The sequence below is a fragment of the Silene latifolia genome, chromosome 6 (assembly GCF_048544455.1).
Source record: "Silene latifolia isolate original U9 population chromosome 6, ASM4854445v1, whole genome shotgun sequence".
Classification (NCBI taxonomy): Eukaryota; Viridiplantae; Streptophyta; class Magnoliopsida; order Caryophyllales; family Caryophyllaceae; genus Silene; species Silene latifolia.
Window position 1 is genome coordinate 134,144,565 of NC_133531.1, and position 72,089 is coordinate 134,216,653.

At 37.3% G+C, this 72,089-nt stretch overlaps 4 protein-coding genes and 1 pseudogene across 5 annotated transcripts; 2 read left to right on the top strand and 3 right to left on the bottom strand.

Moving 5' to 3' along the window:
* Positions 1-8,682: 8,682 nt before the first annotated feature.
* On the bottom strand, positions 8,683-9,792 carry LOC141588730 (uncharacterized). The gene is made up of 2 exons (XM_074410157.1): positions 9,540-9,792; positions 8,683-9,440 (listed from the first exon to the last, which is right to left on the bottom strand). Exons 1-2 carry the CDS (start codon positions 9,790-9,792, stop codon positions 8,683-8,685), a joined length of 1,011 nt encoding a protein of 336 aa, XP_074266258.1.
* Positions 9,793-20,903: 11,111 nt separating this feature from the next.
* Positions 20,904-23,853, bottom strand: LOC141588731 (protein FAR1-RELATED SEQUENCE 5-like). Its single transcript, XM_074410158.1, has 4 exons — positions 23,754-23,853; positions 22,127-22,644; positions 21,546-22,057; positions 20,904-21,246 (listed from the first exon to the last, which is right to left on the bottom strand). The coding sequence occupies exons 1-4, from the start codon at positions 23,851-23,853 to the stop codon at positions 20,904-20,906; spliced, it is 1,473 nt and encodes a 490-aa protein (XP_074266259.1).
* Positions 23,854-24,835: 982 nt separating this feature from the next.
* LOC141587332 (frataxin, mitochondrial-like) lies at positions 24,836-29,266 on the top strand. 2 transcript variants are annotated; one of them, XM_074408793.1, is made up of 5 exons: positions 24,836-25,112; positions 27,128-27,200; positions 27,498-27,545; positions 27,635-27,729; positions 29,196-29,266. In XM_074408793.1, exons 1-5 carry the CDS (start codon positions 24,907-24,909, stop codon positions 29,221-29,223), a joined length of 450 nt encoding a protein of 149 aa, XP_074264894.1. In that variant the 5' UTR covers positions 24,836-24,906; the 3' UTR covers positions 29,224-29,266. The 2 variants fall into 2 exon arrangements, with proteins under 2 accessions (XP_074264894.1, XP_074264893.1); XM_074408792.1 differs by lacking the exon at positions 29,196-29,266 and adding an exon at positions 28,576-29,116.
* Positions 29,267-30,602: 1,336 nt separating this feature from the next.
* Positions 30,603-34,570, top strand: LOC141587333 (amine oxidase [copper-containing] gamma 1-like). Its single transcript, XM_074408794.1, has 5 exons — positions 30,603-31,376; positions 31,666-32,354; positions 33,019-33,132; positions 33,263-33,810; positions 34,145-34,570. Exons 1-5 carry the CDS (start codon positions 30,776-30,778, stop codon positions 34,356-34,358), a joined length of 2,166 nt encoding a protein of 721 aa, XP_074264895.1. The 5' UTR covers positions 30,603-30,775; the 3' UTR covers positions 34,359-34,570.
* A 525-nt stretch (positions 34,571-35,095) lies between these two features.
* LOC141585771 (cytochrome P450 71AU50-like) lies at positions 35,096-43,073 on the bottom strand (annotated as a pseudogene).
* Between the last annotated feature and the right edge of the window lie 29,016 nt (positions 43,074-72,089).

Consider the following 72,089-nt stretch of genomic DNA (forward strand, 5'->3'; position numbering starts at 1 on the left):
ATACCCCAACAAACTAAGAATAAAATAGTAAACGATAAGATATAAAAACACAAAAGAAATCATGAAAAACAAAATTAATTAGGGTGAGAATCAATACCTCGCATTCTGACCTCAAACTCTCACTACATAGCCCGATACAACTACAACCACAACAATTTCAATCTACATAAATAAAAGCAATAGAAGGAAGTCCATAGCTCAAAAACAAAATTAATTAGTGTTAGAATCAATACCTCGTGTTCTGAGCTCAAACTCTCACTCCGTATCCTGAGACAGTCAGACAACTGCAACCAAAACAACGGCTATCCGAGAAAGTAGAGGTGCACAAACACCTTCAAGTGCCCAGATCTATAAACCTAAAGGGTATTAACAAAATCTCAGTTGTAGAAATGGTTAATATCAAACACAAAAAGAGGTACGCCGTAAAAGAAACATAAGTCCAAAGTATCCAACCTGACATATAAATGTCGGTTAAGGAGTAGACACTAAGAAATGATTACATTTCATCATCAGGGGCATCATCTGCAAGGGATGTCGATGCAGGGCCAATAATTAGACAATGCAAGTCAAAGCAGCAGCAGTATCCCAACGCCCGGTCATGTTCTGTATCTACCCAGACCGATTGAAGCTTCCATTGTCAATGAGACGTAGGAATGGTACTGTAAAGCTGTATTTTGGAAGCATAGAAAAATAGACAACACGTCGTCAGACAACCAATAATATTAATAACAATACAAATAACGTCTAATGAAAAAAAATTGTCTGGACTAAAAAGCAAATAATAACAGCCAATTATATTAATAACAATCCTCGTCCAAAGAAACAGGCAATAAGGTTAGCCCACCATAACACGCTCCCTGGTGTAGAGTTTACTTTGAGTCCTTTAGGCGTTCCGTCCTGGTAGCATCAATCAGGAACTTCCCTTTTACTGTTCTCGGGTGCAGTGGTACTATCTTTGTTGTCAACCTAAGAAAGCACATAATTAAATTATAAGCAAAAAAAGCTCCATGAGACACCAGTGTGTAAAACGGTATTAGGTCGTTCACCAACCATGGTTGTCCACCCCAACGCAATTACAGTGCACAGCTGCAGCCAACGACTATACGAAACACGGGGGAAAGAATTAACAGATTAGTAGGATTAGTTGTATAGAAACGGTGAAAGTCAACGCTGAAGCAGTAAGCGGTGAAAAAACTATTACATAGGTGTACAACGCTAAGTCCAACTCTAACCTCGCTGCCAGGGTATAACATGTATCCCCTCGGTGCGCCAAAACTGCATTGGCAATTAGCTGTCAACAAACATCTATAAAACCTAGTACAAAGTAGTATACAAGCAAACTCAAGGGAAACATAGAATAAAAACCCAACCCAGGTAGCCGGGGTTTAGAGTATACCACATGTAAGTTTACGCCTAGAGTTAATACACCACAAGTACATGATTGCGCACCAGTAAAAAAAAATTAGAGGTCTGCTGAAAAGGAGGTTTAAACCCATATTCACTGTGCTATGAGGTAAGATGCTCAGTACCATATCAGCTATCCCAAGGGATAATATCCAATTAATAAATAACGACCAAATATTTGCCCTTAAAATTGCAACACTCAATAGTCAAAGGAGAGCGTAAAAAAATGGAACAAAACACAAACGACCTACATTAGTTAAGGACGAGATCGCATGTTAAAGCCTTACCATTAAGTAGCAAATGCATTTGCACCACAAATTCACGTGTCACTTCTGCAGCATAATACACCACAGGTAAGTTCATGGCTCGAGTGAGTACAGCACGGTACATACAAGACTAATGATGGATTGACAATAACAATACTGATAAAACTTGGCAAGCGGCAACAGCAACAACACTACAACACTTGAACGCACCGCTCAAAACAATGTAGCTAGTACTCAAGCATCTCCTCGACGCTCCAAACAACCTAAACAGTCCCATGCCATTTACAGGCTCGGGCTCAGGCCAAATCCAGTCCTATTTTTTTTTGGCAATATTAAACTCAGAATTAAGGCCAATAATAATAATAATAATAATAATAATAATAATAATAATAATAAAAATAATAATAATAATAATAATAATAATAATAATAATAATAATAATAATAATAATAATAATAATAATAATAATAATAATAATAATAATAATAATAATAATAATAATAATAATAATAATAATAATAATAATAATAATAGCTATAGTATTAATAAAGCAATAGTAACAACAAAATAACAATTGAAACAAACCTTACAACAGTGAATCAAAATCATAAAACGAACCAGCATGAATTAGGCGAATGAAACCAGTACGTAGGCGTTGCCGATGCAATCGTTAGCTATATAGCGGTGTCGAAATCAAATCAGCTTCCCACCCTAGGTGCACAAAAAATGCAACGATTAGCAGCTTTAAATTCAAAATGGGGAGTTCAGACCCAAATAACAAACAACATGAAGGAAAAACAAATGTAAACAAACTAAGTCTAACAGCCAGTTGATTGACAAAAATTAGGCGAATGATACAGTGGCTACGCTCCATCAAAACCCTAAATTAAGCAAACTAAAAACCTAACTAAACCCTAACTAATCATTAGAATTCGATCGATGAGTAAAAAGAGGAACTCAAAACCCGTAAATAAGCCTGGCAAATTAAGAACCAATGAAAGCACGTGCTTGAAGCCTGATCCCAACACCATCACCAATTATCAATTGTGTGAATTAACACAAAAATTAGCAAGGGATCCCGCAAATCAGCAAGCGACACAAACCCTAACATCGTTCATTTTACCTCTGACAACAACAACAATAACTAAAGTAATACCCATAATCATCTCCAATTATGATAATAGCAACAATACTAAGAAAATAAAGTTAGGGAATTATAAGTAATACTTTATTAGATACTTATGGTTAATCAAATGTGAACCTAATTTAATCCCTGGAATTTATTCCAAACTCGAGTAAGAAATAATCAAAACCAAAAATTAAACGTAAATCAATAGCCAGAAAGCGAATGTAGTACAATAGAAATCAAAGAGTAACTGTCTGACTATGTTTCCTCCTTTCAATCTCATGCACAACCTCATAACCACTTTGAACAATAACAAATGAAAGCAGGGTGAGTAAGAATACAATAAAGTTGTAAATCACAAACTACAGATGAATCAATTAGGCATCCTGTTGGATCATGTCCTTTATGGTAAGGGTAGTCTGGATCGTTCAAATCGGGTCCACTTCAGGCTGTTCTTTTCAAAATTTAAGTTGAGGTCAAGTAAGGTTTGGATCGGTCAAATCAGGTCTACTTCAGCCTGGACTTGTCCTAACCAGTAACGAAGGATATCCATACAAACAATATGTTTCGATTGAGGTTAAACCATAAGTCAAAGATGCTGAATATCTATTCACCTTTTTGTTTTTTAGCTTTTCTGGTTTGTTTAACATACATCCACCTAGTTTATCAAGTTTTGTTAACCACCAAATTGATGGTGATATGAAGGTGAAACTTCCCATGAAACTATTGACGGTAACTTAAATCAACCTAGAGTCGGGAAATAGCTCGATCAAACGAAGCTGACAGATTCTAGAAAGGAAGAATCATTGCATATACCTTTCATAGATTAGATGGACCTTGCATAGAACCCGGACATGACAGAAATCAAGAGCATACTGAAGCACTTTTGTCGCCTTCTCGGACATCAATAATCGTCAACTTTCATCATCAGTAGCAGTAGGTGGTAGCAACATCATCACCACCATTATCTTCCTCCTCCTCCTTATCATCATCATCATAGCCTGATTGGTTTATTTAGGAAGCAATAAGAAAATAAAGCTCACATGCCACATCATATAATAATTAATAAGAAAAACAAGGAATTTTTGCGAGGTGGAAACAAGAAAAAATAAGCATTAAAGAACCAATACTGGGAGGTAAGAAAAACGCATGTCAGAGAACGATGTGCAGATGAATAGCTACAAATAATAACTCTCAATCAAAAACACTAATGTCGAAAATAGCAAGAAATCTTGTATTGAAACCTCCAAAATTTGTGGTACTTTATATTTGATAGCCTTCTCAATTGCACCCTAACAAAAAGGAAGGAAAAACACATAATCAAGCCTTCTCTTTTGAGCCCCAAATTATTGCATGCAATCAATTTAAAGTTTGTAAACCCAAAAACTAATCCCTAACTTATTTAATTCACATTCAATATTCTACCTCAATAGTTAATCTCTAACAGCAGAAGCAATGGATAATTAAAAATACGCTAACTCACCAACTAATGCCGACTTAGTCGCTGGCGACGTTCCTCATCGCGATACATAGATCTTCATTTATCCTCCGTGCAATACACTCTCTCGCTGACGCGATTACCGTCACCGTCCTCAACAGCTGCATGCACACCATGAAAAGATATACCAACAATAAGAATTATGAAAATGCAAACGAAGATTAAATAAAAAATCATAACTATAAGAATCAAAAGGAGAATGTAAAAAATCCCAACTACAAGAATGAATCGAATAAAATTAGTAGTAGAAAAGAATTGAAAAATTAAAATGGGGAATGAGTGTGGCGGAGTTAAAAAAGATATTGAGACGATAATAGCAGGAATGAAAGGGAACAGCCTCATTGTATGCAAACAACAATCCACCTCAAAAGTTAAAATATTGGAAAAAAATCAGAATAATGAACAGGCCAACTTACCTGTTGCGTTTTCGGATAAGTCGGACTGAATTAGTGATCGACATTGGTGCCGATCTGATAAGCGAGTTGCTTTTCTAAAAAAAAAATTAGAAAATAGAGGATCACCATTGGTGACTATTCTGGTAGGGTTAGGGTTCGTTTTTAAAAGGGAGAATTCGCCATATAATTGATGAGAATATTGAAGGGAAATATCATCTAGAAATCATGACGAACTTGACCATTTCATAATAACAGGTTAGACAAGTAAACTTAACCTTCAGATTTCAAGGTAGAAGCAAGTTCAGCTTTTGTTTGACCGACTTTCCTGAAAGTTAATAATTAATAAATATCATTTAAAAATCATGGCAATAAGATGGAACTCTAAATCTACAAGAAAAGATCAGATGACAAATAAGTTGTTTTCACTGTGTGCACAAAGCATTACCTTTTGCAGATGTTCCATTGCCTTTTCGAGATGAGAACTCTTCTAGTTCAGGTAACGAAGACATCTGCATCAAGATAAGCAAGATTTGGATTTAGTGATGAGCGTGGAAGGGCAGAAACTAAACAGGAAGTTTGATTCTCGGCCAAGTGCACACTTTTAGTAATAATGAAAGGATAATACTGAATTCTTCAAAATCCTGATTAAAGGTTATATTCCCAAGCCCAAAGAAAGGGCTAATATGGACGAATTGCATATAATCCCTACGACAGTCGACAACAATTTAAAGGTCCTGCTTCTCATAGATGCATATAATCAGAAAGTTAGATGATACATTGTACTGTCATTAATGAGATGGAAATGCCAATAGACAATGACTCAATGAGAGAAAGGTGAACGAAGATAGCACCCATTGTCTACCCTAGCTCCTTCTTAATCCTTGAGTATGGAGTTCGAAGGACATAAATGTCCATCTATGTTACTCCGACGCTTCACTTAGCTGTCGTAACCAAACAATGAATGTAGTCTCAACACACCGATGAGTTTCCTAAACTTCCTTTCTCCACAACATAATCAAACGATGATAAAACTAACTACAAAGAGATTATACCTAGAAGAAGACAAGTAGTTTGAGGGATAGTCATATCCAACCACCATCTCACGCATCAGCCTCATCACTTCCTACCACCATGGTGCGGCTCAGGGCTAACCCCTCATGAACTTTAGCCCCCACATTCAGTCATCCACATAGATAGCTCCTCCATCCAATAAGGTCAGTCGCCTCTTCAGATTTTGCAATATGAAAGAGTGTACATCAACAACAGTCAACTGCAGCTACTGCCAACTACATCTGTGGTGGAAAAGATATGTCTGAGCATCAACAAAACTTAGTCAAAATTTAGAGTCAATCAACAAATCTCAAGCCCACACAAACAAAATCTAATGAAATGTTACCCAGAAAAAGTTCACAAGCACATATCTTAAACAAAATAACAACCACAAAAATTAAATTCAAAAATTGCGCAAACAAGAGCTAATCACGGAAATGAAACCGGTAAAATAAAATTAATTATAAAGGAGTAATTGAGATGCTAATTTGAAGCTGAAAATGGAATTGAAAGGTGGCTGTAGAGCCTAACCTTCTGTTAGGTTTTCGTAACCTTCAACGACAACAATTGATCCGCAACAAAACCCTAAAACTCCAGCACCTCCGATTCAACCGCAACAAAACCCTACAACACCAACTACTCCGATTGATCCGCAACAAAGTCTTATATTCTGAGCAGCAATCCAAAACAATCGAAATCCCCAATTTAATTGTGAACCATAGTCCATAACCCTAATAATTCGTGATATTTAAGTGATCTGGGAAATTAGGTTGGTTCAAGTGATGAATTTGCGATGGAATCCGATTATTTGAAGCAATTTGTGTGAGATTTGTGAAGGTTTATTAAAAGAAGTGAATTTGGGAAGGATTTAGAGAGTAGTATTTTTATGAGAGAAGCAAATGAGTGTCGAAGAAGGACGAAAAGAGTGAGAGTGATGAAGGATAGGTTAAGTTAGAATGGAAGGGTGAGAGATCAAACGGTGCACATTGCTCATTTACTATTCATCGCTAGAGTATCAGAACTTCTCTCTTTTTAAAGGGTAGGGATTAATTATTTTATTTTAAGGAAATTGATCATCTTCTAGTTTTCTATAAATATTTAGGAAAATTACCAAGCATCTTCTTTCTTTTAGTCTCCTTGAAATTGATCATCTTAATTAATTATTTTATTTTAAGAAAATTGCCCATCTTAATTAATTATTTTATTTTAAGGAAATTGATCATGTTTTAGTCTCTTACAAATGTTTAGGAAAATTATCAAGCTTCTATATAATTTAATTTTATCCCAAACTATATAATATTTCCATTGAGATCCCTTAATTGGGTCCATCACAAAGTGCTAGTGATTTAAAACTATATAGTACTAATTAATTTGTATAACTTTCTTTAATTACATGGAAGTCCTTTGGTTTCTGGATTTAATATATAGTACTAGGTTTGGTGCCCGGTTTCGCCCGAGCTACCTCTATTTACCGTTAAATTTTATTTTCAATGAAATAAACTATGTTGGAGTTGTCTAATTCACACGTTTACTATTTGTAATTTATTTTTCTACGGCATATCTTGTAATTATGATGAAATGTAAAATTTATTTTCAAATTATTAGACACATTCACTACCCCGCTATTAATATTATTACTTTCACGACATTCTTTCTTAATATCATTACGTTCACTACTCCCGTGGTTACTATTGTTTCTTTTACTAATTCCTCTATTTTTTTTGTTAAATTCATTATTCCCGTTAAATTTATCCGGCCTATATTTAAATAAATAAAATATTTTCTTGAGTCGATTGGTTATTTAATTGTTCATACTTTTTCTCATTGTTACCACCGTTACTTTCACTACATTCGTAGTTACTTTCACTGCTCCTACTATCATTATTATAACTGTCACTACTCCCACATTAATACCGTTAATTTCATTAATCTTGTTGCTGCTATTATTACTTTTATTACATTTAATTTAATGTATAATTCTACGATGATACTAATTAATTCCATAAGTAGGGCATGTTAATTTTAAGGAAAATCACTATATTCTTGTGTTTTCTAAATTTAATTACCTTAATTTAATGTAATTTCCATAAATATTCTTCATCAAGGCATCTTTATATTATACTTTTAACCAAAACTATATAATATTTACATTGAGGTCCCTTTATCAGGTCCATCACACGGTGTTATCGATTTAAAACTATATAGTATAATTAATTTGTATAGATTTCTTTAATTACATTGAAGTCCCTTGGTTTCTGGAATTAATATATAGTACTAGTATTGGTGCCCGGCTTCGCCCGGGCTAACTCTACTTATCGTTATTTTTTTTTGGGTTTTTCTACAAGGTAACCCCGTGTTTTCTCGAATCCTACATGATAACCCTATTTTTAATTTAACCCCAAGTGGTAACCCTCTAGTCTATATAAACTAATAAGCATGACCTTTACTTTGCAATCTGTCAAATTTAAATGTTAAGTTGATGATGAGGCTATTTTCTTATGCTGACATGGAATCTCCCTCCTTTTTGCTTATTCTTTTGCTAAAACTTTTATGCTGGCCCTTCTCTACTTCATTTTTCCTGTACTTCAGTCTCCACTGCTCTTTTTTTGAATTATTTCTTTTCCATCCTTTTTATTCAAGCAGCCTTGATGATTAATATGATTGATTGAACATCTCTATCAATTTAAAGGAAAAGCAAGTAATAACTGATGAAATAGAAACCAACTGATGAAACAAGCATTTGAACACATTTTATATATTGGCAAAGTTGAGACATGTGTTTCATGCTCTTTCATCAAAAAAACAATCAAGGTATTCCCTCCCTCTTGCGAAAGCGGCAAAATAGCAGAGGTTTTTCTTCGAAGCAAAATAAACCATACAAAGTAGCTGATGAAACAATAAAAAAAAACAGTGATATTTCCTTCTTTTTGTTAATCTTCTTTGTTAGCATGCATTAGAAGCAGCCTTCCTCTTCATTCCTTTACTTGGTTCTTGAGACTTGGTCTGTTGAGATGATGTACTTCCCATAACTGTTGCTTCTAAGTCATCCAATGTAGCAAAATTGGAACTTGATGCTGTATTTAACATTTGCTTACCACGTTTCTTACTGAAATTTCCTTGAAGTTGTTGTATTTCCCTTGCTGTGTATCCACCTTTGCAAGTTTTTGAATTATGTCCCAAGCACCCACACTTTTTGCACTTAATTGTTATAGACCTTTTACCCTTCCTTTGCTCCCCTGGCTCTCTTCTTCTATTTCTTGATGGTCTACCAATGGACCTCCTTAGTGTCGGAGGTTCCAAATAAGGGACATCAAAAACCTGCCACTGTGCTTTGTCAGGTATGGGGAGAATGGACAACTCATAGGTTTCTTTGTACCTCCTCACAGAGAACCAATCACTCACATAGTTGGTTGGATCCCTACCAGCTTCTAGTATTGCCCTAATGGCATGTTTACAAGGAATATCACTTATTTGCCACACACCACATAAACAGGTCCTCAAAAACAAAGAGACGGGAAAGTAGAATTGACCATCACGAACCTCAAATCGACCATTCCCACTTGCAAAGGCATAACACAGTCTTGATTCTTTTTGCAGCTCTTTTAACCTTTGTAGTATGTTCGGACGTACCCCTTCATCTTGCCATGACTGAGCTGCAGCTTGCCTCGAAGCATTCCTTACCATTGTCATTCTCCTAACACCTGTTAAATTGCAGCACTCGGTCGTCACTCACAGTTAGTTACCTTTCTTGTAAACATCTCATAAATGAATGAAAATAATTAAACTATGATGCCACTAACCTTCAAGTAAACTTAGAACAGGATTTGTTCTATGCACCCCAAGAATACTATTAAAACTCTCAACGAAATTGCTTGTGTTGTCTTCACAAGCCAGGTCTGGATTGAATTTGTGCTTAGTCCACTGTTCTTTGTCCCCCAAGTCAAGAAACCACCTTGCACATCCATTCCCTCCATGTTCAATAACTTTTTCCAAAGCTTTTTTGAATGTGTACTCTGATGTTGCATCCACAACCATCCAAAATAGCTTGTGCATTAGTATTCCAGGATACTCTTGCTTGAAATTTTTGCATAAATGTCGGGCACAAAACCTTCTGTATGCATCAGGTCAGACCATCTCCAAAGCTGGCTCAACACCCTAAGTATAAGGAACATAATGAGTAAGAAGCATTAATTAATGGGGAATATTAATGAATAATTAGTAAGAGCATTAATTAGTTACCTTTTGCCTATCAGAAATAATTGTCCAATTTGTCCTGCCACTCTCACTCACACATTGCTTTAAGAACATAAAGAAGTTAGACCAACTGTCCTTATTTTCAGCTTCAACAACTCCAATTGCAACAGGAAACATTTCATTGTTCCCATCAAGGGTTACTGCAGATAACAATACACCACCATGATTTCCTTTGAGGTGTGCACCATCAACACCTATCAAACTTCTGCACCCTCTAATTAACCCCATGAACTGAGCATGAAAAGATATAAAGATGGACTTGAACTGCAAAGTCTTCTCTGGATTACCCATGTCAGTTCCACTACAGTGGGCAATACTACCATGGTTTGTCAATTTTATCATCTCACAATATTGACAAAGTAGTTTATAAGACTCATCATGTCCTCCATTAATTTTCCTCAATGCTATGTCCTTCATCTTGTATACTGAACTAGTGGCCATTTTCAATCCATATCTCTCCATTAGTAGGTCTTGAATTGAATTTGCAGAGATGATTGGGTTGGCCCTTATGTCTTCTATCATTTTCTTAGCCACCCAAACACAGTTGGCCATAGGGTTATTTGCCAGAACACCCACACATCCATGGTCAGGACTATTGATTGACTTAATGGCCCAAGTATTGCCATCAGGAAGGATTGAAGCATGTATCCTCCAACCACATTCTGCAGTGGCACAAATAGCTGTGTATCTATTCCATTCAGATTTAACAACAACCAAATAAAAACCCTCTTGAACACAATAGTCTCTAAGAACATCTTTAAAATGCTCTTTATCTATAAATAGTTGCCAAGGCTTCAACTTAATAGCCCCAAACTGCTTGTTTTCATACAATTCACTATTTTTATATAGCTTCTCAGAATATCCTCCACCATCATCATCCTACTCATGTTGATTATACGGGTTGTAACTATCGTCAGCATAATTTAAGGTTGGCAAACCCCATCCTCTTCCTCTAGGTCTGACAAACTATCATCTTGATCACCTCTATCTTCACTCGTTACCACTATGGCATTTGGGGCCCCTTTAATTTTAGGAACGTAAACTCCTTTTCTTAAAGCTGTTGTCCGGGCCATCTTCACATTTTTCACTTGTGTTTGAGAAGATTGGATAACTAAGGGCCTCTTAAACCTTGGAGGTGTCCTCATGTTACTAACAGCTACATGGGATGCTTCAATAGTTATGGACTGAATGGCTGAAGTAGGTTTAGGAACCGTATACTCAAATTCTATTTCATTTATAGCAACATCATGAGCAGGGGTTGAAGGTTTTGAATTAGAAACATTTCTCCTGCAAGTAAGTTTATGTCCTATGCATTTAAAACCTTCAAAGACATTTGGAATTGCATTTGAAACCTTTGAAATCTCAGACCCACAAGTTTTATTATTAGCCCTAATTTGCCTAGCCAAAGTAAGAACATGAGATGGTTCAACAGTAGCTCCAATCCAAATGTCAATATTTTTCTTCCCAACAAATCTATTAAACATTTCCATAAGGTCTTTATCCTCATTCAAAGGGATAGACTTCATCTTATAAGAGTAACATAACGAAGGGTTTTTAGGCAAAGGTATACCTTCTTTATCTGCTTCATCATAAAGATCATTAATAATATCGATCATTAAACACTTATCCGTATCTTCAACTAATATTTCAACAAAGTTAGCCCTATAATGAAGCTTCAACGAAATATTCTCCATGCTGCAACCAAAAAATACCACAATCAAGTAGTAAGCCCTTTATAAAAACAGAGAATCAGTCGACACAAAAGGTATAATCATCTTGAAAATGTAGATAGTGACATTTTTTTAACTTAATTCTCAACTGCTAATTCAATCAACAATAAGTCTCCCTTGTTTCGTCACAAGCTTAAGACGGGTATTTTCATCACAAGCTTAAGACAGGTCAAATCTCTCCCACTTAGCCAAATAGCCACCCATCAAAGACCAAACAATTAACATCACCCTCATTTATCGTTCCTTTGTAATGGGCTTACCATCCATGGCTACTAATCCTTAATTAGCCATGTTAGTATAACTGCTACTCTGCTAATATATGAAAAGGGCGAATCTTTACCCTTAAAAGTTGTTATCTCGGCCAAAAAATGACAACAATTAACAAAGAACAACACTAAATAATATTCCGTCGAATTAAACAATACGGTTATTTACAAAGAAAAATAAAAGGGGAATATTAAATACCTGCTAAGCCGCAGGTCCGCAACTGAAAGGAGAAAATTCTAGGCTGTTGATCAAAGGGATTGTCGATGAAAGAGGATTGATGAAATGATTTTTGGGTTCATAAACCCTAGATTGTAGATGTTATTTAGAGAAACAGAGGGTATGTGAAGGGTTTTTGAGTGATCACTGTATAAAGGGGTATATTGAGATTTCTTTCTATTTCAATTTATACGTGTTGATGCTCAGTCCTTAATGAGTCAATGAGTCAACTAGTTGTCAGGTCAGCGTAAGTGTAAGACATATCAGCAAACTAACGTCTAATTTGACGGAAGCAAAGATTAGTGTCACACTGATTACTTTTTATAAGATACAGGGTTACCATTTGGGGTTAAATTAAAAATAGGGTTATTATGTAGGATTCGAGAAACTACGGGGTTACCATATAGAAAACCCCCCTTTTTTTTCATTAAATAAAATTATTTAAGATTGCATAACCCATAAATTTATCATTAAAATATTTTTTTATGACATATCCTAAAATTACGATGAAATAAATTTTGAGACAAATTCACTAATCTCGCTATTAATATTTTACTCTTATTAATTAAACAATAGTAATAACATTTTACTACTTGCCCGTAATTATTGTTACTTTCACTACTCCCGCCGTAATTATTGTTACTGTCACTACTGCCGCATTTATATTGATAATTTCACTACTCCCGCCGTAATTATTGTTACTTTTACTATTTTAATATTGATTAGTTCACTACTCACATTGTTATTTCTACCACTTTCACTAATCTCGCTGATAATATTGTTATTTTTACTATTCAAATGACTGATTACTATCATATAATTATATCCAATGTTACTACAAATCTTTTCTTTACTGACGAAATTACTTTTACTATTTAAGAATGCAATTTTAAGAGGATTCTATATTTATATAAATATATTACATATATGCACTAAATCAAATCGAAACAATTATGCAATATTATAAATTATGGAATCTAACTTGAATTATTTATAACCTACTTATATTATATTTTTGTATGTTAAATAATTAACATCTCTATATATCTAATAAACTATAAAGTTTAATAAAATTGTATAGATTTTAAATTTAATAAATAATTTTATGATGATAATATATAATTAATAGCATAAGTGTACATGTTTATACTAATTAATTATTTTATTTTAAGAAAATTGACCATCTTCTAGTCTTATATAAATATTTAGGAAAATTACCAAGCATCTTCTTTTTTTAGTCTCCTTGAAATTGACCCTCTTAATTAATTATTTTATTTTAAGGAAATTGACCATCTTAATTAATTATTTTATTTTAAGAAAATTAACCATGTTTTAGTCTCTTACAAATGTTTAGGAAAATTATCAAGCTTTTATATAATTTAATTTTAACTCAAACTATATAATATTTGTATTGAGATCCCTTAATCGAGTCCATCACACGGTGCTAGTGATTTAAAATTATATAGTATAATTAATTTGTATAACTTTCTTTAATTACATGGAAGTCCCTTAGTTTCTGGATTTAATATATAGTATTGATTGATTGATTGATTGATATACATGGGTATGTGATTCTAAGGGGTTGGAATGGAGTTATAATTCATTGGGTATTTAATTCCATTCCAAAACCTTCCAACCAAACACTAGAATGAATTGGATCCATTCTAATTCGTTTCAAATGCTCCAAGTCTCCAACCAAACACCCTTACTTAAAGTCTTAAGGAATCAACATTGTAATTATTCCCAGCACCATATCTTTATATATTTTCTCATCGACAAACTTATTAAGCCAAGGTCATCGGATGTAGTACCTCATACCCAATACCCAGCCCTAACCCAATACCCAGCCCTATCAACCCGCCCATGTTACTAAAAAAAAAAAAAAAAAAAAAAAACAAAACAAGCGGAAATTACGTTCTCATTCAACGCCTATTCAAACCCTAGTCAAAACCCCCTTTTACAGTAAAATTCTTTCAATTTTCAAAAACCTTCTACATTAGAATTCTTTCAATTGCAGTAACAAGAGTACAATCCGTCTAGACTAAATGGCGAATCAAACTATCAGGTACGTTTTAATCGTCAACCGGTTGTTGATTGAATTATTTGCTTGTAATTGTTTGAAATCAATTTCAAGGGTATATTGATCAAATATTTCTAATTTATGATTGTTTATTGATCGTTTCGTCTAATTCACTGATTGTTTTGGTTGCAATTATGTTGATGAATTAGTGAAGGCATTCAGAGGTTAGTGGTACAACACTTTGTAGGCAAAAGTAGTCTCATTTTTGAACCATAATAATACAGAGTGCAGATTAATATTCTTTCCTGAAATGCATCTTTGTTTCCTGTAGTTCTATATTAGTGCATTGGTTGTAAATTTCCATAAATCTCTTAATGCCAAAGGTCCTCTGCAATGTAACTTCCCATAAAACTCTAAATGTCATACGAAATTCGTGAACTTGATTATATATATCATTCATGTTGGTTGCATCATCCATGTCGTAAATTCGATCATCATGCTGGTTGTAGAATTCTTTTCGTTAATTTGATTATATATCATGTTGGTTGTATCATCCATATCTTTATCATCATGATCATTGTAGCATTCGTGTCGTTAATTTTATACGCAAATGGGACCTATTCTGCTGCCCTAAAAACTTGGTTATATATGCGCAGGGAATCACTCTTTAGCTAAATCGAGTTTTTGATTATATGCTCTCAGGGATGAAACAAATAAGGAGAAGACTTTGCTTTGCTATACAAGAAAAAAGAAGGCAGACAAACCTACTAAGAGGTAATTGATGGCAATCATGTATATTTAGCCATGTAAAAAAATGCTAATTGTATAAGCTCTCCATAAAATCTTATAAGCTAATTCTGAAACTTTTGAAACCTTTTTTAAGTTTATACACTGCTTGTTGTTGCAATTATGTACGAAAGATGCTTAGCTTACACGAAACATTTTGAGCTTTAAGTCATACTTCCCGAGCATTATATGAAAGTTTCTGAGTATATCCTTTGAAGTTAATATGACATTTTTTTTAGCATCATATCATATGAAAGTTTGTAAACATTTAGTTGATTTTTTAGCACAATCTTCATATCTTTTATACGCAAATTTGGGTTTTCTGTATACTACACTTAGGGCTGGCGAAAAGAAGAGGACGGTGGAATCGATTAAGCTGACTTGCAAAAGGGCAAAAAGCACCATCCAAAAACAAACAGAAACAGACAATGGACATCAATCAAAAGAATATCAAGTGGAAGATAAAAATGAAGAACAAGATACTTCTGATGTTGAAGACACATCAACAGGATTGCGAAAACTAGATACACGTATGTCCCCAAGTGACTTTGTGACACTGTTGACAGAACTGACCCCAGCACAACTGAAAAGTTTGGCAACAACACCGTTCAAATATTTTGTGGATTTGAAAGTCTCCAGGTTTCCGTCTAAACTAGCTCACTATGTAGTGTCTACATATAACGACAGAGATCATGAAATCGTGTTGACAAATGGGCAACGTTTCACAGTGAAGAAAGAAGACGTTCACAATGTATTAGGCTTACCAATCGGACCAACACTTATGACTGGTAAACCAAATGTCCCAACCAATCAGTATGAAACCGTTTTTTCAGAATGGATCAACCAGTTTGGCAAAGATGCCAAGGGTAGGGTGGTGAAGATGGGTGTTCTGAAGCAATATATTATTGAACACAAAGAAGAAGCGGGACCGATGTTTAAAAGAAACATCATCCTTTATATCGTTACCAAAATGATCTTTTGTGCTGGAAATGATCATGTTTGGCTAGATATTTTTCCATGGTTAGTAGACAAGGATAACTTGAATCAGTTGGACTGGTGTGATTTTGTTATTGATAGACTGATGAAAGCAAGAGAGAATTGGTCTGATGGATCTTCTTTTTGTGGTCCATTATTATTTCTTGTGGTAAGTTAAATCATACGTTGTTTTAGTTTAATGTTAAAATCATCCGTCTATTACTAATTGTTGTATATTTTACTGAAATTTCTTGCAAACTAATTATATTTGCCTGATGTCATCTTTCAATGTAGTTGCACTATGTTGACACAGTTGTCGATGGGAAAAGAGATACAACCATTAGAACTTATCCAAGATTTATAGGTTGGACGACGAAAGAACTTAACAACCGGGAAAAGAAAAGCAGCAAACGAGGTGGTTTTGGTGGCGGATACGTTGAAAAAGATGGTCCTACAAGTGTAAGTAATTTGTTTGAAGTAGTTATCTAGTAAGTGGATGGTCTCTCATTATTTTTAAAATTATGTCAACATCTTTATTAGGTCCTATGTTTATATATAACAATTTGGAGCTAATGTAGAAATATACTTCACTTTTGATATGATATGAAGCATTCTAATGATAGATGGGATTTTGAGCTTCTGCCCAAACTTTTTGAGCTTATGTACAAACTTTTTGAGCAATAGTTGCATGTTTACGTGTTCTTAGTTTTCGACCTTGGCATAGCAAACTTGTCATATTTGAGTGTTATATGAATTTTGAGCAGCATTCTGTATCAAAATTTTTGTGTTCACGTGAGATTTTCAACAGTTTTTGAAATTTTTTGAACATACACTTCTCGAGCTTATATATTACGCATAATTTTCTTGCGATTGTTTGAAGAATTCTATGAAACTGGGTGACGTTTAATTTTTTTGTTTTGATATCTCCTTTGTATATACAGAATGAATTTAGCACAATCAACAAATATGAAGAACCTATTGAAGAGGAGCCCGAAAATGACATAACGGTAACAAAACAACACTTATAGTCTTTTTAATCATTCAAATCATGTAAAATGTTCACATCTTTTTGCCAAGCATTATTATAAATTGCACATAATTCTAAATACTATGGTGCAGGCCATTCTAAACGACTATTTAAAGACGATGGAGAGCTTGCCGTCCTTGTACAGGCAATTTGACATAAAAGGGAGAAAATTATTTTGAAAAAAACGTAAACCAAGAAGACGTCAAGAAAGTTATAATGGACTCACGCAAAGTCTTCAATTTGTCAGTTTTGCCTAATGTTTGTGACACAAATCAATCAAATCCCAAAGCCAGCGAAAGCGTTCAGATCAATGAAAAAGCAAAAGCAGACATCGACGAGAATACTCCAACATTTTCCCAAGACTCTTTTTATGACACACCTGAAATTTGGGCTATCGTTGACTCTACGATAAAAGCCAAGCAATCCTTGCTACAGCCGGATGATATTGAACCACCTAGCTTCTCACTTGGTTTGACACAAGACTTTTTAAACACCTCTGCAGCACCTCTCGATCATGAGACTAATGAAACTGAGGAAGAAAATGGTCAAGAACATCCAAGCTTCTCACTTTGGTTGTCTGACAGTGCATCGCCTTTGAATCCGCAAACTCACGAAGAGGAGGAAGAAAACGGACAAGAAGCAGAAGTGCAAGAAGAAGGGGAAGGAGGACCAAAAGATCAGAGAAAGCAGAAAACACCAATAAATAGGGAAAACCGATTACCTGGAAAAGAATTTAGATCTCCTTACCTTGTGAGATGCTTGAACCCGAAGAGCTTGCCAACGAAAAAGGAGATTGAATTTGCAGCATATGTGCTATCACTTGATAAGACGCCGCTGTAAGACTTATCTTCCCTTTCACTTCTTTTTTTTTCTTATATACTGATATCGTAATAATTGTTCACTTGATCATCTATTTTTTGGATAAGCCTAGGCACCCATGTACTTATCGAGTTTCTTTATTAACTTGTTGGGCTATTATATAGTTTTTATGATTTCAAAGTTACTAATCTTAAATATACACTAAGTCGAGATTAATTTTAGTTTTGTTAAATGTTTCAATCAACTATTAATGCATTTTTTTTTCCTATAGTACATGTATGTTCAAATGTGGGAGTGTTATGACAACAAACGAGGATCTACGTTCACTAGTAACCAAGGATTCATTTGTATTAGCAAATGTGATAAGTACATATGCGTTCATCCTTAATTTTAGAGAAAGATATAAAAGTCAATCATCTCCATCAAGGGCGTTCTTCCCCATAGAAGTCACAGTAAGTTACCTAAATTTCTGACTCTACATAACATTTTGAGTATTACTAGAAAGTTATTGTCTGTGTGGGAAATATGGCTCCAGCTTATAAAGTTATTTTGGAATGCTAACTTGAACTTTGTATAAAACAGACAAAGTTAGTTGGCTTCGATGACTATGAAAAATCATACACCACTTTCAAGAGCGACATGGATCTCTACTTTAAGATGTGGAGCATATTTGAAAATCCATCTGAAGTTGATCTGTTTTTCTTTCCCTTTTATCTGGAACGACATTTCTTTATCGCTTGCTTCAATGTCAAGAACGGGAAACTTAGATATGATTTCCTAGACAACAAGTCTGAAGGGGGATCGTCATTAGCAAAATATTCAGATCTTCCATCAAAATTGGTAAGAATTATTTACTTTCAACGACATATGATATTTTTACTTTATATGATAAATTATTATCATCCACCTGACATTAATGAGTATTATTAATCTCGTATTTGATATTTCTATCCTTAACAAATATTACTTGGTTCTCGTTTACAACATTTCAGCAAGAATTTTTTGCTAGATGGCTCTTTAGTGAAAACATGTTCAACAAAGCGTCTCTTGTCCGCGGCCTTAAAATTACACGGCCGGAAATGAAGTGGCGTGACCAGTCAAATGATTGTGATTGTGCTGTTTATACGATGCGGCACATGGAGACATATCAAGGTGACCTCAAAGATTGGGATACAGGCCTCGAGAAAGGCCAGGTAACATTGTATAGATGAGATTTTGATGAATAGAGCCTATTATTTGAAGTACTCTTAGCGTACTGGAGATGTTAAGCAATATGCTATACTTTTTGAGCAATACTTGAAAATTTCTGAGTACCAAGTTTCTAACAATGTTTTATTTTTTCTCTCACAGCGTAAAGCTCTGCAAAATTTACGAGTCAAGTACGCGTACGACATTGTGAACTTTGAGAAGAATGGGTTGAAAACAGAAGTGTTATCTCGTGCAAGTAGAGAAAAATGTACTTAATTCAAGACATAAGTATTGTGTAAATAATTATGACATTGCCTTACGCAAAATTTGCCTTTGTCGACAGAAGTTGCTTGTCAATATCAGCTCCCTGTGCTTGTCAAACAGATTGCTATTCTTAGAATGTTGTATTTTTTTTAATAATGCTAGTTCTTGAGTTTTTAGTCTTAGAATCTTATACATCACTTCCTTGCGAGCATTTGGCCGGACTTTTTTTAGCGCCGTCATTGAATTTTTTGAGCATTATGTTATACTTTCTAAGCTTACCGACTGTTTGTTTACAAGTTTCTAGTACACGAGTTACACAATACGAATTATACAAAACTCTCATTTTGAGCATTTCAGCAAACTTTTAGAGCATTTCACCAAACTTTTAGAGCATTTAACAAACTTTCTGAGCATCATCATTCAACTTTCCGAGCTAACACGTTACTCTACTTTTTGAGCATACTGATCTATAGACTGTTTAAATAATGCTAGTTCTTGAGTTTTTAGTTTCCGAGTTATACATCACTTCCTTGCGAGCATTTGACCGGACTTTTTTTAGCGCCATCATTGAAGTTTTTGAGCATTATGTTATACTTTCTAAGCTGACCGACTGTTTGTTTCCAAGTTTCTAGTATACGAGTCACATAATACGAATTACACAAAACTCTCATTTTGAACATTTCACCAAAGTTTTAGAGCATTTCTCCAAAATTTCTGAGCATCATCATTCAACTTTCAGAGCTAACACGGTTCTTGAGCATAATACTCTACTTTTTGAGCATACTGATATATAGATTATTAAAGCTATATAAGCATGTATGTAAAAAATAAAAAAATGCGCTACAACAAAGTGGTTCATATAAAATAATTCTTAAAAAAAAAAAATAAACAAATGCTAATCTCTTGGAGCCATTAGTATTTCTTGAAGTCCTATGTGCGTAGGGACATTATTGACTCCGTATCTAGTAATATCATCCTCTACAACTGTATTAACAGTCAATTTTTTCCGTGCACGAGTTGCAGCAGCCTTATGTTTCCCGCGAGCTCGACTTGTTTCAATATCTCGAATGCTCCTATTTCTAGCAAATTTTTCACCTTTCTTCGTCCTCCCCTTTGGATTTTGTATTACATCTACATCGCCCCCTTCTATATCTGAAACATCAATGCCACCCAAAATACCTTCTACTTCTGCTTTTGCCTGTGCAAAACAATTTTCAACAATACCTCTAGTTATGTCATTATCAGCACTAGCAACGATGAGCTTATGAAATTGGCGATGCATGTCCAGCCTCCATACAGGTCCTGCTATCATTCCCCTTCCCCTCGCACCTTCCGCTAAATCCTCTTTCGGCTTCGCATCTTTTGTCCACCGTTTAAGAACATAAATCATTGGTATCTTATCCACACAATTACAATGATAGATAAAGAGGATGTGACGACACAAAAATCCACCCTCTTCAAACCGTTTGCAAGTGCAACATGCATAGTTCGTCGACGGATCAAATGATACAATATGGGCAAACTCATCCGTACGTTCAGTGTACACGCAATAGCAAAGTGTATCATCAATACTGGGTCTGATCTTATGTTTATAAGACATGGCCTTCACAAACTCTTTCTAAAACCGCGCGTAAGCTCCGATCGTATAAATCTTAGATGCAAATTCAAGTAATGAACAGGGTATAGCAACCTCAGGCCTACCCTCCCAACAAAGACTGTTGTCTTTTCGTTCATGACTCCTCCATTCACTCAAAACCGTACCAAATATATCATAAAAATCACAGAGGGTAGTAGTCTTACTAAGCCGTTTACAAATAGAATTGTTGGCCGACTCGCTCCTTTGAGAGGATAATACTCCAGCAGAGAAATAATCTTTGCCATACGCACAACACCACTTTTCCCTCAACTTGTACAAACTTGTCAACCAAGGATGATGTGCACAATTATATTCCGTAGTTAACCTGGGGAAAAAATTAAACAATTAGTATAATAAAAAATGAATCCGCCTTGAGCAAATATTTTTCCGGGCAAACACAACATTGTTTTGATATTACTAAAATTATTTCTTCCACACTAGTTTTATTTAGTATGAGAATTTAATCACTTCATAGGGAATAAGTTTTCGAGCTTATGCTAACAGTGAATTGAAAAAAAAAATACGTAAGATAAACAGCATAAAACAAGTAAAAATAACCTAACCACATACAAACGTGATAGAAATCTAAAATCAAAGCATCTTACTATCAATAAAAGGCCTTACCTTTTCCAACAATGTTCTAATTCTTCTTCAGTATGGCAACGTTTCAAGATACGACTGAACAACTTGTTAAAACCTACTTTATCCTTCAAATGACCAAGGTGTGCAGATGAGTTCTTAAATAAATGCCATACACATAGTCTATGCTTCGACTGTGGGAAACAAGTTTTAATCGCATTTGACATTGCCTTAGATTGATCCGTCATTATAGTCCTTGGTTGTATACCACCCATCGAGGCCAGAAATGTTTTGTATAACCACTCAAAAGATTCTGTGCTCTCGTTCAACATAAAACCAATACCGAACAAGCATATCCGGGTATGATTGTTAATCCCTACAAAAGGTGCACAGACCATGTCATATTTGTTCGTACAATATGTCCCATCATTTCCAAGAAGCTCATATAATGCCTCGTAATCTTGCCTCATGATTCCATCCCTAAAAAATACACTCACAAGGGAATTATTCTCATCTAATTCAAAATCATAATAAAAATCTTTCTCACTTGCGGCTCTCTGTTTCAAAATTTTTATCAGTGTGTTGCAATCTGTAGTATCGAACTATTTTTTCGTTGCCTTTTTTACTGCGCTTGCAGCATCAGCATACTCAAAACCCACCACATGAGATCCTCCAGCTTCTGTAACCAAAGACCTAAAACCATCTGCTAGACGAACACCGCTATTTCGGAGGTGCACCAGGTATTTAATCTCACTAGATTCAATTTTTCTGTGGCATTTCAGATGATGAACTTCACTAGGATGACAAAACTCATGGTTGTGTACCATTTCATGTCGTGAGCACTTATATTTACCATCCACGATCATAAAAGAGATCATTGCCTTACACCCGGTTCTCCGGCTCAACTTTGAATACTGCTTTCCCAAAGTTCCTTGTTTCACCTTAGTACCCTGTTTGTAACAACAAAGTTCTTTTGAAACAACAACACCTTTCGTATTCTTCCGCTCATTAGATTTCCTAATCCCAAAACACTTAATAAATGAATATCTACAATATGCTCGATAAGCATCCTCCTCGGTATCATATGTTAGTCCAAGCAATTCAGATTCCTTAGCCTCGACCCATACATTTTCGCCATTAGAATCTGAAAACATATTATCCGATGTAATTTGTTACTAGAATAATCACCCAGTGCATATTAAACTTTACGAGTTGCATTAAAAATTAATTGAGCAAGGCCACAAAGTTTATGAGCATTTCTTAATCTCCAGTAGAATGGTAATCCAAAGTCTAAGTATGAATGTATGAAATATTTCTTTTATCACAAATATAAACAAAGTCTAAGCATTAAAACGACCCTGCTACTATATGGCATAATCAATCATAAATTGGCCGGAATTATTGAGCAGTAGATGCATGTTATTGAGTTTCTACTTTTCGAGCTACACATAACTCGTTTTCGAGCATTTGACTAGACTTCTTGAGCATCGTCTAGAATTTTATGTGCAATGTGTTATACTTTTAGAGCTGACTTATTTCTTGATTTCAACCAATACAACCAAGTAATAATACATCAAGTTTCAATTGCCTCACAGGATGTTAAAACACTGCCACACTAGGTAAAATTCATCAAGGATACAGATACTTGCACATGCTAATTGAACATATACTTTGTTTAAAGATTTGCCAGGTTCAAGCTTTTAAAACAATCACAAAACACATAGCAAAACAACAAATAAAAGTGAAACTAAGACGACCATTTTCCTACATCGCACATTCAACCATCAACCGGCCTGAACTTTTGAGCATTATCTAATAGTTTTTGAGTTATTACCTTTCGGGTTATACATCACTTGCTAGTGATCATTTTACTCGACTTTTTTGAGCAATATCATTCAAGTCTCTGAGCATTGTCTTATACTCTCTAAGCAAATCAACTGTTTACTCAGATATTGAGCAATTCACAAACTTTTAGAGCATTTAATAAACTTTTTGAGCATCATCTTAAACTTTTTGAGCTAACATGATTTCTGAGCATTGTACTCTACTTTCTGAGCATACTGATCTATGGTCTATTAAAACTATTTATCGTTATCCATAACCATAATAATTATCGTCAGCAACAAAATAACATCATCATCATCATCATCATCATACTCTAATGGTCTTAATTACAAATATTGGGAATGAATTAGAACTAACTTTGAAATAGTAAAAATAAAATAAGCAAATCAATTTTAATATGAGATATACCTAATGTGCGAAAACTCTGATTTGCGGCTCCTTCTACATCAATTTCGTCATCGATTGTTGATGCATCTGTCATTTGATGATCAATTGTTGATGATTCCATCAAATTGCATTCCGTCAATAGATAGTAATTGCAGCATATTTGTTGAATCTTCAGCCATCGATAAATACACTAATAAAATCAATTTTGATTTTGTAGCTGCGTTGGATTTAGGAAGACAAAATGTACAGATGATCCAACAAAAGAATTGTTTGTTGATAGTGATAACTACTACTTCCTACAAACTTGCCGAGTAATATCAAGTTTGACCAGACTTTTTTTTTTGTTTTATTTTGTTTTTAATTTAATAGATAAAAAGACTCTTATAGCCTCGGTTGTAATAGATAAAAAGACTCTTATAGCCTCGGTTGTAATACATCCGATGTACCATCCACGGACTGATCATCAATGCTCTCCTTCTTGAGATGTGAGCTTTTTATATGAGTCATATTGCAATCAATAGGATTAAACAACTCACCATCATCCTAATCATCTATTATAGATGGATAAATCTAAGGAAGAATTAACGTCGCCGTGAATTTTTTTAGAAAATATTAATTCATCCTTACTTTCTTAGGAACAAATATAAAACACTAAACTTCTCCATCTTCTAGCCTTATGCGTGCCTTTAATTTCTGGATGGTTTGTTCCCATTGTTGGATACGATTAAGATGTCAGTTAATTCAGCTCATTTCAATTAAGTTAAATTCCAGCCTAGTTCAGCTCTAATCAATTTAGTTCAATTACTTTCAAATAGGCCTAACAAAATTGTGCTGACCCGCATGACCCGTCTCAAATAACACGATCCATACTTGAACTGAGGACCCGAATTTGGCTTGTAACCCAAATTAACCCGGCCAATATAACTCGTTCCACCTTCCGAGTGTTTATTATTGCACACTGATCAATTTAATTTTCTCTTAACTTAATAATATTTGACCCAAAAGTGAAGTAACACGATCCAGCCCAACTAACCCAAAATTGACCCGATCAAAACCGGAGTGGTTGATCCGTTTCCATATCAACTTTCAAGTTTCAACACCAATTGGGTTTAGATTCCCCAAACTGACAAACTCCCTCACCTATAGTCCCACTCCAACCCCGGTGGCGCATATCATGCAGCATCTCCGGCGAGTCTCCGTTACACTCAACCGTCAAATCCTTCCATTCCGAACCTTCTGGAACCTTCTAGAACTATCTTCTTCTACTTCCCCTACGCCTTCCTTTCCTTCATATTCAATTCTTCCAGAACCTTCTAGAACTTTCTGCTCCCGCCCTTCCGATGTCGCTGATGTTAAATCTCCTGCCGCTATCGATTATCGGTATCACTTTTATCTCTATGTCCAATTCATTTCAAATCTTCTAATTTTTCATGGTATATATCAACAATTTGATCAACATGTTGCATAGTATTTTGGTTATATTCCGTGGCCAAGCTAGGATTTGAATTTCGGGAGAGTAGAGTAAATTACGAAAAAATTGAACATTAGCGAATTAGTAATGCAAAAGAGTAATTCTGAAAAAATCGATTAGCCATTTGATCCAAGTGTTGTATAATATTTTGATCCAAGTGTTTTATAATATTTGATTAAATTCGGTGGCAGAGCCAGGATTTGAAGTTAGAGAGGCGAATTAGTAATGCGATAGAGTAACATAGGAAAAGAAATCGAGAATTTTAACTCAATTTTGTGTGATACGTTGCGTAAAGCCTCTCGCTCCTTCACTGGGTAGATTCTTTTATTGTTATTGTTGCTAGTATATTTGGTTGGATTATGTGGCGGAGCTAGGACGTGATGTTAGTGATGGGAATTAGTAATGCTATAGAATAATGAGGGAAAATTTTGAAAGTTATAGGAATTTTGTATTTTTTCCGTTTCATAATGAAGGCGAGAGTCCCTGCTAGCCTCTCGCTCCACCACTGGATAGATTGCTATATTAATGTTGTTGTTTTTAGTATAATTGGTTGCAGTTAATAATTTCAATGGAGGATCTTGACAAAATAATTAGGTTTAATGTTTGAAGTTTAGAATTGTTGTGTGAAATTGTCATTCGACTACTCTTCCAACGTTATCTTAATCATCTAATGCTGAACAAGTAATTTAATACTCAAAACGTTTGTGTATGCTTGCGTGTGTGCGTGGGTGAGGAAGTTAATGCTTTGCCCATCAATTACGGCTTACTGTGTTGTGATAGGGGGAGTTGCTTTTCGTTGTTTAGAGTAGACATATAAATTGCTGGTCTGTGCGGGCTGATTAATTGGAAACTTTGGTAAAAGGTAATGTGGTTTAGGAAAACACAATATACAGTTACGGTACTTTTTAATAATTGCTATGAAAGTAGTTTTTTTGAAAGATCAAACATGTGAAATTTAAACTTCGATTATTATACCTTTACATGTATAGAGATTAATAGTCAAAGTCAAGATAAAGGTTGGATTATTTTACGAATGCGGAGGATTCAATTCCAATTTTGAAGTGGCTAGTCAGGCAGTGCTATAATGCTGAGTGCGCTACTTGATTCACTTGAGAAGTTGAATTGTGCTCGAGAATTAAGTTGTTCAGTATCGTATTGGTCTTCTGCATATACCTTACTTAAAGAATGTGGTGATTATGCTCAATATAATCCTTTTTATCATGAAACATGGTAACTGGATTCACTCAATAGCCTACGAAACACTAATCATTTGCTTGACTCATTTGAGGGTTTCTTCACTCAATTTTGTTAATTGACTCGCTTGAATTTGTGTTTAAGTCGCCAAGGAATATTGAATAAGTGAGTGTACTAGATAGAGAAAAAAAAATAGGAAACATAGAGGTTTAATTGGGACTAAACCTCATGCTTAGGATGTTGGATGATTCAATCCACAAAATAGTCATTTAGATAAGAAAATACGCCGCACTAAGTTTTGATATTGTCTCAATTGTAGGAAGAAGTTGAATGGAAAGTCTGATGGTGAATAGGAAGACCTAGATTAGTATGCATAAGCAAAGAAGAAAGTAATTAAAATGAGATACTAATATTAATATTATTTCCAATACTAAAATAGATTAGAGGTAAAATAGAAGTTAGTACAGGGAAACCTTATGACACCGAAAAGTTGAAATGATGCAAAGCAAAAATTACGTGTACTGCATGGCAACATCCATCCGCTCTAAGTTAGCTTAAAATTGCTGTTGAATATGCTGTATTAATAATAAAAATTGTGTGTGGTGAAATGTCTAAACAAACGAGTCGTCAAGAATAACTGATTCTGTCGGTTCAAGTGGTGCATCCATGCTTATGCTTCTGTAGGGTCAATGTTGATGTAATGCTGTGATAATAATTAATGTGAGAACAGTTCTTTGCTTCAGGAGAATGAATTTCACAAGCTAGCTGATTCCACCATCCACCATCTGCTTGAGAAGCTAGAGGTACTAAGTTTATGATTTGATTTTATTGTTGTGTAATTTTATTTATGTTGCATCAGTGAAAACAGTTGTTACTCTTCCCCTTTTAGTCATATGCACAGTTTCTCTTTGTTTCTGTTTTGGGCATGCCTATATGGTTCTTTCATCTTACCTAGGATTGGAATCCGTTGTTTATAGAAAAAAAGAGAGATTTTGTTGCAGAGGCTGTCAGACATTTGTCACTTTGGAGTTTGAATATTTGAAACTAGTTTGTTCGATCCTCCGTAGTTAAACGCCTAAAGCTTCTTTTATATTTGTCAGGAATATGGTGACAATGTTGATATTGATGGGTTTGATGTAGACTACGGGGTAAGGAATGTTATCATCTAGAAATTTTATGTGTACTCTATTTCAAAGTTTGCACTGTGTTGCACTTTCTGATGAATACTTTATTGCAGAACGAGGTTCTTACCCTGAAACTCGGGAACTTGGGCACTTATGTTGTCAACAAACAGACACCAAATAGGCAGATTTGGCTATCTTCACCGGTGAGGTAAGGGATCATGTTCACGTGTAACATTTTTCATGACTCATGAGTATGCAAATATGAACAAAATTCTTGCCTTTGTTTGCGATAAATGTATATTTTTTTCTTTTAACTGGTTATTCTTGCACATCACTTGCTTTCTCTTTCAACATATCATTTTAGATGGTTCTATCTACAGAGTATATGTTTTCATTGAACTACATAAGGAGCCTTTTTTATTTAGTGTCTTTCGTGCCCTCTTTCCCAGTGCTAGTGCGTTGAGTAAAGTTTGATCACTCTCTAACTCAACCCCTTTTCCTTGGCTGTTTATTTTGCTTGGTCAAAAACAATTCAGAGAAATTGGCTCTAGTGAATACGTGATGACGATTAGTAACATATAGGGAATAGCTAGAGAAAAATTGAGAGCAATTTTTAAAAATGGGCGTCCTCACTAAATAGACGGGGTGGTTTGACTATAAGTTTATAAGCAATAGGTAAAGCAATGTCTACACCTTTTGACAATGGACAACCGAATAAATCACAAGGAGAGTGTTTTTTGTATGGATTGGTGAATTGGGGATGGGGAGTATGGTGGCAGTAAACAAAACCAGAACAGAGTAGATAGAGGGTGAGTAGGATAAAGATAGATACAGGGGGATAACTGAATAAGTGAGCCTTGTATATTTTCCTTTCAAATCTCTTCCGAACTGAAATAATTTTTCTTACAGAGGAGAAGAGAAAATCAATGGTTCCATTTTTCTTCCCCTTTTGCTCAAATTATTGCCGAATTTTTTTTTGCTTTCCTCTCCCCTTCGATTCCTTCCTTTCCTTTTTATCCAAATACTCTAAACCTATTTTTCCTTTATGCTGTAGTGGTCCCTCAAGATTTGACTGGGATGGCAGCTCTCAAGCTTGGGTTTACCGTCGAAATAAAACAAATTTGTTCAGTGTTCTAGAGAGGGAGCTGGAGAAGCTGTGTGGTGAATCTGTCAGCCTTTCGTGATCTTTCAGGGAAGATGGAGGGATAATATTTTCGTGCTCTTTAGAATCTATAGACCTGGAATAATTGTTTCTGTGATGTCGACATGATATATGTCTATATGAGTTTCTCCATCACGATTTATTGTTTTGTGATATCACCTTTAGACCATACTAGTCCCTCCTCATGCTTATTTTATCAAGGCAGTTATAGTCGCACTATCAATTTTTTCGGAAAGGTAGGAAAAGTTGAATGTTGTGAAAAAGTTTCAATTTTTTAGTCTGCATTTAAAAAGTGTTTTTAGCGATCGCCGGATGCGTATGAAACACTCACTGGATACTTGGCCATCTTTTGGTGAAGTCTCCATCAATGTGTGTTTTGTGATGGTTATGATTGTGACTGTGATTTGTCAACTTGATTACGGGAGTGCTCTAATTGATGAAGCCTTCTACCTCTTTATAACTTTAATTTTTTTTTTAGTTGCGGGGTTTTAATTTTTGGATGAATCTGACAGTGAATTTGACAAAAACGGCACCTCATAAAGTTATAGAGAGACTAACCAAATGTGTTTGGTGTGATGGTGGTTCACTTCACCCCTTTACCATGAGGTCAGAGATTCGATCCCTGTCCATGGGAATGGAGCAAACTCTTTGGTCAGCCGTTTACCTCTTCGTGAGAGCACGCGCGACAAGGGGATTACACACTGTTGTCGACGGTGAACATCCCGATTTACACCAAAAAAAAAAAAAAGGTTATAGAGAGACTACTTTTCATACCCATGATTTTTTTTTAACCATAATCCTTTTACTATTAGTTTGAAGTGAATTTCATTTAGTACATGTTTTCATAATTAACATACTTTGACTATTTCTATTAGTAAACCATCTTATAGTATACGTACCCATTTTATTAGTTTCGGTACCAATTTCACTTTAAATTGTAAAATGGTCACCATTAATTGATTTCGGTTCATATCATTATTAAAGCTTTTTTTTTTTTTTGTTGTTGTAAGGAGAGCTATAAAGGCAATTTTAATATTGACGGAATTTAAACCCATGTCATGAGCATTACCTCTCATGACTTTACCAAATCACAAATTCTCATTATAGACGGACACTATCCGTCTATACGTATAGACGGATATCATTTTCCCTCACAAAATACCCATTTGTCATAAAGTGGGAAGCACATGGGGATGCCCCACCTTGTCCCCCCTACCCATTTTATTAAAGGTCTTTACCCGTCTGTTCGCCCCACTCGTCTATACCAAGACTTATTGTTACCAAATACCCTCATAAGTGATGATCATACTTTGCATTCTGTTAGTGCGCTAACGTACTGCCATTTGTATTATTTAATCATGGAGCTAATCAGCTAAGTGCATCTAACAGTATTAGACAAAAGTCATTAGGTACTAGGATTACTAAACAACCACTATAAGTTGAGTTATACTTTCCACATCACAAGGAAGAATCTTTAGGATTCCTAGATTTTTTTTGTTCTTCCCAACCTATGGTCGTCACTTTACGGTTTTTCTAACGTATGTCTAAAGAGTACACAATTAAAAAACCATTTGAAGAAATATTTTTAGGAATCTATCATGAGAAATGAAAAGATATACCTACTATCACCACTACGAGTTGAGTTATACTTTCCACATCACAAGGAAGAATCTTTAGGATTCCTAGTTTTTTTTTTGTTCTTCTCAACCTATGGTCGTCACTTAGTTAACGTGTATCTCAACAATAAAAAACCATTTAAAGAAATACTTTTAGGAATCTATCATGAGAAATGAAAGGATATACCTACTATCACCAATTTTAATGAATGAATCTTAAAGCTATTAACTTATATGGTTTTTTTATCGTGTGCCCTTGGAACATCCGTTATAAAATCCAAATTTAAATATTCTTCCTCATTTGGAATTTAGTTAGTATCCAACTTTACTACGGCAGCACAACAAAGAATGCTGTATTTTTGGACAAACCAAGTGTCCTTCTCTTCCTGTATATTAACCTCTGTATGCACCACACTTATCATTCCACTAAAAACACTGAATAACCAACAAGTTTACTGATAGTGAAGCAGAAAACAATGGAAGGACGGAAATTCCTACGTTTTATGTCTCTTTTACTAGGAGTTTTCCTCTTCTTTGTTTGTACTGTCAACTGGAGTTCCACTGTTCTCCCTTACAACACCTTACACTGGGTTAACAAGGAGGCCGAGACAACTCTTCGGCCTCCTGGCCACAAACCTGTCCATGTCCATGACCACACATCTGATGTTCCACGTCATCCTTTGGACCCGCTAACGGTCCAGGAGATGAACCGGGTGCGGACCATTTTGTCCTCGCACCGGCTCTTTAAGAACGCAAAGTCATATGCCCTGCACAACGTTGTTGTTGAGGAGCCATCGAAGTCACTTGTTGTGAAATGGAAGGAGGGGGATTCCTTGCCCCCTAGGAAGGCTTCTGTCGTTGCACGTGTGGATGGGGTTACGCATGTGCTTAGTATTGACTTGGGGTTGGGTCGGGTTATAAGGGTTGATACAGGTGGGTTGTCTGGGTACCCGACTATGACTATCGAAGATATGAGGCTAGCTACTTTTGCTCCTTTGTCGAGTGCTGAGTTTAATAAGACGATTTTGGACCGTGGAGTTGACTTGGCAGATTTGGCTTGCTTGCCCATCTCCTCAGGTAATATACTCATAGTTCCTCATAAATTAAGTGTTACAGAATTCGGCTTCTGTTTAGCATGCATTAATTAGACCAATGATTTCTTAATTAAACTCTGTATTGTTCTGCGTTACGACAATTTGTATTTGTTTTGGGAGTGATAATCAAATTCAATTTCAATACTCTTGTCAAAAACTCGAAGTGGAAAACTACTCTTTGTTTGTAGGTAGGTAGTCAGCAAAAACTACTCTGTCGGCGATGCAGCCATACGGGTTTGGAATTGTAGTAATTTGAATATTATCGTTTGCAGGATGGTTTGGCAAGAAAGTAGAAGAAAAGAGGAGGTTGATCAAGGTACAATGCTATACTATGAAAGACACAGCCAACTTTTACATGAGACCAATAGAAGGGCTCACTGTACTAGTTGATATGGATACTAATGAAGTTGTAGAGATCACTGATCATGGCAAGGAAATTCCAATTCCCAAAGCTGCTAACACAGACTACCGCTTCTCGGCCCAGACCAACACCAACAACAAAATCAAGCCTGTGAACCCTATATCAATCGAGCAGCCTAGGGGCCCAAGCTTCACAATTGAAGGACACATGGTTAAATGGGCAAACTGGGAGTTTCATCTCAAACCCGACCCAAGAGCTGGGGTGATCATATCACGCGCCATGGTCCGAGACCCGGATAGTGGGGAGCTAAGGAGTGTTATGTATAAAGGGATGAGCTCTGAGTTATTTGTTCCGTACATGGATCCTACTGATGCATGGTACTTTAAGACGTATATGGATGCGGGTGAATACGGGTTTGGGTTACAAGCTATGCCTCTTGTACCTCTTAATGATTGCCCAAGGAATGCATATTACATGGATGGTGTGTTTGCGGCTGGTGATGGAACGCCGTATGTGAGGTCCAATATGGTTTGCGTGTTTGAGAGTTATGCGGGTGATATTGGGTGGCGGCACTCTGAGAGTCCAATTACAGGATTTCAGGTATGACTTTTTTTAAGATATGCTTATCTATAAGCATAGGATATAGTGATATACCACATTCCAATGTTAAAAACCAATTAGTGTCATGAAAGACGGTCTCATATTAATATAACGTGAGATCCTACCACTACATCCAATCCCCTCTTAAAAATGAAATCTAAGAACTACTCTTAATATGGGTTGGCATCAGAGATCATATGAAATGAATTTCAATATTGTGTGATTCTTGTGGATCCCCTGTTTTAGGTACAACAATAATTTTGAAAACAATATGCTGATTATTTAAGTTCATGTATTATAGTGTCATTCTTATAGACTTGAAGTCATTAATTCTGATTTCTGCCACACAGGATGAGAGGTAGCTTATGTCATATCTAAGATAAATATCTCTTAACTGATAATGAATTGATGGACTTAATGAAGCCGAAAGAGGCCAAACCGATGATGACATCATAGCACTTGCGTCTTATCTAAGAGAAGCGTGTACAATTACTAAGCTATTGATGAAACTAATGAAGTCGAAAGATGATGACCCCATACTACTCCCATAGCAATTGGGGTTAATTTAAGTTGGTTAGACACATCACTCATGTATTGGAGTTAGTCTCGCATCACCGTCTCATACAAGAGATTAGGTTGATTAGACTCGTGTTTTTATTTGCAGATCCGTGAGGCAAGGCCAAAGGTGACCCTTGTTGTAAGAATGGCTGCTTCGGTAGCTAACTACGACTATATAGTGGACTGGGAATTTCAAACTGACGGTCTTATCAAAATCAAGGTTAGTAATCAAGTAACATATTAAGCTATATGACAGTAGAAGTAAAATGAAAAATGGTTTTCATCTTGTCAAGCTCGTATACTAGGCCGTTTCTATTAATGACCTTTTTCTGCAAATTAAATTGATGCAGGTTGGACTAAGTGGTATATTGATGGTGAAAGGCACACCATACATGAACATGAACCAAGTTCCAAACCAAGAAAACATGCATGGAACCTTATTGTCCGAAAATGTTATTGGTGTTATCCATGACCACTACATCACATTCTATCTCGACATGGACATTGATGACTCAGACAATTCCTTTGTGAAAGTGAACTTGAAGAGGCAAGATACCTCTCCAGGGGAGTCACCTCGGAAAAGCTACTTAAAAGCTGTTAGGAACGTTGCTAAGACTGAAAAGGATGCGCAAATCAAGCTCAAGCTTTATGATCCCCATGAGTTCCACGTGGTTAACCCGAACAAGAAAACCAGGGTCGGTAATCCGGTTGGATATAAGGTGGTTCCTGCTGGTACAGCGGCTAGCCTACTTGATCCTGAGGATCCGCCCCAAAAGAGAGGGGCCTTCACCAATAACCAGATATGGGTCACTCCGTACAATAAAAGCGAGGAGTGGGCTGGTGGAACCTTTGTTTACCAAAACGAAGGCGAAGATAATCTCGCTTCATGGTCTAACAGGTAACAGTCAGTCCCACTTCAACTTCAACTGATCCAAATTAAGAAACTTGAGTACCACTTTTGTCTCCCTAAACTATTTCTCACTTTGGTAAATTATATAATGTCCCATATCTCCCGGATGTTTCAAATTTTAGTAACCAAAGTGAGAAATGGTTGAATTATGTTTTAAATCATAAGTAATGAAAGTGGAGGAAGTGAAATCTTGGAATATCGGGGAAAAACACTATCCCATACCTCGGGATACAAAACTATCAAGTTGGATCCTCTCCATTTCCTTCCATTTCTTTTTAGCGGTTCATATATTAATGGAGTGAAAATATGGTGAATTTTGCAGGGATAGGGCAATAGAGAACAAAGATATAGTGCTATGGTACACCTTAGGATTTCATCATATACCATGTCAAGAGGACTTCCCAATCATGCCAACAGTGTCATCGAGTTTTGATTTGAAACCTGTCAATTTCTTCGAGAGCAATCCTATCCTTGGAATCCCTCCCCACTTTGAAAAGGATCTCCCTGTTTGCGAAGCTGCTACCGCTTCTGCTTGAAACAGAACAAGTAAGTCGATTGTATAAAAATTTCGGAACTATGGGGAATATATGATTCGCCCTTTTTCACTGTTCCTTCTGTGTCTCGTCAAGGGTCCCGAGACTCCAAAGTCCCGACTCTGATTGTGGTCTTTTTTTCTTTAATTGTATGTCATTATGTGCCCTGTATTACAGGGACGGCGCAAAAGCTAATATAATGATGTTTTTTTCCACTATCTTCCCGCATGGGTTAGCTCTACTTGCAATTTTGCAAACAGTACACTGTATATACTGGTCCCTTACAAACTGGACCACTATAATTAAACCGAATTGGAGATACTTTCGAAAAATACCGTTTATACAAATGGTTATGCCCCCTCCCAATGCTTGAGAGAGATGCGGTGAGCTTAAGCATGAAAGCTGTGAGAAGGACTCAAACCTGAGGTTGTCTTCTATACCAAGCAAAATCTGGTCTTAAATGCTACGTTGTGTTCATGGCACCGTCTTTTCCCGATGGAGCGTAAGTTGGTTTCGATGCAAATGGTCTGTAAAACTCTACGCTTCTTTTCCATGAAATAGTAGATGGTCGTTTAGTTTTAAAAATCTGAAGCTTTTAGGATTTTCTGTATGCAATAACATACCAAAATACTGCTTTAAAATACACATATTTTACTCTAAAATAAAGATAAAATTTATTTAATTCTGTATACTTCTGTTCCTCTCTTTATTCCGCATCTGCGGAGTCTTAACAGAGAATGTGTTCCAGAAAAATATCAAGCTTCGATATCACATGTAGAATAGAGCTCTAACTTAGAGAGCCTAGGACTCGGGATAGCCACCAAAGGTTTGGTTTTCTTCACAACCATTCCATATGTTTCCGAAAGATCAACATCCACGACGTTGTCTGGTAACTCCCACTCGAAAGAATGCAATAGAGATGCCAACACAAACATTGATGTCTTTTCAGCAAGAGTATCACCAGGACACATTCTTCTTCCCGACCCAAACGGAATATACTGAAACTGTTTGCCTGAGAAATCGAATTTTTCAAGACTATCTAGGAACCTTTGAGGTTGAAATTCCAAAGGCGCTTCCCAAAGTTGAGGGTCTCTATGTATTGCCCATGCATTAATGAAGATTTGAGACTTCTTTGGTACACTGTATCCTCCTATAGAGGTATCCTTATCGGGACAATGCGGAATAAAGAGAGGAACAGAAGGGTGTAGCCGCAAGGTCTCTTTTAGAACCGCATTCAGGTACTTCAACTCTCCAACATCACTTTCTTCAACTGTATGGTTTAAGCCGACTGTCTTAGTTAACTCTTCTTGTATTTTCCTCATTATCTCGGGATGTTTTAGAATTTCCGACATTGTCCATTCTATTGTTGTCGCTGTTGTATCCATTCCACCTATTATCACATCCTGCAACAAGAACAACTCGATTGCTATAGTGCTTTTATTAACGACAAGACAATGGGATCGGATATTTAAGCAACATCCCCCTTGCAGTCTTGCAGTGAATACGCAAAAAGACAGTAGACGCTTAAACCATACGCAAAGAGATCACCCAGAAGTAAATCCGTGAAGGCTTGACCCAAAAGTTATTTAATGAAATGTTTGCAACCTTAAGCGAAACTCAAAAAAAAAAAAAAAAAAAAAGGATATTCTATGGTGTACCCTCAAGTTTTTCGATTTTCTACTGTACCCCAACATTTTTAAAATTCTATGATATACCCATAAACTCTACACATTATTCTATACCATGAGTCACGACCTTATTTATTGTTTTGCTAACTTAGTTTCTTACTTGACCTATTAAATCGTCTATTTACCACTATAATTACTTGATAACCTACTCATTTATTTATTAGTTCGCCGAATTACCCATTAACCCACCAAATAGTATACGAATCTAACTAAAAATTCATCAAAATTTCATTATCATGTTATATTATAAGGATGTTTTTAGTAGTAGTTTGTGCTTATTAAAAGTGATTCGTGATTTTTATTTTTTTATTTTTTTATGATGATATAACATTAATGAGTCGGAATAAATGTTAAAGTACGGTTGTTTGACAGTGATAAAGTTAATGACAAGTTAAACGAGGTCATGATAGAGAAATAAGTAAAGAATTTAGGGGTATAATGTAGAATATAAGAAAAGGAGGGGTACAACATAGAAAATCAAAAACACAAGAGTACACAATAGAATTTCTCAAAAAAAAAAAAAAAAAAAAAAAAAATCCTATTAAGACGAATATTAGATACACATACCGTGAGAATGCCCTTGACTTGAGACAGGGTTAAAGAAGCTGCAGGATCATCCTGCCTGGTAAGCTGCAAGAGACAACCTAGAAAATTTTTCTGACTGTTACAATCTCCAGAATTGTGATGTTTAAATGCTAAATCAAACAGGTTTTCAAATCTTTCGGCGGCGAACTTCATTTTTCGCCTTATTCCTTGTAAGTCAAACCAAGCAAGATAAGGAAGATGATCTGAAATGTTTGGTTTCCCTAACAGTAGCACATAATCAGTTACCACACATAATCAGTTACCACTGATCGAAACTCGTTGTCGATAGCATTACCATCAAGACCTTTCACTGTATCTCCCCATGCCATGCTCATAATTAAGCTGATCATAGTTAAAAATGCTAATTCTCCTATATCAACTAATTTACCGGCTTTTTTATAAGTATTGTTAATCATGATTTTTACCTTATTTTTTCTAAGTTGATAGCTTGCAGTAAGGTTAGCATTACTCAGCATTTCACTGACAAATATTTTCTTCATCTTTCGGAATTCCGGACCGTAGTCGGAAAAACCAATATCTTGTGCCTCACATATAGCAGTTCTAGCAGCAACTGTCGGTGCTCGGTTAGAAAAGGTAACATCTTTATCCCTCAACACTTCTTTGACAAGAGAAGGTGAGGTTTGTTGGAGGAAAAATGCAGCAACAATGTAAAAGCGAAAAAACAGAAGAGATATAACCCGAATCGTAGTGCCGTGGTAACGGAGCCACTGCCTTGAAAACTATATTCCGGTACGACCGTGGTGGCGACATTGTTACAGCAATTTGAAAACTATATCTTTGTTGTTGTTAATTGCTGTAACAATGTCGTCTGTTTTAGCAAAAACCCTTCCTGATTTGACTAAACTTGAGAAATTAGACGGTCATAACTATAAGCGTTGGTCACGTAAAGCGTTGATGTTTTTGAACAACCGGAAATTGATTATGTCTTTGTTTAGTGACCGCTTTGCTCTGTTAAAAGAGGTTTATTCGAGACCGTAGAGAACACCCCTCCTGCTAAATCTGCTGTTAAGTCAAACGAAGAGGATATTAAGAAATTTGATAAGGACAATAAACTTGTTAGATGCCAGCTTCTAAATAACATGACCGACACCCTTTTTGACCTATTTATGGTTCATAAGTCCTCCAGACTGATATGGGAGTCCTTAGAAGCCAAGTATGGGGTGATGATGGGAAAAAGAAATATGTTGTGGGAAAATGGCTGGAATTTCGGATGGTGACGGAAACCCATCATGGAACAAGTTCATGTCTACGAAAACCTATGTCTTGATGTAGTGAATGAGGGTATGAAATTAGATGACATCTTCGTGGCTAATGTTCTGTTAGAAAAGTTCCCTCCCTCCCGGTCCGACTATAGGAACCACCTTAAGCATAAGAAAAAGGACTGTCTCTCCAAGAACTAGTAGGACACATGAGGACCGAAGAGGCAAATCGCCTTAAAGACAAACCGTTAGTCAACTTTGTTAAAACTTCGTTCTTCTTGTTAATGCTAATCGGTTGAGTACGGTGGTCCGTCTTATCTTGAGAAATTCAAGGGTAAGGGTAAGGCCAAGGTTGGTCAGGGTAAGAACCAGGGTCGGGCTAAGAAGAGTGGTCCTGGGGAAGCATACCAAACCAGTTGCTAAGATTCGAAACCAAAGGGTCCCATTGTTTGCTACGTCGTGGGAAAATCTGGTCACAAAGCCTACCGGTTAATTGAAAAGAAAAGCTACTTTGAAGCTAATGTTCTTTGTGATCGACGATGTCATTCTTCTTTGTGGTTGTGGAAGCTAATTTGGTGGGCAATCTTCTTTGAATGGGTCTTGATCCGGTGCTTCTAGACACCTCTGTCTTTGATAAGGGGTTATTTCCGAGTTCGAGGAAGTAGCGATGGGAATGTGTCTACATGGGTAATTCTTCATCTGCAATCATCACGTGCAAAGGCAAGATCTTTCTCAAACTCACCTCGGGAAAACACTTGCTCTCACCAATGTTTTATTTGTACCCTCATTGCGTCGAAACCTCGTGTATGGTGCCTTATTGAACAAAGCTGGTTTGAAACTTGTTTTTGAGGCTGACAAGGTTGTAATGTCGCGTAATGGGGAATTTGTGGGCAAGGGTTATCTTTCTGGGGGTCTTTTTGTATTGAACACGATTCAGATTTTTAATAATAATGCATCTACTTACGCTTATATTCTTTGAGTCTATTGATGTTTGGCATGGTAGATTAGGTCATGTGAATGTTGACTATATTAAAAAACTTAGAACTATGAGTTTAATTCCAAGTTTGACGAGTCAAGAATTCTCTAAATGTGCTAGTTGTGTTGAGGCTAAATTCACAAAGAAACCTAGTAAACCTGTCACAACTAGGAATACGAGTCTTCTTGAGTTAATTCACACCGACCTAGCCGACTTCAAAAATGTTGCAAGTAGAGGTGGAAAGAATTATTATGTCACCTTTATAGACGATTGTTCAAGGTACACCGTGTGTCTATCCGCTTAAGACTAAAGATGAAGCGGAGAACAATCGTTTATAAACTTTAAAATTGAAGTCGAAAATCAACTCGACAGAAAAATTAAAAGGGTAAGGATCGATAGGGGTGGTGAGTATAAATCTAGTTATCTAGCCGACTTTTGTGCCGCTAACGGTTTAATACATGAGACTAGTCCACCTTACTTACCTCAGTCTAACGGCGTAGCTGAACGAAAAAAATAGAACCTTAAAAGAGATGATGAATGCTATGCTTTTAAGTTCTGGCCTATCTGACGATATGTGGGGGGAAGCAATTCTATCGGCTTGTCACATTCTTAACCGTGTACCTCATAAGAAACTTGACAAGACACCCTATGAAATTTGGAAGGGCTATCCTCCTAACCTGAGTTACCTTAAGGTATGGGGGTGTTTGGCTAAAGTGGGTTTACCAGATTTTAGGAGACCTACCGTTGGACCAAAGACCTATGATTGTGTTTTTATAGGTTATGCTCAAAATAGTTCTGCTTATAGATTCATGTCTTTAAGTGACCGTTCTATATCCGAAGCTAGAGATCTTTGTGTTTTTTGAGCATGTTTTTCCATTACGAGAAGAATGTTGATTCACCTCCTAGTTTACCCGTTACATCTATTGATATCTCTTCACATGCTAGTAGTAGCACTTCTATTGATCATGTTGTTGAACCTAGAAGAACTAAGAGACCTAGATGTCCAAAGAACTTTGGAGCTGATTTTGTTTCAACTTTCTTTGTCGAACATGGATACTCTGTTTGTGCTAGTGATGAATTTGTTTGACCTTTTTAATAGAAGATGACCCAAAAACGTATAGTGAGGCAATGAAATCCATTGATGCTAATTTTTGGAAAGATGCTATTAAAAGTGAACTTGACTCTATTGTGTCAAATCAGACTTGGGAGTTGACTGATTTACCTAAAGGTAGTAAACCCATCACAAGTAAATGGATCTTTAAAAGAAAATGAGACTGACGGTACAATAGAGAGGTTCAAAGCTAGACTTGTAGTTAGAGGCTTTACACAAAAGAAGGGTATTGATTATTTTGATACTTACTCTCCAGTGACCAAAATTTTGACTATTAGGACTCTTATCGCCTTAGCTGCTATTCATAACCTTGTTATACATCAGATGGATGTTAAAACTGCCTTTTTGAATGGTGAACTAAGGGAAGAGATCTATATGTCTCAACCTGAAGGTTTTGTGATTGAGGGTCAAGAGAGTAAAGTGTGTAAACTGAACAAGTCTCTTTATGGACTGAAACAAGCACCTAAACAGTGGTATGAGAAATTTAACAACACTTTGATAAGTAATGGCTATGTGGTTAACAATTCTGATTCATGTGTTTATTCAAAAGTAATAGAATCTGATTGTGTGCTTATATGCCTTTATGTTGATGACATGTTAATACTTGGTAATAATTTAGAGGTGATAATTAGAACCAAAGAATTTTTGTCATCACAATTTGAGATGAAGGACTTAGGAGAAGCTGATGTTATCCTAGGAGTTAAGGTCATCCGAAACCCCAATGGAATCTGTCTAAGTCAATCTCATTATGTTGAAAAAGTGTTGAAAAGTTTAATCGCTTTGATGATGTGCTGCTAGAACACCCTATGATCCTAGTGTAGCATTGTGTAAAAACTTGGGCAAGAGTGTTTCCCAAGAAGAGTATGCTAAAATCCTAGGTAGTGTGATGTTTTTAATGAAGCGTACTCGACCGGATATTGCGTATGTAGTTAGTAGATCGAGTCGTTATACACATAACCCTAGCAATGAACACTGGAATGCTCTTCGTCGTTTACTAAAATACCTAAAGGGAACAGTTGACTTATGTTTGCATTATAGTAAATTTCTTGCTGTGTTAGAGGGATATTGTGATACGAACGGGTTGCGGTAACGATGAGATCTGTTCTACCGGTGGTTATGTCTTTACCATGGGTGGAGGTGCTATATCGTGGAAGTCTTCTAAACAGACTTGTATTGCACGCTCTACCATGGAATCGGAGTTCATAGCTCTTGAGTTGGCGGAGACAAGAGGCCGATTGGTTGAATAACCTTTTAGGCCGATATACCGGTGTGGGGCGGACGGCTAACACCGGTCTCCCCGCACTTTGTGACTCGCAGTCGCTATTGGTGTTGCAAAGAATAGTGTCTATAATTCGAAAAAGAGACATATTCGAATAAGGCACGCTGCAAATCGGACAACTCCAAGACAATGGAGTGATTGCTTTGGACTATGTGAAGTCCGAAAACAATCTTGCTGATCCCTTTACTAAAGGGCTGGCTAGGAGACTAGTCGTTGATACGTCGAGGGGAATGGGGCTTAAGTCCTTAGGTCAAGAGTGAGACTTGACTAGGTCTAAAGCTTCTATTCCTATGGCGTTGTATGATTCATAGCCTTTATGGTGGTGCTTTTGAGACGCACTTGATGGATCATACACCAGGTTGGACTTAGGTCCTTAATGACTCATGTGAGAAGTGCTACTGAGAAGCACTTGAGTCACCTACGTAGATGTAACGATCATTAGACTATGTGAAGTCTTTCGAACACATCTATTAGTACCGAGGTAAACGCATAGCTCTAAAAGAGCGCGTTGCACTTTTGCGGAACGATCTTAATCTGAAGGTATGATATGTGTTGTGGGGGTATCGACCGAAGCTCGGCTAGGAATTCAAATCGCAAGATATTCTCTCTTTTGTAAGTAAGTTGTTTCCTCATTTCACTAAAGTGTCAATTCAAATCGAAAGATATTAATACCTAAGTATCCAATCCTTCCTTTACCCAGTTTTCTTTCTTTCTGTCTTCTCTTAGCCATTAGTGGGGGATTGTTGGATATAATGCCTAATAGAAGAAGGCAAAAACTTGTTTTGTTGTCCCACATCGGTGGGAAACAACAAGTTCCTCTTGTTTTTATATCCTCCCTCCTTTGTATGGTTAAGAGAATGGTCCAAGGTGGGTTTTGTTGTGTTTGTTGGGCCTGTGGGTTTGGGTCCAACACACACGCGCGCGCGCGCGCCGGCCCGGCCCGGCTCGAGCTCGGGCTTGGGTTTGGGTAGAGCACCTGCGGTGCGGGCCAAAGGCCCCCTTTTGTCCTTTGTTTTTGGTTTTGTGTGTTTCTGAACTGTCTAAGTTCATTGGGCTTGTGCGGTTTTTAATCAGTCTTTGTGACTGTTAGTGGGTGCGATTCTTCCTCCCCACTTTCAGTCCTTGACTGCCCCGTTTTAGGAAGCTGTTTACGCTCCTATTTTGCTATAAATAGGAGCCCTACCGTCACAGTAAACACACAGAAAATCAAACACTCTCCTCTCCTCTTCTCTTCTTATAATAATTCTGGGTAAATGATAATTATTTTCGTTCCAAGTCTCACAGTTCCGAGTGGGCGCAACTGAGTTGGAGACTGTAGTGTTATCCTTGGGGAACTACCGGCACTAGCTGATCGCCACCACGGTCGTACCGGAATATAGTTTTCAAGGCAGTGGCTCCGTTACCACGGCACTACGATTCGGGTTATATCTCTTCTGTTTTTTCGCTTTTACATTGTTGCTGCATTTTTCCTCCAACAAGGTTATAACAATGCCTTGGTTACTTCCAAGTCGGACTTTAAAGATTGGGCCATAAATGTTGGCCAAATCTTTAAAGGTCCAACGAGGATCCGGCCCAAGAAACGGTAGGTACCCGACAAAGGGTAGACCGGTTGGTCCAGGAGGCGAGGGAAGTTTTCCCTTGCCTCGCCTTTTGATGAAGAAGATGAATATAAGAAGAAGACATAAGGAGGCGAGTCCCGTGACGAATGTAGCAGCAACTTCATTATTAGTGATGTTGCTAGTACTACTACACAATTTGTAGAACATAATTGATGTAGTGATCAAGTCCATTGAACCGTACTGTTATTTATAGTCTGGGAAATCAGAAACTCAAACGCCCACTAGCTTATAATAAGTTACAATAAACAATTGGTCTCCCTTGTGACGGGTTACCATTTGTGACGGATATTTTGTGAGATAAAATGGTAACAAAATGGGTTAGTGGAGAAAGGGGACCACATGAATAGTGTTGCAGAGAGAGAAAAAGTGGGTACATTGTGAGGTAAAATGGTATCCGTCACAAGCTTGTGACGGATATGTCATGTCTTCAATGAGAATTTGTGTACAATAAATTAGTTTCCTTTTTGTGTTGTAATTTTTTGACGTAGGACAATGTCCTTGCGCACAACAGTTTTATTTTGTCTCCAATCTCGAGTGTCATTATCTTTTTGTTTGGACAAATCATTTCACGAGTGATGTATTATAAAGAGTATTAGAGTACACAAAATGTAATACAAAAATAAGGCGAAAAATAACCCCAGCGGGGGGTGAAAAACCTCAGCGGGGTCGAGCGGGTAATGGTTTGAGGAAAATTCGAAAAAACATGGAAAACTTTAACTAAAAACTTTGAAATTTCCGACTGCTAGGTCCCCCGCCTCCCAAGCTACATCACTGCACTCCAGTCAACTTATTGGCTAACCCATTTATTATTAGCAAATTCCATCTCAAACTTGAACATAATACAATAACTCTTCTTTAAGAAGGGATATCTATCTCAAATCTTAAAACAAGTCAAATACCAAATTATACGGTTTTAATAGAGACGAAATTTTTGGCATTTTCTAGGTAACTTACCATGTAATTCGATATGTATTTAAATCGTTGTAAGGTTTAAGATGGATACTAAGAAGGTTTAAATTTTAAAGTGGATTCATGTCTAAGTGCTATTAATCCGATTATTTAAATAGTTACTGTACAAACGTGTTGAATTGTTACGCCGGTCAATAATTTCATACTTTTGTAAAAATTAAGAAATAATAGAGCAGGGTTGTGAGAGAGAAGGTCGACCCGCATGAAATTAGAAGTTTCGTTCACATCAAAGTGGAAGGTCCACCAACATGACCACAAATACTATACTACAACCAGGTTGATAAGAATTTTATCAGACAAACAACCGTCTTAAAGTTATTGTGTTCTTCTTACACAAAGTTATTGAGCTATTTTACAAGTTATTGAGCTATTTTACGAAGTTATTGAGCTTAATAATTATTCTGTTAAGCTCAATAACTTTGTATCATAGCTCGATAATTTTGTTAGTAGAGCTCGACAACTTTATAACAAAGTCCAACTATATTGAATAAGTTGTATATACAACTAGTTGTATAATACATTAACTGCCAACATGACAACTTGTCGGGCAAGGGCTCACTTTGTTTTTTTAGTAGATAGTCTTGCTTAAAACAGTCTTAAAATAATAAATTTAACACCATATATTTATAATATTCGTTCATTTTTCACTTTTAGTTAATTCGATTATGAGAGGCGTCTTAAAAGAAAATTTGTTAACTAAATTCGAAAAACCGATTGAATCAACCGTAAAGAATACAAATGTGAAAAAAAAAACCAAAAAAAGGAAAAAAAACGTGAAAATTCATTCACCACCACCTTTAGCCACCCTTCCCCTCTGTCCACTGCTGGCCAACACACTCTAATTAAGCACCGACGATTGCCGGCCCCTCTCCCACCTATGCGTCCTCTTCTCATGCTCCCTTTCCCGCCACCTCGCCAACCACCGAACGCAGTAGTCCCTCTCCCGCCCCTCTTACCGGTAAGCTTACCAACAAAGATAATTAGGTTTATTATCTTTTTTTTGTAGTGAAGAGTAGACAAATAAAAATAAGAGAAAAAAATAAAAGTACTATAATAAGTAAAAAGTGTGTTGCGAAAATAAATTATGATTTTAATTTTAAAATTTTCTTAAGCTGAGTTAAAAACCAAAATATTTACAAAAAAATAATCCATTTCAAACTAATTACAAAAAATAAGTCCACCTCATCAATGTAGATTTTTTTCACAAATATCAGTGTAAGTTGTTGTTTTAGCATAACGACTCCCGATCTAGGTAGCACGGACACTCCTCCGTACTCGTGTCGGATACTCGACACTCTTCGGAAAGTGTCAAAACGTGTCAGATAGACCTGTCAAACGGGTCGGGCGGGTCGGTCCCGGGTCGGGTCAGAATACGGGTCGGGTCATACGGGTCACGGGTCGGGTTAGGGTCAGAATACGGGTCAAGAAATAATTTTTAACGTTTTTTTTAAGCGATTTTTTTAATTTAAAAAATATTTTTTTAAAAAGTAAAATATATTTAAAACTATTATTTTAATCATATTCATCATATACAATAATTATATTGATATAATTATTAAAATAAAGTTCTTTTAATAATTATTTTATTATTAAATATTATAAAAGTTATATAAAATTGACTTTTTGGTTGAATTTTTAATTTTAAGTAATAAAAAAAAATTTAACTATATTTTCAAATATAATATATAAATATTAATATTTTTAATAAAATTCATGATTTTCCCTTGACCCAACGGGTCGACCCGTTCGGGTCGGGTCTCGACCCTAAAATAACGGGTCATTTCGGGTTCGGGTCAAACGGGTCGCGGGTCGGAAAAAACGGGTTTGTAACCCTAAAAACGGGTCGGGCGGGTCGGGTTATCGGGTCGGGTCGAGTTTTGACAGGTCTAGTGTCAGACGCCTATAAAGCCATGTCTAACTTTCTTCTTTTATTTGGGCACATGTCCATGGTATTTGGGCACATTTTGGACACTCCTTCAAACGGAATCAAGTTAAATTTAAGGTGAATGATGTGGATTGTTTTATGGTATGTTGTGATATCATAAGATATATACGGGTCCATATTGTAATATTGTATTATGGTAGTCTTTCCATATTGTCGAGATATTGTTGTCTAGGGTTTTCTTGTCTCGTGTATATATATAACGTCGTGCACATAATATTGTAATTCATTCAGTCAATTGATAATATACAAAATATTTTCCCCACATATTATTTTACATGGTAATCAGAGCTAGGGTTTATCTAGCATTGTATGAGTAATAACGGTGACGAAGAAGACGTCTCGTCTGCGCATAGTCTTCATAGTTCAGACGGTTCTCAAATCTTCTCTTCTTCCGACTCCGATTCCGATTTCGATTCAGACGACATGACGAAGGATGCAAAGCAAAAGCTTAGTCCGTATTTTCTCTCAACTTCCGACAAGGCAGGAGTGTAGATACCTCATTTCTGCACCTCCTGCAAACCACCCGGTGATGATTGGGCCGCATGTTTGGTACGCGGAACGATTTGTGACAGTTCGTCAGTTTATCGTCAAGTGATTGCTCAAACACTGAGGTCTACCTCTTAGTTGTCATCTACGCGCCGATACGGTCATTTTGACAGTAATTAGAGTACATTTGGAGTCCGGGCCTAAAACCGTCTTCATTCTCTGATAACCGCTAAATCCCGAGTCGGAATGTTCTGGAATGTTCCGGATATTTCTATTCCATATTTTATAAATATTTCACAATCTTTAATCTTTGGTAAAGAATTTCCCGTAATATTCAGACAAAATATTAAGGAAAATAAGATTATCCCGTCATTCCATAACTTAAACACGGAAATCTTTCTTCCGTAGGAGGAAACCACTTGGGAACAGACGCAGCAGGTGCCGCGCCTCTTCCAAGAGACGCAGTGACTGCTGCGCCTCTTCCCAGGTCCTTTTCTGCGTATTTCTCGTATCTTTTTCATATCTTTTCGAGATTCACTTCCAAAGTTTCTCCGAAAACCCTATTCCTTCACGTGATTAGTATAAATAGGAGCCTTCGCTCCTCATATTTCTCACGCGAGTGTCCGCCCTTCTCTTCTCCCTTTGCATTCTAGACCACGTTCTTACTTTTTGGCGTCTACGTGCTTGAACATTCGACCACGTAAGCTCGGATCCTTCTGAGTAACAGCCTCGTTTGCATGACTGACCAATTTGACCAACTACACATCAATCAACTTAATCAATCTTAATCGTTTTCCTCTTACGAGGGCACTTTCATTACATTCGCGTCAAGCATCACTAATCGTAAACTTAGTTCATCTCGTTTCGTCAACATGTAAGTCTGAGGGTGTAAATCTCTCTTTTAATTATTGTTATTTACTTTTTGTATCACTAATGTAAGGTTTATGTAGAAAATACTTGTTAAAACCGATTAATGAAACCCTTTGTTTAAACCCTTTTTACGGATTAACAGAAGGTGACCGTCGAGAAAGGGCGCAGCAACTGCTGTGCCTCTTCGAAGGAGCGCAGTACCTGCTGCGCCTCTTCGTGAGGCTGCCGCAGTTCCTGCTTCCTTTCTTCTTCCTTCGTCCTCTGTAATTCGTTTGCTTTTATTTGTTTCGTTTGTTTTTGCTAATTCTTTGATATACAAGCGTAATCATCTCACATGTATATTGTTTAACATCATTAACGCATATAGTTCATCATTGATTCCGACTTAAATCCCTTGTAATCCAATATTTGCGGGCTTTCGTCATTAAAATCAAATCCGGGTTGTAGAGATTCAATTCTCTCATATTGAGTTTCTGGAATTCGACCTTTGATATATTTTCATCTGTCTATTGTTATGTTTGTCATTAGTTCATCATTAGCTCATCGTATTTAACCTAATTAATTAGTTTAAATTGTAAATTAATATCATTAATCTTGTAATTAATCCATCTTAATTCCGTCTCATCCATGTTTTATTGCTTTTATGACCCATTCATATGTAATTAATCCATTAAATCACTTTCATCCGAGTCGAACATCATAATCAATTCTTAAAATCATCAATTAAAATTAAAAATTCGCAATTCCGGCTTCACAGCCAGAACTCACCCTTGGAACAGACGCAGCAACTGCTGCGCCTCTTCCAAAGGGCGATCTCTCTTCTTTGTTCGGTTGATTGTCTCTCGAACTCCCTTTCTGCCTTGACTTAGTTTATTTAGCTTACGTATAATTAACTATTAACCGTATTATCGCCTACTGATTTGTTCGTTAATTAATTCTTTTATTCTTTTTCTCAAATTATCCGTTTTAAAGGTATTTTCGACATAAATCGCTAAACCCGATGTAATTATTGTAATTTTTATTATTGTAATTTTCTTTTATCGTATTTATCATTGTATTTTGTATCATTTGTATGTTTTCACATGTAATTGAACCTTAATTCCAACTTCGACCCCATTGTATGCTAAATTAATTGTTCACCGACTTAGTCTAATCTTCACATGTTAGGATTAAAACTTGGATGTTGCATTGCATGCATATAACCGACGATATATCGAGTGCGAATAACTTCCCTAATCATTAGTAGAGGCCGCTATCGAGGCGGGCGGGATTAGGTGTTCGATCAAAAGAGCTTCCTTATACGTACCCTCACCCCTTACTCCAGATCTCTGTGAACATCCGTGTTCATTGGCATCCACGAAAGTCATTCTAGACATATAATGCTAAGGGTAACGAATTCTTGGTGTTCATGTCACTACTTTGTGTCTTGACATGACACGAGGTATTCGAACGGTTTCCAATTTTCCACAATAAATTGGTGGCGACTCCACAAATGCAAACGCTTGTTTCCCAAGCGCCCCCGTGGCCCATTGTCCACAGTTTGGCGACTCCGCTGGGGATAATACACTTACGTGTAGCCAAAAGGGTGAAACTTGAACAAGGTTAGGGAATAGTTTGTACAAGACAATTGTCGGTTTTCATAACTCGGTCTTCCTAGATTGTTTCACTCGGCCTTCCTAGGCCCAACCTAACCTATTCGACCAATCGTCCCGTCTAAACGGTCCTAATTCTTATTTGGGCCTAAGGATGGATAGCGATTGACGTCATCCATACCATGGTGCTTACTCTTGTTTGTATCAAGGACCTTCACTACTTGAGGAAATGGACTAGGAATCGGCCTTACTCTTGTTTGGTACGAGCCTCTCCACAGACTTCGGGTTTGATTGTTCGGTATGGCAACCCACCCTTTAAACCAAAACCCTTCTAAATGCACTCAGCATCCCGTTATAATGCTTGTATAAGTGTTTGTACCTTACATGATCACCATTTCTAAACGAAACCATGACGATTTTTGTAAAATCAAAATCCTTTTTAAAACTGTAAATTTCGAAAAGGCCAATCATTAGCGCAAAACCGAGTCAAAACTCTGTCCATTTGTCAAGTCAAAATTCGGGCCCAAGCCCATTTCAAAAACCTCACTTCGAGTCCACTCCTACAACTACATTATAGTTGACTAGGACCAACATTTTTTCAAACCTTTTCTTCAAAGTTCACTCAACACAAGTGGCACACACCCACTTCACGAGTCAAAACATTTCTTTCTTAGTAAGTGTGTTAGAATGGTCGATCGTGCTTTGATTTCGTCGTCGATCTCTTATCCAGTTTCCAAGATGCGGAACAAGCGACGTGAACTTTGATCAACTCCAAGATAGTAATGATCGAATCCTAGCCGCGCTAGCTCAACTCCAAGTTACTCAAGACCAAGTGTATGATCGCCTTGACACCATCGAGGGCCGGATCTACACCGTAGAAACAAGGATCCCTGTAACACTCTAATGCTATCTAATCTCGTGAAGACTCATCCCTGCCCGGACTCCAGCTATCAACAACATCAACACCTGCTAAGACCGACTGCTTACCATAAGGGATCACGGCAGACACATAACAAACAAAACAACCACACAAGGTCAGTACTGAGATAATATACGACAAAATCAACTACAATTATCAACACAATACAACGCTATCAATCTCACACACAATCACAATAATCCAACCAACCTCTGTCACTGACTGTCCACTGGACCAGCCCTGCCAGTGAGGGACCGCAGCCATTCCCACCTAAGCCCCACTCATCATATCGAGCGTGTTGGGTTCCTTATGTTGATGATAACATGCCCATTTGATTTGTGTTATCTTAGTTTACCTTTTCAGGATTAATGATGTAATCAAGCTTGGATTAAGAAGTGTTGAAGTTGTTATTAATCCCTTTGTAATTAGTCGTGTGTCATCTAATGTACAAGTGAGAAAGTTAAGTATATTAGAGTAATAGAAACAGTCAGACGATCGTTGCTTTTACACGCAAAACAAATTGTTTGGATTATGCCACAACTCGAGAAACTTGAAGTCCCTTTTATCTTTCAAAAGCTTTCACGTGATTATCATTTTACAAAGATAAAAATTCAGATTTTTATTAAGGAGGTAGTATCCAATAAAGAGTGGTTTGAATTATTCAAAATATTTCCTCTTTGTGCAAATTCAATCCTTTGGTTTTTAAGAAAACAAAAGTTGCTTTTTGCCATATTTGTGTTAACTTGTCATCATGTGACTTGTCTCACATCCTTTGTTTTCTGATTTTGCATGAGCATTTAAGGTTATCTTTCAAACCTTCTTTCTCTATTCTTACCTTTGCAAAAGACTCCTTTTTGGTGCAAGTTATTAGGTGGTTGCTATTGTCCTTCACATGTGAGGTCTTTGACCCTTCAAAACCCTAGCAACCCCTTCACTCACCTCCTCTATATAAACCGTGCATTCTCCTCATTAAATCCCCAAGACTTTCTGAATTAATTCTTTCATGTTTTGCAAAGTGTTTTAAAGATTAAAATCGTGTCTCTTGCAAAACCCTTTTAAAAGTCTTCAAGTGTCTTTCAGTTTCTACAGTCGTGGCTACTGTTGCTTTTCTATACTAAACTCTCTTGCTTAAAAGTGTTGATCTTGTAAAAGTTGTCCACCTCTATTCTTTGTTAAGAATGTGTTAGTGAAAACTTGATCCTTTACATTTTAAGTGTGTTAGTAGAGTTTAGGACGGAGTAGTCTTTAACTCTTGACAACCGGAGTAGGTTGTGAGTTGTTGAGTTCTAGAACGGAGTAGTTCTTTAACTCTTGGCAATCGGAGTAGATTGCGAGTTAGCTTGTCATAGAACGGAGTAGTTCTTGTACTAGCTTTGCAACCGGAGTAGGTTGGCGTCTTTTATTACAAGGGTCTTTTAGTTTTCGGAGTAGATCACTAAAGGAAAGTAATAAAAAGTAGATTGGACGTAGGCACTTGAGTTTCTTGCCGAACCAATTCAAAAATCTCGTGTTCAAGTGCTTATTTCATTTCCGCTGCCTTTTTTACTTTGTTTGTTTGTTTTGTTTCGCTTAAACTTAGAAGTGTGATTCATCATCTTTGTCGCATTTGGTCTGCAATCATACTTCACAAACCGAGACAAATAGATACAGTAAGAACGATTGTTGCTTTCATACTTCAGCAAACATTCATCGAGATACTTGTTCAATCTTTCAATATTATTCAAAGTATCCTCTAAATCTCTTTTGTTCATTTAACTTACTTTAATCCAATAAAGTTGAAGTTAAAATTTTTAAAAAGAGTACCTAATTCACCCCCTCCCCCTCTTAGGTACTTGAATCCATAAACTCAACAATTGGTATCAGAGCCTTGTGCTCTTGATCGAGGCTAACCGCCTTAGAGTTTGATTCGTGGGTAATGGATTCCGAGAAACACTCCAAGATCCCGGTCTTTACCGGTTCGAATTTTGGATGGTGGAAACTCAAAATGGAACATTACATCAAAAGTATCGATTATCAATGTTGGAACATCATCCAAAATGGACCTCTTGCCATTGAGGAAACCGATATTCTTAACGGTTTCACCAAGACAAAAGAGGAAAGAAATTACAATGAGAACGACTTCAAGCTTGCCGAAAAGAATTCCAAAGCAATGTCGATTCTTCAACGTTGTGTTGGTGAGGGGGAAGTTAGTCGAATCTCCGGGTGTCCTACGACAAAATCTATTTGGGATTCCCTTGTACTTGCATATGAAGGGACGTCCCAAGTAAGAAAACACCGTATTGATCTTCTCATGCAACAATATGAAATGTTTAGAATGTCAAAGGACGAGTCTTTAAATAATTTTTCTTCTCGTTTTTCTTGTATTATTAATGAGCTTCAAAGTCTAGGAAGGAATTTCGAGTCCGAGGACATCATTCGAAAAATCCTTCGTAGTCTAACCCCTAAATGGCAACCTAAAGTCACCGCCATAGAGGAAGCTAAAGACTTGTCAACCCTATCTCTTCATGAACTAATGGGATCACTAATGGCTCATGAGTTTAATCTCGATAAGCATTCTAGTGAGTCATCAAAGGGAAAGAGTCTCGCCCTCACATCTTCTCCAAGTGATGAAGAAGATGAGGAGGAAGACGAGTTTGCTATGTTCACAAGGAACTTAGCCGGGTTGGTCAATGGCCAAGGTAACAAAAAGTTCACTAATAATTACTCTAAAAAACGCTTTCCTAAGAGACGACCTACTTCCACCATGGGATGCTTTAAATGTGGTGATAAAACTCATCAAATTAAAGAATGTCCCAAGTGGGAAGAAATCAAATCTAAGGAAAGAAGAGAAAAGGTTAAAAAGGACTACAAACATAGAGTCATGAGTGCTATATGGGGAATGTCCGACTCCGAGGAAGATGAGGAACTCATCGAGGAGGAACTTGAGGCTAAAATGTGTGTTGCAAATCATGGTAAAGAAAAAGTCTCAAAAACCTCAAAACTTGAACACTTAAGATGCCTCATGGCTAACCCCGACGATTCCGACTCCGATTCCGACAACGAGGTAAATCATCTAAAGGCCAAGGCTAGAACTTACTCCAAAGAGAAAGTATGTAAGCTTCTTGATCAACTTCTTGATAAGTGTCGGTCTCAAACTAATAAGCTTGATATAATGCAAAATGAGATTGAGGAAATTGCTCAAGAGAACTTTAATCTGAAAAATGAACTAAAAGCAACAGACTGCGTTACTGTCACTTCTGAGGCATATAATGAAGTCAAAAGAGTCAACAAGTTAAACAAGCATTTGACTAAAGAACTAGAGCGTCTTAGGTTGACCCCCACGGACGTCTCTGACCTTGAGAATGTCAACACAACTTTGGTGATGCAAGTTTCCCAACTAACCAAGGAACGTGATGACATTTTGAAGGACAAAGATGCTCTTGAAAATGAGATCTATGACCTTGTAGTTGAAGTTGTAGACTTAAGAGAAACAGTCTCTAAGACTGTTGCTTCTGACCACGACTTAGACAAGTTTAAAAGAAAAAGTGAATGGTTGGAAAATGAAAATGAGTGTCTCAAAAGTGAGGTTGCTTGTCTCAAGAATGAAATAGAAGATCTCCATGATAGGCTTACTTTCTTTCAAAAAGGTATGCCCGAATGTAGCACTTCTAGGTCTTCTCCTCACCATAGATCCGATGAAGTCGTTGATCTAAGCAAGAGACTTGACGAGATGACATCTAAATATGAGGACTCCAAAGAAAGAATCATTTATCTCGTGTCTAAACTCAACAATCACACCCATGACTTCATTGTTGAGAAAAGATTGTCCATAGAAAGTGCTAACAATGATGAACTTAAAAGAGAAAAGGAAAAGAATTTGCATCTTCTCTCACGTGTCCATGACTTGACCAATGAACTTGTTAATGCTAAGAACATCACTGAAAAATGGGAAGGAAGTCAAACCGTGTTAAACTTCCTCACGAATCAAACAGAGAAATGTGAGAAATATCTTGGTTTGGGGTTCAAATGGAACAGTCGACTGTTGTTGCATCCGAGGAAGCCTAAAACGATTTTAGAGGAAGGAAGTATGTAGGTCTTCCCGAATACATCATTTGCAATTATTGTGGTGACAATGGTCACGTTTTTAATGGTTGTACAAAACGTTTTGATGACATTGATAAGAACACCAAAGCATTAAAAGAAATGGACATTAAGAAAGACACCACAAGTTATGTTGATCACAAAAAGGGACCCAAATTCATTTGGGTTCCTAAACTCAAAACCTAATCTTGTGTAGGGCTTGGTGAGAGGCGGCCGCAATTGGTACTTGGATAGTGGATGCTCTCGTCACATGACGGGTGATAGAAGCCAATTCCTCTCACTTAAAGCGTATGATGGTGGCACGGTAAGGTTTGGTGACAACAAGAAAGGTGAAGTAATTGGTATTGGAAAGGTTGGTAAGTCATCCTTACTTTGTGTCGACAATGTGCGGCTTGTCAAAGGTTTGAAATATAATCTCCTTAGTATTTCTCAACTTTGTGATAAGGGTAATGTTGTTGAATTTCATGCTAATATGTGTCGAATTTTTGATGCCACTACTAATGAACTAATACTCGAAGGAAGACGTGTCAAAGATGTTTACTTAACTAATTTGAACTCTCTATCCGGTCACACCATGTCTTGCATGAGTGTAATGAACAATGATCCTTGGTTATGGCATAAAAGGTTTGGTCATGTTAGTACAAAAACTCTTAATACCCTTAAAAGACTTGATTTGGTTGAAGGCATTCCTAATATAAAATTTGAAATTGATAAAGTATGTGATGAATGTGCTAGAGGTAAACATGTTAAAAGTTCCTTCAAATCCAAAAGAATTATGAGTACATCTCAACCTTTGCAACTTTTACATATCGACTTATGTGGACCAATGAGAACTAGAAGTAGAGGTGGTAGTCGTTATGTGTGTGTCATTGTTGATGATTACTCTAGGTTTGTTTGGGCACTCTTCCTAAGCTCTAAGGATGAGACATTTGATGAGTTTCTAATTTGGTTAAAGAAGATTCAAAATAAACTTGGTTTAAAACTTGTTTCAATGAGAACCGATCATGGAACCGAATTCGAAAATTCATCATTTGGTGCTTATTGTGATGACAATGGTGTAGACCATAACTTCTCGGCTCCTAGAACCCCACAACAAAATGGTGTGGTTGAAAGGATGAATAGAACCCTTGAAGGAATGGCTAGAACAATGTTATTAACTAGTAAGTTGCCTAAGAACTTTTGGTAAAGCGGTAAATACCGCTTGCTACATTTATAATCGTGTCATGATAAGGAGTACTTTAAATAAAACTCCCTATGAATCTTTGCGTGGAAGAAAACCCAACATTTCATATTTTAGATGTTTTGGAAGCAAATGTTTTGTTCACAACAATGGTAAAAACAACTTGGGTAAGTTCGATCCACGTAGTGATGAAGGAGTATTTATTGGATACTCCGATCATAGCAAGGCCTATAAAGTTTACAATAAACGAACCTTGTTAATTGAAGAAAGCATCCATGTCATTTTTGATGAATCTAGTGTGCTTGGACAGGTACAAAACATGGATGATGATGATGAGGACGAGGATGATGAGTTTGAGATTGGTCTTGTTCGAAAAGACTTCGTGTTCACGGATGAAGAAGCTCCCAAAGATTGAATTGCAAAGCAGACACGAGACTGTCACCTTCAAAGGAGAGCAAAGCAACTCGGGGGAACACGTAGTACTTCTGATTCCTCTCTGGAAGCAACAGACCCACCGACTGTTGCTTCTACCTCCAGAACTGAAGAAAGCCAAAACAGTGAGGATGAAGAACCTTCCAGGCCAATAGAAACATCCATCGTGGATCGATGCGGTGAGGGGAACAAGAAACCTTTGTTCCAAAGAAGTGGAAACATCAAAGCTCTCATCCACTCACTAATCTCACAAGTGATCTCAACTCGGGAATTCGAACAAGATCATCCGTCAACAAACTCGCTCACCTCAATGAGTATTGTGCCCATAATGCATTCCTTTCTCAAATTGAGCCTTCAAATGTAACATCGCCTTGACCGATGCAGATTGGGTGCTTGCCATGCAAGATGAGCTCAATCAATTCAAAAGAAATGAGGTATGGCACTTAGTCCCTAGACCGCCTAATCGTATCGTCATTGGTACTAGGTGGGTCTTTCGCAACAAGCTTGATGACTCGGGAGAAATCGTAAGGAACAAGGCTAGACTAGTGGTGCAAGGTTATAACCAACAAGAGGGTATTGATTACGATGAAACCTATGCACCGGTAGCTAGACTTGAGGCCATACGATTGCTTATAGCTTTTGCGGCTCACAAAGGCATTAAACTCTTCCAAATGGATGTCAAAACCGCTTTCTTAAATGGATATTTGGAAGAAGATGTCTTTGTAGAGCAACCACCGGGCTTTGAGAACAATGATTTGCCTAACCATGTTTTCAAATTAGACAAAGCTCTTTATGGTTTAAAACAAGCACCAAGATGTTGGTATGATAGATTGTCTAAATTTCTTATTGAAAATGGTTTTAAAAGAGGCTCTGTTGACAAAACATTGTTCTTAAAGCAACGATCAGATTTAACTGTTGGTTGTACAAGTATATGTTGATGACATTATATTTGGTGCAACAAATGAACTCCTTTACTTATATTTTTCGGAACTAATGAAATCGGAGTTTGAAATGAGCATGATGGGTGAGCTAGGATTCTTCCTTGGGCTCCAAATTAAGCAATCAAATGAAGGAATCATGATCCATCAACAAAAGTATATTAAGGAAATGCTTAAGAAGTTTGGGATGACTAATGGTAAGCCTCATGATACACCTATGGTAGCCGGGTCCAAATTGGACAAGGATGAACTCGGTAAGAATGTTAGTGATAAGGTGTATAGAGGTATGATAGGCTCACTTCTTTACTTGACCGCAAGTCGTCCCGACATTCTCTTTAGCGTATGTTTATGTGCTAGGTTCCAAGCAAATCCGAAAGAATCACATTTCAAAGCCGTTAAAAGAATTCTTCGGTATTTGATTGGAACACAAAATCTTTACCTATGGTACCCTTTACATCGTCCTTTTGATCTTATAGGCTTTTCGGACGCGGACTATGCGGGGTGCACGGTAGATAGAAAGAGTACCTCTGGAATTGCAACGTTCTTGGGTCCTTGCTTGACTTCTTGGGCCTCAAAGAAACAAAACACGGTAGCTCTTTCTACGGCCGAAAGTGAGTACGTTAGTGCGGCACATTGTTGTTCTCAACTCCTTTGGGTAAAACAACAACTCTTGGATTTTGGTATTATTTTTGACTCCATTCCTTTAATGTGTGATAATACGAGTGCAATAAATATTTCCAAAAATTCTATTCAACACTCTAAAACCAAGCATATTGATATTCGTCACCATTTTATTCGTGATCATGTGGAAAAAGGACATATTAAACTTATCTTTTGCAAGACCGAAAATCAAATTGCCGATATTTTTACTAAGCCACTTGCAAGAGAACATTTTGAGAAATTTAGACTAGAAATTGGGTTAATTAATAGCTTGTGATTTTGAGTATGAGTTTTACAAAATTCCTTAATTGATTAAATTAAATTTGGATATATGTTATTAAGTGTTCTAAGTGCATTGACATCATGTTTGGACCAAAATTGACACCGTATTTGTGAGTCGGTAATCACTCAACCTCATATCTAAATTTACGTTTATTATATGCTACATATGTTTTTATTTCGAGTAATTGAATTTGTCTAGATGGGCCAACTACCTCACTTACCTCATTAAATGGGCCACTTAATTCCTCAACCCTCTACCTATCACTACCCGTCCAAACTGCCTAAACCCAACTACCCCTTCACCTCCCAAATCCACAACTCCCTCATATCACCTACCCTAACCCACCATGGTAAAAACATCATTTAACACACCTATACCCATCAAACCCACAAAAATTACCTCCCCTGTCACATCAAATCCGCCCACATCACCAACTCCAACCATGCCTCCAGTCAAAACATCTTACGCCTTTCCTCCACAAACCTCAAATACGACATCAACAAACCCAGATCCACCTAGCCCTCAACCATCACCAAAACCCACTGACCCTCCATCATCCGACGACATACCCATCTCCACAATGGTAGGACGACGCACTCGTGGTGGTCGGAAGAAAAGCTCCACTGTTCCGAGCTCCTCCTCTGAACCGGTTACTGTTTTGGTTGAAGATGTTGAAGATGAAACCGAATTTGATTTGAACGAAAATCCATCGAAGTCCGGCGAGTCTGACCCGACTCCGGCGAAAAAGAACAACAAAAGAAAAGAAAAAGCCCCCTCATCCCAATTACCCCCAATCTCCGAAAATGCTGAACAAAGTAACATTGATAATCCCATTGATGAAATCCCAATTGAAAATCCGAATGAACCTACCCAGAAAAAATCGAAACCTTCAAAGAAAAAGCTTGTTTACCTTGCTCCCTCTGATCCGGTCTCCTAACCTCGAAGTGGGATCTAGCCATTGTTTGGGCTCACCTTGAGAGTCTCGACCTCCCTACTTCCATTTACAAAAATTGTGAAAGGTTGATGAACATTAAAGCAATTCACTCTCCTCGGGTGTATAATCAAAACTGGTTCGAGCCACCGGCTTTCCACTCTGTCCGTGACATGGTTTTAGCTCAAGGTTGGGAGAAGTTGTTGGAAATGCGTGAGCCGGTATTTGTGAGCGAAGTGATTCAATTCTTTGCAACGGTACGGGTTGATAAAACGGTGAATTTGTTCTGACTAAGGTGAACGGTAAGCCTCTAAAACTGACTCAATCTGATTTCGCTACTGCTCTTAATATTCCAGTCGGAGGCTATGACAAACTCCCCTCTGAAACTTGGGTAGCCTTACCATATGCCTCCCCTCTTAGCATTGCTCAAACCGTTTGTCCCAAAACTGTCTCCCCCGGACCCGTGAGCAACACCCAAATCCTACCTCCTCTTCGAATCATTTTTAACATGTTGTGTCGCTCAATTTATCCTTCGGGTGATAGAGGAAAACTCACCATTGCTTTACAATATTTAATCTATCACATTGCTACCCATAAGAAGGTGAACCTAGTTGGGCTAATGTTTAAACGTTTTAATCTTATCTCGACCAAGCTTCGTCGACCTTCTTCTAGCTTGATTCATTTACCCTATGGAATGTGGTTATCGGTTGTGCTCAAGGCACACGGGGTTTTAGTGAATACTAGCTTGGGTTCGTTGGATATGTGTGATACCATGAGTGATGGGCAAATGGGGAAGATGTTGATCAAAATTGAGAATGATGAGTTAATTTCTGTGACAATTAAGAAGGACCCGGAAGTTGGGTCATCAAGTCAAGGTAACTCGGGTAATATGCGGGACGTGCTTAATGCCGTGGCTGAGTTAGGTGCGTGGATTAGGGAAGATGCTCGCCAAAAGGACTTGGCTATTTCAGCTCTTGCTTCTACTTTGGACCTCATCCGTGGAGAGGTGGATATTATTTCCACCCTTGTGTCAACAAAAGAGATTGGTGAAGATGCTAATGTGGATGATGATCCGTTGGGTAGTGGCTCGGATGGTGAACAAGCCTCCTCTCCTTAGCCTTTCCATTTCCTCTCGGCCTATTAACCCTCACCCGTGTCCCTTCATTTTGTTCCACCTTGGTTGTGCCTTTCTAAGACTTATTTTCTTGCTTGTTATTTTGAACAATTGGTGGTGTACTTTAAACTCTCTTTAGCTATGTTGAACCTTGATTAGCCTTTGCCTAATCTTTGTTTATGTTGACCTTGTTACCTTGTCACATCTACATGTGTCTTTTTGTGTTTTCTTATGAAATATCTGCACTCTAATGCTTGTGACATCCCTATCCTTTTGATGATGTCAAGAGGGGGAAAAGGTAAACTAATGCTTTGAATCTCTTTGCTTATTGATTAAACTAATGGCTTGTCTAACCTTCTTAGCTTGATTCTTGTTTGGGGCAATGTAAAATTGTCTTGATAGTTTGATTCTAGCTTTTGCCCTTGGTAAGGTAATATTGTCCCTTCTCTATCATTTGATCTTGCTTGTTAAAAATCTTGAATCAAGGTGTTTACATTGCTTATACATTCGTTTGGGGCTTGTCATCATCAAAGGGGGAATTTGTTGGGTTCCTTATGTTGATGATAACATGCCCATTTGATTTGTGTTATCTTAGTTTACCTTTTCAGGATTAATGATGTAATCAAGCTTGGATTAAGAAGTGTTGAAGTTGTTATTAATCCCTTTGTAATTAGTCGTGTGTCATCTAATGTACAAGTGAGAAAGTTAAGTATATTAGAGTAATAGAAACAGTCCAGACTACTGTTGCTTTTACACGCAAACAGCTGTTTGGATTATGCCACAACTCGAGAAACTTGAAGTCCCTTTTATCTTTCAAAAGCTTTCACGTGATTATCATTTTACAAAGATAAAAATTCAGATTTTTATTAAGGAGGTAGTATCCAATAAAGAGTGGTTTGAATTATTCAAAATATTTCCTCTTTGTGCAAATTCAATCCTTTGGTTTTTAAGAAAACAAAAGTTGCTTTTTGCCATATTTGTGTTAACTTGTCATCATGTGACTTGTCTCACATCCTTTGTTTTCTGATTTTGCATGAGCATTTAAGGTTATCTTTCAAACCTTCTTTCTCTATTCTTACCTTTGCAAAAGACTCCTTTTTGGTGCAAGTTATTAGGTGGTTGCTATTGTCCTTCACATGTGAGGTCTTTGACCCTTCAAAACCCTAGCAACCCCTTCACTCACCTCCTCTATATAAACCGTGCATTCTCCTCATTAAATCCCCAAGACTTTCTGAATTAATTCTTTCATGTTTTGCAAAGTGTTTTAAAGATTAAAATCGTGTCTCTTGCAAAACCCTTTTAAAAGTCTTCAAGTGTCTTTCAGTTTCTACAGTCGTGGCTACTGTTGCTTTTCTATACTAAACTCTCTTGCTTAAAAGTGTTGATCTTGTAAAAGTTGTCCACCTCTATTCTTTGTTAAGAATGTGTTAGTGGAAACTTGATCCTTTACATTTTAAGTGTGTTAGTAGAGTTTAGGACGGAGTAGTCTTTAACTCTTGACAACCGGAGTAGGTTGTGAGTTGTTGAGTTCTAGAACGGAGTAGTTCTTTAACTCTTGGCAATCGGAGTAGATTGCGAGTTAGCTTGTCATAGAACGGAGTAGTTCTTGTACTAGCTTTGCAACCGGAGTAGGTTGGCGTCTTTTATTACAAGGGTCTTTTAGTTTTCGGAGTAGATCACTAAAGGAAAGTAATAAAAAGTAGATTGGACGTAGGCACTTGAGTTTCTTGCCGAACCAATTCAAAAATCTCGTGTTCAAGTGCTTATTTCATTTCCGCTGCCTTTTTTACTTTGTTTGTTTGTTTTGTTTCGCTTAAACTTAGAAGTGTGATTCATCATCATTTGCATCGCATTTGGTCTGCAGTCATACTTCACAAACTGAGACAAATAGATACAGTCAGAACGATTGTTGCTTTCATACTTCAGCAAACATTCATCGAGATACTTGTTCAATCTTTCAATATTATTCAAAGTATCCTCTAAATCTCTTTTGTTCATTTAACTTACTTTAATCCAATAAAGTTGAAGTTAAAATTTTTAAAAAGAGTACCTAATTCACCCCCTCCCCCTCTTAGGTACTTGAATCCATAAACTCAACAATTGGTATCAGAGCCTTGTGCTCTTGATCGAGGCTAACCGCCTTAGAGTTTGATTCGTGGGTAATGGATTCCGAGAAACACTCCAAGATCCCGGTCTTTACCGGTTCGAATTTTGGATGGTGGAAACTCAAAATGGAACATTACATCAAAAGTATCGATTATCAATGTTGGAACATCATCCAAAATGGACCTCTTGCCATTGAGGAAACCGATATTCTTAACGGTTTCACCAAGACAAAAGAGGAAAGAAATTACAATGAGAACGACTTCAAGCTTGCCGAAAAGAATTCCAAAGCAATGTCGATTCTTCAACGTTGTGTTGGTGAGGGGAAAGTTAGTCGAATCTCTGGGTGTCCTACGACAAAATCTATTTGGGATTCCCTTGTACTTGCATATGAAGGGACGTCCCAAGTAAGAAAACACCGTATTGATCTTCTCATGCAACAATATGAAATGTTTAGAATGTCAAAGGACGAGTCTTTAAATAATTTTTCTTCTCGTTTTTCTTGTATTATTAATGAGCTTCAAAGTCTAGGAAGGAATTTCGAGTCCGAGGACATCATTCGAAAAATCCTTCGTAGTCTAACCCCTAAATGGCAACCTAAAGTCACCGCCATAGAGGAAGCTAAAGACTTGTCAACCCTATCTCTTCATGAACTAATGGGATCACTAATGGCTCATGAGTTTAATCTCGATAAGCATTCTAGTGAGTCATCAAAGGGAAAGAGTCTCGCCCTCACATCTTCTCCAAGTGATGAAGAAGATGAGGAGGAAGACGAGTTTGCTATGTTCACAAGGAACTTAGCCGGGTTGGTCAATGGCCAAGGTAACAAAAAGTTCACTAATAATTACTCTAAAAAACGCTTTCCTAAGAGACGACCTACTTCCACCATGGGATGCTTTAAATGTGGTGATAAAACTCATCAAATTAAAGAATGTCCCAAGTGGGAAGAAATCAAATCTAAGGAAAGAAGAGAAAAGGTTAAAAAGGACTACAAACATAGAGTCATGAGTGCTATATGGGGAATGTCCGACTCCGAGGAAGATGAGGAACTCATCGAGGAGGAACTTGAGGCTAAAATGTGTGTTGCAAATCATGGTAAAGAAAAAGTCTCAAAAACCTCAAAACTTGAACACTTAAGATGCCTCATGGCTAACCCCGACGATTCCGACTCCGATTCCGACAACGAGGTAAATCATCTAAAGGCCAAGGCTAGAACTTACTCCAAAGAGAAAGTATGTAAGCTTCTTGATCAACTTCTTGATAAGTGTCGGTCTCAAACTAATAAGCTTGATATAATGCAAAATGAGATTGAGGAAATTGCTCAAGAGAACTTTAATCTGAAAAATGAACTAAAAGCAACAGATGCATTCTGTCACTTCTGAGGCATATAATGAAGTCAAAAGAGTCAACAAGTTAAACAAGCATTTGACTAAAGAACTAGAGCGTCTTAGGTTGACCCCCACGGACGTCTCTGACCTTGAGAATGTCAACACAACTTTGGTGATGCAAGTTTCCCAACTAACCAAGGAACGTGATGACATTTTGAAGGACAAAGATGCTCTTGAAAATGAGATCTATGACCTTGTAGTTGAAGTTGTAGACTTAAGAGAAACAGTCTCTAAGACTGTTGCTTCTGACCACGACTTAGACAAGTTTAAAAGAAAAAGTGAATGGTTGGAAAATGAAAATGAGTGTCTCAAAAGTGAGGTTGCTTGTCTCAAGAATGAAATAGAAGATCTCCATGATAGGCTTACTTTCTTTCAAAAAGGTATGCCCGAATGTAGCACTTCTAGGTCTTCTCCTCACCATAGATCCGATGAAGTCGTTGATCTAAGCAAGAGACTTGACGAGATGACATCTAAATATGAGGACTCCAAAGAAAGAATCATTTATCTCGTGTCTAAACTCAACAATCACACCCATGACTTCATTGTTGAGAAAAGATTGTCCATAGAAAGTGCTAACAATGATGAACTTAAAAGAGAAAAGGAAAAGAATTTGCATCTTCTCTCACGTGTCCATGACTTGACCAATGAACTTGTTAATGCTAAGAACATCACTGAAAAATGGGAAGGAAGTCAAACCGTGTTAAACTTCCTCACGAATCAAACAGAGAAATGTGAGAAATATGCTGGTTTGGGGTTCAAATGGAGCAGTCGGTGATGTTGTTGCATCCGAAGCCTAAAAACGATTTTAGAGGAAGGAAGTATGTAGGTCTTCCCGAATACATCATTTGCAATTATTGTGGTGACAATGGTCACGTTTTTAATGGTTGTACAAAACGTTTTGATGACATTGATAAGAACACCAAAGCATTAAAAGAAATGGACATTAAGAAAGACACCACAAGTTATGTTGATCACAAAAAGGGACCCAAATTCATTTGGGTTCCTAAACTCAAAAACTAATCTTGTGTAGGGCTTGGTGAGAGGCGGCCGCAATTGGTACTTGGATAGTGGATGCTCTCATCACATGACGGGTGATAGAAGCCAATTCCTCTCACTTAAAGCGTATGATGGTGGCACGGTAAGGTTTGGTGACAACAAGAAAGGTGAAGTAATTGGTATTGGAAAGGTTGGTAAGTCATCCTTACTTTGTGTCGACAATGTGCGGCTTGTCAAAGGTTTGAAACATAATCTCCTTAGTATTTCTCAACTTTGTGATAAGGGTAATGTTGTTGAATTTCATGCTAATATGTGTCGAATTTTTGATGCCACTACTAATGAACTAATACTCGAAGGAAGACGTGTCAAAGATGTTTACTTAACTAATTTGAACTCTCTATCCGGTCACACCATGTCTTGCATGAGTGTAATGAACAATGATCCTTGGTTATGGCATAAAAGGTTTGGTCATGTTAGTACAAAAACTCTTAATACCCTTAAAAGACTTGATTTGGTTGAAGGCATTCCTAATATAAAATTTGAAATTGATAAAGTATGTGATGAATGTGCTAGAGGTAAACATGTTAAAAGTTCCTTCAAATCCAAAAGAATTATGAGTACATCTCAACCTTTGCAACTTTTACATATCGACTTGTGTGGACCAATGAGAACTAGAAGTAGAGGTGGTAGTCGTTATGTGTGTGTCATTGTTGATGATTACTCTAGGTTTGTTTGGGCACTCTTCCTAAGCTCTAAGGATGAGACATTTGATGAGTTTCTAATTTGGTTAAAGAAGATTCAAAATAAACTTGGTTTAAAACTTGTTTCAATGAGAACCGATCATGGAACCGAATTCGAAAATTCATCATTTGGTGCTTATTGTGATGACAATGGTGTAGACCATAACTTCTCGGCTCCTAGAACCCCACAACAAAATGGTGTGGTTGAAAGGATGAATAGAACCCTTGAAGGAATGGCTAGAACAATGTTATTAACTAGTAAGTTGCCTAAGAACTTTTGGGCCGAAGCGGTAAATACCGCTTGCTACATTTATAATCGTGTCATGATAAGGAGTACTTTAAATAAAACTCCCTATGAATCTTTGCGTGGAAGAAAACCCAACATTTCATATTTTAGATGTTTTGGAAGCAAATGTTTTGTTCACAACAATGGTAAAAACAACTTGGGTAAGTTCGATCCACGTAGTGATGAAGGAGTATTTATTGGATACTCCGATCATAGCAAGGCCTATAAAGTTTACAATAAACGAACCTTGTTAATTGAAGAAAGCATCCATGTCATTTTTGATGAATCTAGTGTGCTTGGACAGGTACAAAACATGGATGATGATGATGAGGACGAGGATGATGAGTTTGAGATTGGTCTTGTTCGAAAAGACTTCGTGTTCACGGATGAAGAAGCTCCCAAAGATGAATTGCGGCGAGACACGTAGACTGTCACCTTCAAAGGAGAGCAGCAACTCAGGGGGAACACGTAGTACTTCTGATTCCTCTCTGGAAGCAACAGACCCAACGACTGTTGCTTCTACCTCCAGAACTGAAGAAAGCCAAAACAGTGAGGATGAAGAACCTTCCAGGCCAATAGAAAGCTTGATCTTGGATGATGCGGTGAGGGGGAACAAGAAACCTTTGTTCCAAAGAAGTGGAAACATCAAAGCTCTCATCCACTCACTAATCTCACAAGTGATCTCAACTCGGGAATTCGAACAAGATCATCCGTCAACAAACTCGCTCACCTCAATGAGTATTGTGCCCATAATGCATTCCTTTCTCAAATTGAGCCTTCAAAATGTGATCGCCTTGATCGATGCAGATTGGGTGCTTGCCATGCAAGATGAGCTCAATCAATTCAAAAGAAATGAGGTATGGCACTTAGTCCCTAGACCGCCTAATCGTATCGTCATTGGTACTAGGTGGGTCTTTCGCAACAAGCTTGATGACTCGGGAGAAATCGTAAGGAACAAGGCTAGACTAGTGGTGCAAGGTTATAACCAACAAGAGGGTATTGATTACGATGAAACCTATGCACCGGTAGCTAGACTTGAGGCCATACGATTGCTTATAGCTTTTGCGGCTCACAAAGGCATTAAACTCTTCCAAATGGATGTCAAAACCGCTTTCTTAAATGGATATTTGGAAGAAGATGTCTTTGTAGAGCAACCACCGGGCTTTGAGAACAATGATTTGCCTAACCATGTTTTCAAATTAGACAAAGCTCTTTATGGTTTAAAACAAGCACCAAGATGTTGGTATGATAGATTGTCTAAATTTCTTATTGAAAATGGTTTTAAAAGAGGCTCTGTTGACAAAACATTGTTCTTAAAGCAACGATCGATTTAACTGTTGGTTGTACAAGTATATGTTGATGACATTATATTTGGTGCAACAAATGAACTCCTTTACTTATATTTTTCGGAACTAATGAAATCGGAGTTTGAAATGAGCATGATGGGTGAGCTAGGATTCTTCCTTGGGCTCCAAATTAAGCAATCAAATGAAGGAATCATGATCCATCAACAAAAGTATATTAAGGAAATGCTTAAGAAGTTTGGGATGACTAATGGTAAGCCTCATGATACACCTATGGTAGCCGGGTCCAAATTGGACAAGGATGAACTCGGTAAGAATGTTAGTGATAAGGTGTATAGAGGTATGATAGGCTCGCTTCTTTACTTGACCGCAAGTCGTCCCGACATTCTCTTTAGCGTATGTTTATGTGCTAGGTTCCAAGCAAATCCGAAAGAATCACATTTCAAAGCCGTTAAAAGAATTCTTTGGTATTTGATTGGAACACAAAATCTTTACCTATGGTACCCTTTACATCGTCCTTTTGATCTTATAGGCTTTTCGGACGCGGACTATGCGGGGTGCACGGTAGATAGAAAGAGTACCTCCGGAATTGCAACGTTCTTGGGTCCTTGCTTGACTTCTTGGGCCTCAAAGAAACAAAACACGGTAGCTCTTTCTACGGCCGAAAGTGAGTACGTTAGTGCGGCACATTGTTGTTCTCAACTCCTTTGGGTAAAACAACAACTCTTGGATTTTGGTATTATTTTTGACTCCATTTCTTTAATGTGTGATAATACGAGTGCAATAAATATTTCCAAAAATTCTATTCAACACTCTAAAACCAAGCATATTGATATTCGTCACCATTTTATTCGTGATCATGTGGAAAAAGGACATATTAAACTTATCTTTTGCAAGACCGAAAATCAAATTGCCGATATTTTTACTAAGCCACTTGCAAGAGAACATTTTGAGAAATTTAGACTAGAAATTGGGTTAATTAATAGCTTGTGATTTTGAGTATGAGTTTTACAAAATTCCTTAATTGATTAAATTAAATTTGGATATATGTTATTAAGTGTTCTAAGTGCATTGACATCATGTTTGGACCAAAATTGACACCGTATTTGTGAGTCGGTAATCACTCAACCTCATATCTAAATTTACGTTTATTATATGCTACATATGTTTTTATTTCGAGTAATTGAATTTGTCTAGATGGGCCAACTACCTCACTTACCTCATTAAATGGGCCACTTAATTCCTCAACCCTCTACCTATCACTACCCGTCCAAACTGCCTAAACCCAACTACCCCTTCACCTCCCAAATCCACAACTCCCTCATATCACCTACCCTAACCCACCATGGTAAAAACATCATTTAACACACCTATACCCATCAAACCCACAAAAATTACCTCCCCTGTCACATCAAATCCGCCCACATCACCAACTCCAACCATGCCTCCAGTCAAAACATCTTACGCCTTTCCTCCACAAACCTCAAATACGACATCAACAAACCCAGATCCACCTAGCCCTCAACCATCACCAAAACCCACTGACCCTCCATCATCCGACGACATACCCATCTCCACAATGGTAGGACGACGCACTCGTGGTGGTCGGAAGAAAAGCTCCATTTGTTCCGAGCTCCTCCTCCGAACCAGCATTCTTGTTTTGGTTGAAGATGTTGAAGATGAAACCGAATTTGATTTGAATGAAAATCCATCGAAGTCCGTGAGTCGACCCGACTCCGTGAAAAAGAACAACAAAAGAAAAGAAAAAGCCCCCTCATCCCAATTACCCCCAATCTCGAAAATCTTTGAACAAAGTAACATTGATAATCCCATTGATGAAATCCCAATTGAAAATCCGAATGAACCTACCCAGAAAAAATCGAAACCTTCAAAGAAAAAGCTTGTTTACCTTGCTCCCTCTGATCCGGTCTCCCTAACCTCGAAGTGGGATCTAGCCATTGTTTGGGCTCACCTTGAGAGTCTCGACCTCCCTACTTCCATTTACAAAAATTGTGAAAGGTTGATGAACATTAAAGCAATTCACTCTCCTCGGGTGTATAATCAAAGCGGTTCGAGCCACCGGCTTTCCCTCTGTCCGTGACATGGTTTTAGCTCAAGGTTGGGAGAAGTTGTTGGAAATGCGTGAGCCGGTATTTGTGAGCGAAGTGATTCAATTCTTTGCAACGGTACGGGTTGATAAATCTGGTGAATTTATTCTGACTAAGGTGAACGGTAAGCCTCTAAACCGACTCAATCTGATTTCGCTCTCGCTCTTAATATTCCAGTCGGAGGCTATGACAAACTCCCTCTCGAAACTTGGGTAGCCTTACCATATGCCTCCCCTCTTAGCATTGCTCAAACCGTTTGTCCCAAAACTGTCTCCCCCGGACCCGTGAGCAACACCCAAATCCTACCTCCTCTTCGAATCATTTTTAACATGTTGTGTCGCTCAATTTATCCTTCGGGTGATAGAGGAAAACTCACCATTGCTTTACAATATTTAATCTATCACATTGCTACCCATAAGAAGGTGAACCTAGTTGGGCTAATGTTTAAACGTTTTAATCTTATCTCGACCAAGCTTCGTCGACCTTCTTCTAGCTTGATTCATTTACCCTATGGAATGTGGTTATCGGTTGTGCTCAAGGCACACGGGGTTTTAGTGAATACTAGCTTGGGTTCATTGGATATGTGTGATACCATGAGTGATGGGCAAATGGGGAAGATGTTGATCAAAATTGAGAATGATGAGTTAATTTCTGTGACAATTAAGAAGGACCCGGAAGTTGGGTCATCAAGTCAAGGTAACTCGGGTAATATGCGGGACGTGCTTAATGCCGTGGCTGAGTTAGGTGCGTGGATTAGGGAAGATGCTCGCCAAAAGGACTTGGCTATTTCAGCTCTTGCTTCTACTTTGGACCTCATCCGTGGAGAGGTGGATATTATTTCCACCCTTGTGTCAACAAAAGAGATTGGTGAAGATGCTAATGTGGATGATGATCCGTTGGGTAGTGGCTCGGATGGTGAACAAGCCTCCTCTCCTTAGCCTTTCCATTTCCTCTCGGCCTATTAACCCTCACCCGTGTCCCTTCATTTTGTTCCACCTTGGTTGTGCCTTTCTAAGACTTATTTTCTTGCTTGTTATTTTGAACAATTGGTGGTGTACTTTAAACTCTCTTTAGCTATGTTGAACCTTGATTAGCCTTTGCCTAATCTTTGTTTATGTTGACCTTGTTACCTTGTCACATCTACATGTGTCTTTTTGTGTTTTCTTATGAAATATCTGCACTCTAATGCTTGTGACATCCCTATCCTTTTGATGATGTCAAGAGGGGGAAAAGGTAAACTAATGCTTTGAATCTCTTTGCTTATTGATTAAACTAATGGCTTGTCTAACCTTCTTAGCTTGATTCTTGTTTGGGGCAATGTAAAATTGTCTTGATAGTTTGATTCTAGCTTTTGCCCTTGGTAAGGTAATATTGTCCCTTCTCTATCATTTGATCTTGCTTGTTAAAAATCTTGAATCAAGGTGTTTACATTGCTTATACATTCGTTTGGGGCTTGTCATCATCAAAGGGGGAATTTGTTGGGTTCCTTATGTTGATGATAACATGCCCATTTGATTTGTGTTATCTTAGTTTACCTTTTCAGGATTAATGATGTAATCAAGCTTGGATTAAGAAGTGTTGAAGTTGTTATTAATCCCTTTGTAATTAGTCGTGTGTCATCTAATGTACAAGTGAGAAAGTTAAGTATATTAGAGTAATAGAAATAAATCCAGGACTACTGTTGCTTTTACACGCAAACAGCTGTTTGGATTATGCCACAACTCGAGAAACTTGAAGTCCCTTTTATCTTTCAAAAGCTTTCACGTGATTATCATTTTACAAAGATAAAAATTCAGATTTTTATTAAGGAGGTAGTATCCAATAAAGAGTGGTTTGAATTATTCAAAATATTTCCTCTTTGTGCAAATTCAATCCTTTGGTTTTTAAGAAAACAAAAGTTGCTTTTTGCCATATTTGTGTTAACTTGTCATCATGTGACTTGTCTCACATCCTTTGTTTTCTGATTTTGCATGAGCATTTAAGGTTATCTTTCAAACCTTCTTTCTCTATTCTTACCTTTGCAAAAGACTCCTTTTTGGTGCAAGTTATTAGGTGGTTGCTATTGTCCTTCACATGTGAGGTCTTTGACCCTTCAAAACCCTAGCAACCCCTTCACTCACCTCCTCTATATAAACCGTGCATTCTCCTCATTAAATCCCCAAGACTTTCTGAATTAATTCTTTCATGTTTTGCAAAGTGTTTTAAAGATTAAAATCGTGTCTCTTGCAAAACCCTTTTAAAAGTCTTCAAGTGTCTTTCAGTTTCTACAGTCGTGGCTACTGTTGCTTTTCTATACTAAACTCTCTTGCTTAAAAGTGTTGATCTTGTAAAAGTTGTCCACCTCTATTCTTTGTTAAGAATGTGTTAGTGGAAACTTGATCCTTTACATTTTAAGTGTGTTAGTAGAGTTTAGGACGGAGTAGTCTTTAACTCTTGACAACCGGAGTAGGTTGTGAGTTGTTGAGTTCTAGAACGGAGTAGTTCTTTAACTCTTGGCAATCGGAGTAGATTGCGAGTTAGCTTGTCATAGAACGGAGTAGTTCTTGTACTAGCTTTGCAACCGGAGTAGGTTGGCGTCTTTTATTACAAGGGTCTTTTAGTTTTCGGAGTAGATCACTAAAGGAAAGTAATAAAAAGTAGATTGGACGTAGGCACTTGAGTTTCTTGCCGAACCAATTCAAAAATCTTGTGTTCAAGTGCTTATTTCATTTCCGCTGCCTTTTTTACTTTGTTTGTTTGTTTGTTTTGTTTCGCTTAAACTTAGAAGTAACAGTTCATCATACTGTCGCATTTCGTCTGCAGTCATACTTCACAAACTGAGACAAATAGATACAGTCAGAACGATTGTTGCTTTCATACTTCAGCAAACATTCATCGAGATACTTGTTCAATCTTTCAATATTATTCAAAGTATCCTCTAAATCTCTTTTGTTCATTTAACTTACTTTAATCCAATAAAGTTGAAGTTAAAATTTTTAAAAAGAGTACCTAATTCACCCCCTCCCCCTCTTAGGTACTTGAATCCATAAACTCAACAGAGCGATAACCCTGTCCATTAATGTGCACATCCCCTTCCGTGGCGGGTTCCACGAAGGGCGAAACTAGGGCGTGAAGCCACTCCCGCAAGTGACTCCACTCAGCCGAGAACGCATCTCGAGAACCAGAGACAAATAATCACAATCACAACCGTCACAATACAATTACGATATCAATGAAACAACCACAATACAACCACAACGGTACAACAATCGACACACTAGACCATCTACAGAAACTGAGTAGGCGAACCTACCTTTAAGCAACTGCAAGCAATCCATGCCAACATATGATATATCCAGCAATCAAGCAAAGCCTATAAGCATAATACAAACATCTATTACTACCAAGCAAACCCTAACTCTAAGAACAAGGGTGCGGATGATGATGACGACATACCTATAAGGAGAAACCTGGCAAAAGACCGCTACCCGACTCAAGTGACGCTCTCCTAAGGCACAAGAACCTTCAAAGGGCTTCCATGGAGGTTTTAAGGTGAAGGGAAGGGAAAGAGGCGACCAAAGGATAGGAGGAAAGGGGCGGAAATGAATTGCGGATTTAACAAAACGCGATTAAAAACCCTCGCTGAAAACTAGATACTCGATCGAGTACCCAACATACTCGATCGAGTGGCACCCTACTCGATCGAGTAACCTAGCTACTCGATCAAGTAGCCTCTACTCTATCGAGTACCACTCTTAACACGTAACCCAAGATAGTTTTGGCACGCATTTCTAAGACTATTCCCGCTCCCAAGGTCAGTCAACGCTGGTCAAAGGGTCTCTAAAAGGGCGGGTATTACAGTCTTCCCCCCTTAAAAAGAACTTCATCCCCGAAGTTCAACTCACCTATCCCACCGCACAAGACCCGGGAAACACTCGACATCATAATTCTTC

Excerpts from the sequence above, each read along its gene's own strand:
- LOC141588730 (XM_074410157.1), bottom strand. The coding sequence starts at position 9,792 with ATGCACAAGCTATTTTGGATGGTTGTGGATGCAACATCAGAGTACACA. Across the intron at positions 9,441-9,539 it reads TGTTCTAAGTTTACTTGAAG|GTGTTAGGAGAATGACAATG; the intron begins GTTAGTGGCATC and ends GCAATTTAACAG.
- LOC141588731 (XM_074410158.1), bottom strand. The coding sequence starts at position 23,853 with ATGGAATCATCAACAATTGATCATCAAATGACAGATGCATCAACAATC. Across the intron at positions 22,645-23,753 it reads TCAGAGTTTTCGCACATTAG|ATTCTAATGGCGAAAATGTA; the intron begins GTATATCTCATA and ends ATATGTTTTCAG. Across the intron at positions 22,058-22,126 it reads ATGCTGATGCTGCAAGCGCA|AGAGCCGCAAGTGAGAAAGA; the intron begins GTAAAAAAGGCA and ends ATTTTGAAACAG.
- LOC141587332 (XM_074408792.1), top strand. The coding sequence starts at position 24,907 with ATGCAGCATCTCCGGCGAGTCTCCGTTACACTCAACCGTCAAATCCTT. Across the intron at positions 25,113-27,127 it reads CCTGCCGCTATCGATTATCG|TTCTTTGCTTCAGGAGAATG; the intron begins GTATCACTTTTA and ends ATGTGAGAACAG. Across the intron at positions 27,546-27,634 it reads GGTTTGATGTAGACTACGGG|AACGAGGTTCTTACCCTGAA; the intron begins GTAAGGAATGTT and ends ACTTTATTGCAG.
- LOC141587333 (XM_074408794.1), top strand. The coding sequence starts at position 30,776 with ATGGAAGGACGGAAATTCCTACGTTTTATGTCTCTTTTACTAGGAGTT. Across the intron at positions 32,355-33,018 it reads GTCCAATTACAGGATTTCAG|ATCCGTGAGGCAAGGCCAAA; the intron begins GTATGACTTTTT and ends TTTTATTTGCAG. Across the intron at positions 33,811-34,144 it reads CTCGCTTCATGGTCTAACAG|GGATAGGGCAATAGAGAACA; the intron begins GTAACAGTCAGT and ends TGAATTTTGCAG.